This window comes from Sceloporus undulatus, chromosome 3, assembly GCF_019175285.1.
Source record: "Sceloporus undulatus isolate JIND9_A2432 ecotype Alabama chromosome 3, SceUnd_v1.1, whole genome shotgun sequence".
Taxonomy (NCBI): Eukaryota; Metazoa; Chordata; class Lepidosauria; order Squamata; family Phrynosomatidae; genus Sceloporus; species Sceloporus undulatus.
This window is the reverse complement of record NC_056524.1, coordinates 148,720,151-148,785,196: the sequence shown is the minus strand read 5'-3', so window position 1 is coordinate 148,785,196 and position 65,046 is coordinate 148,720,151. Positions and strand designations below refer to the sequence as shown.

The window sequence follows — 65,046 nt, the reverse complement described above, 5'->3', positions numbered from 1 at the left end:
ACTGTAATGTGGCAGTGCCACATTATAGTCCCTGTTAATATTCATCAGGCTGGGTTCACTTGAATTACAATGGGTATAAATTACTGAGTTAAAATTTGTATTAAGATAGATCTTTTGAGAGCCAGTCTATTGCAATGATTTCAGTGCTGGACAACAACTCTGGAGACTAGCTGAAAGCCCTGCTCATGTAAACCCATTTGGGCAAGTCACATTCTCTCAGTTTCAGAGGATGGCAAAGCCAAAAACTCATCTTCCCAAGAAAATCCTGGGGTATTCACCTTACAGTCACCAAATGGGAAACTGTGATGGCACACAATATTAACATAGACTCATGCACACAACACATTATTGTCAAGGGTGCAGGCTACATGTCAAGCACATATAATCTAAAAGCTTTAAATATCTTAAGTTTGAGTGAGGAAAGCTTTTCTGATAGGAACTCTCAACTTTCTGCTACATTCAGAATCTTTTGGTTGCAATGATTAAGAAAAGTTACACAATGGTGAGCTTTACCTGAGAAGGGATAGGTTTTCTGCAAGGGCTTGCTATGAATCTGGACCTTGAAGACCTAGCTCATTTATTTCTATTTATCTGTTCAAACAATGTACCTGGAGTAAGACTAAAACCTTCATTCTCATCTCCGGAAAGTGCTGTGGATGGTTGAATCTATGGATGCAGATTCCATGCTACGGAAGGCTGACCTGTATCCAGTTCACAAAGCTTAATTTTAATAAATGGGAACATTACAACACCAAATGTTACAAAACCGATTGAGATACAAAAAAGAAATACAAAAAGGATGCTCCCTTTCACCTTTGCTTTTCATTTTGGCATTGGAGACTTTATTGAGAGATATCAGTTAAGATGATAGAATGCATGGGGTGAGATGATCTTATGATGATGGTACAAAATCCATTAGACTCAATAAAAGCCCTTCTGGAAAAGTTGAAGGTCTTTGGGATCTGGTTGGATTTTAAAGCAAAGTATGAGAAAACAAAACTGTTGACCAAAAATATGTCTTTGGAAGAGGAGAATGAATTAACAGCTGTTTCCAATTTTAAAATGGAGGAAAGGGGGATCAAATATCTGGAAATGATAATTATGAAGAATGATAGTCTGTTTCAAAATAACCATGAGAACGTCTGGAAAGAAATTTAGAGAGATTTGGAAAAATGGGGAAAGTTAAATTTATCCTTTATGGGAAGAATCACAGCGATAAAAGCAAATATGTTGTCAAGACTTTTATTTTCAAATGTTCCACATAATAACAAATGGAATCCCATTGTAAAATGGCAGAAAGAAATCTCCAGATTTGTTTGGAAGGCAAAGAAACCCAGAATAACATGTAAAATGTGTGATGATAAAGAAAGAGGGAAACCTATGTCTTCTCCTAATATTAAATTCTATTATGAGGCGTGTTTTTTGTGCAGCTGAAATAATGGATTCTGTCAGTACTGGCTCCTGGAATTTGATGGTTATGATTTAAGATTCGGCTGGCATTGTTATCTATAAACAGGAACAGATATTTATCTCACAAAAGGAAGTTTTCTTTAAGAAAAGCTAATAAGCAGACATGATTATTTCATAAAGATCTTCTGTATTTGGAATAAAGTAACTGGGAGTATAAGTCATAAGTCACAAGAGATGTGTTTAGAGGATATAGAATAGATCTTAATTGGTTTCTTTATTTACAACTTAAAGAGATATTACAATTTAAAGAGAGGAGGGGATAGATAATGGTTATCTTTGTTTACAATTTTACAAGATAAGTGAGATTTAGTCAAAGGAGTTGGAGAAATCCATTTCTAATTAGAATTGTGCAAGGTTGATGACCATGTAATTTAAATACTTTTTGAAACTGGAGACAGAATATGAATATGCAAAAGAATGCATGATATAGTGGGCCCAAAATTTTAAGCATACGTACAAATGAATGTAAGAGGGAAAATGTAAATTAAAGATATAAAATTTACTTTGTATAGTAAATATGTATGATTTATTGGTGAATATAGGTGAAGAAAATATATATGATTTATAAGTGGTATTTAATTCCAAAACAGTTGTCAAAAATGTCTAAGAATGTTTCAAATCAATGTTGGGGTTGTCAGGATAAGGAAGGATCTTTTTTTCATATGTGTTAGACTTGCAACAGGGCAGAAGACTTTTGCTCTAAAATCTGTATGCTAATGAAAAAAATTATAAAGTTATTTTGCAATGTTACCAGAAATGTTTTTGCTGGGTATTACTGGCAATGACTTGGACAAGAAATAAGGACTGTACCTTCAATATAGGATAGCAGTTGCTAAAATAGTCTTTCCACAAACTTGGAAACAAATAGAAGTACTGATGATGGAAGGTTGCTTTGCTCATGTTGCCAAACTGACATGGATTTTAAAATATATACCACTTAAAGATTTTTGAAGGACTGGAACCTATTTATGGATATATATTTGAACAGTAAGAAATCTCTAACAAAGTAATAACTTGTACTTAGAATTATTAGTGATTACTTAGGTCTGTTACAGACAGCCAAAATAAAGCTGCTTCGGGTCTCTTTGGAGGTATGCTGTTTAAATGATGCATGGGTCCTAAGAATCCGGAAGCTGCACCAAAGCTGAACTCCAGTGCTTAGGAATGGAGTGTGGCTTTGGCGCGACCTCTGGACTCTTAGGACCCATGCATCATTTAAACAGCATATCTCCAAAGAGACCCCAAGCAGCTTTATTTTGGCAGTCTGTAACAGGCCTTAGTTCAATTTAGCAGGATCTGTAATAGTGGAATATATTTTCACTTATTTAATTTTGTCATTATAGTCTGGGAGGGGTTAAAGTTGTGTTTTAGTTAGGTAGCATTTATTGTAATAGATTTAGTAGTGTGTTACAGTATTAATTTAGCTTAGTGTAGTTTAGTTTTAGGTTTCTATATGATGTATGTATGTATGGCTTCCCCCCCCCCCCCACCCTTTTGATATGTTGATTCTTTTGTTGTGTATTAATTTGAATGCAATAAAATTAATAGTTACACTCCAGACCTTGACTAAAATAAAACCAGAAACAGAACACACACCCTATTGCAATATGCTAACTGGACATGATTCTGTCTTGGAAGACCTCCCAGAAATTTCACATTGTCTCAGAGTATTTACTGGTGGATGTCTGGGACTGGCCAAAAAAACAAATCTTGCAAGGATCTAGAAGAGTTTATTCCTGACATTTTGCCAGCATCCGTGGCTGGCATCTTCAGAGACGGTGCATTCTCTGAAGATGCCAGCCACAGATGCTGGCGAATCATCAGGAATAAACTTTTCTAGAACATGGCCATATAGCCCGAAAAACCCACAAAAAACTATGGATGCCGGACATTAAAGCCTTCAACTTCACAAATCTTGCAAGGTCTTACATTTCAACGGTGCCCACACAATTACCAAACAATTTGAAGTGTTAGTGATAGGCTTTAATGCTCTATACGATTTAAAAGAGAATCAGGAATGTATGGCTTTCCAGAAGTTGATGGACTGAACTTTTTTCAACCCTAACCGTTTGCTATGCTGGACAGGGCCAATGTGAGTTGCAGTCCAAAAGGTTCTGGGAGGTCAACACATTCCCCAGCCCTGGTTTATAATCTGGGTATTATGAAGAATTGCTTCATCTTGAGAATTTGTTTATACACCAAGGTATTAAGGCCCCTTAATTCTAGTGACTTGTTTTTGCAGGTTAGGTGTATAAAAACAAGAAAAAAGATTCAGTTCTGGCATTCTATCTGTGGAAGGCTTACTCAGAGAGGCTCAACTGGCACTTAAAAAGGCCTCTGGTAAATATGTTTTTCTTTTCCCAAGCTTTAAAAATACTATTGTTGATTTCAATTCTGTTACCACCATTTTACGACTCTTTTCTTTTTTACAATTGCTTTAGCATTATTTAAGCTGCACTGGGAGTGCTAACTCTGATGGGATGAATACATATATCCATATGAACAAATACTAAGCAAACTAAGTAGATCATTTCATTTGCTATTTTTAATTTGCCATTTGGATTTCACATGGGGTATAATCTGGAGGGGTTTTGATAAAGAACACAAAACATTAAGAATGGAGAGAAATATAAAACCATTCATTAATGAAAGCCAGCTAGTCATCTCTGTCATCCTTCTAACTAGTTCCAAGTGAAACTGCCCATCTTCAAACTTATAAACAGGAGTTAAAATGTTGATCTACTTCATATATGTGGACACATACTGCTGTACACTCTGAAATGATTTCAATGGGGTTTGTGCAGCATCCTCACTCAAGCCTCACTGAAAAGCAAAATATGTTGTACAGCAACAGCATATGGCAGGTATCACCTACAATTTAAAAATCAAATCACTGTATGTATAGAATGAACTGAAAACATTACCAAAACCAGAGGGCCGAAATCATTTAATATCTGTCTACAATTAAGATGGGAAAAGAATACCATGGAATTTGACTACACGTATAACAGATTATAGTCAGCTACAGTTCACTTACTGTAAAATTGTATTTATTTCTCTTGCACAATTATTTCCCATTGTGAAAATAAGTCTCCAACGAACTTACCTCAAGAAAAATGTTTTTACACACACACACAAACACACTCTTTAAGGATTAACAAATCCTCCTCACAGTAATTTGCCTTTTGAGGATACCTTCATTATTTGGTATCAGACTTGAGAATACATGCTAAAATTTACCTGAACATTTCTTTAAAACAAGAAACTCGGAAGGCCCTGCAGCAACTAAGCTTCACAACCTTCAAAAATTATGATCCGCATTCTTCCACTTCTGTCTCTTTTAGTACATGCAATGCTGCTTTTCATAAACCAGTCAAATTCTTCTGGAGACAAGAACATGTAGTTCGCCAAATATTGTTGGACTCTTGTCAGTCCCAGTCAGCATGGGCAGTAATCAGGTATGATAGGAGTTGTCTAACATCTTCTGTGGATCAGATTCCTCACCTGTATTCTAGAGATGCGCAAAGCACCCTGGAACTGGAGTATGAAAAAGCCTTGGGTTTTTGGTCTCTGAAAAATATATCAGTGCTTTATTCAGAAACAGGTGTTCTGACGTTCTGCTTAAAAAAAAATTCCAACTGCAAATTTATCTATTCACGATCAGAACATTTGTCTGAAAAGTTTATTTTAAATTTTCTGAACACCTGAAGCAGGACTGCTTTAGATATTACACAAGTGTCCAGAGAAAACTAAACAAAAATTAAAACTGTTATAAATTACAAGTATTTGCTTTTGAAAGAGCTTCAGTAAACAGAAAACATGACACACATATTGCAAGGAAACCTTCAACATTTCATGCAACAGCAGGCAAGATGTAAAAAGCCACCTAAATTCACACATTTTTACATTGAATCATCAGAAAAAGTATTCTTTAGTAAATCTGTACATCCAAATACATTTGGGAGCTACATCTAAGTTACATCATTTAATGTTTTATACACTTGTTACCCCTTTTAAATCATCAAGTAAACACTCCAAAACTGGGTGGGTGGGCGGTTGAATTAGGAAATAAGAAAAGAAATAAATCATTGCAGACATTCAATTATTATTTTTTAAATCTAGACTTCCAAGAGTTGAATAAAAACAGAATGCATCATCTTTATTTAACGTTTCTGCTTGCTGACTGTACAAAAATTGCAGTGCAGAGAGTTCCACCTTTGTACTTAGTTTCTTTGGATGGATCTCAAATATAGCTGGATATTCCTTTAATAATGAGCAAATGGAAAGTTGGTCCTATTAAACAGATATTGCATGCAAACATTTGCGTTTTTAAATGAATATATATTATCTTTTTTAAGTAGGTGATATTGCAAGTTATCCTGGTACCGCCAAGAGTTTCTTTACCCTCTCAAACAGCACTTAAACACGGAGAAGAAATTCTTCCAGAGCAGTAATTTAAGTATCAGTAACTAATCAGAAAAAAATTTAGGAGCCACGTGTTTCACTTTCCTTTTTAATTGAATGGAACAAATGCTTAAATACAGTTTGTCCTCTTCACTGAAGAGAGCTAGTCTATTTCAGCTTTATGAGCTTGGCTTCTTTGGGGCAGGGAGGGAGATTAGCATGTACTGTGGCAATGCCTACTGAATACAATCCAAGCATTTGCTGTGAACAGTTGGAGGAAGTCAGTAAGAACTGGGATCAATGAAAAAAGATGTTTTAAATGATCCTACCGAGAAAGAAAGAGAGAGAGAGAGAGAGAGACCCACAGAGTGCCCAGTGTTAAACACACAATTTTCTTCTTGCGCTTTTTGGTGTGCAAGTTTATATATACTCTGTCCCCACCCCACCCATTAACTGTTCCAGAGTTCAGTTTCTCAGTCAATTTTCACGTTGGTGTAGATTTTTCTAACAAAGGCACTTGTTCCCATGTAGCCAATAGCTCCTGCAAAAAGAAAACAAATATGTATAAACAAGCAAGCAAGCAAGCAAGCAAATGTATTACAGTTCACTTTTAACACTTTGGTTTTGTGTCAAAACATGTACTTCAAAAACTGCTACACATTAAAAAAAATCTATATGCACTGGCAAGGCACGTATGTCTTTTATGATGTCACTTCTCAAGGATCGCAGAATCATAAAGTTAAAAGAGACCCCCAGAACCATCCATTTTAACCCCCTGATATGCAGGAATATACAATCAAAGCACTCCTGACAGATGGCCATCCAGCCTCTGTTTAAAGACCTCCAAAGAAAGAGACTCCACCACTCTCTAAGGAGTGTGTTCCACTGTTAAACAGCCCTTACTGTCAGGAAGTTCCTCCTAATGTTGAGCTGGAATCTATTTCTTGTAGTCTGACTCCACTGCTCCGGGTCCCATTCTCTGGAGTAGCAGAAAACAAGCTTGCTTCATTCTCACTATGACATCCCTTCAAATATTTAAACAAGGCTATCATGTCACCTCTTAACCTTCTGTTCTCCAGACTAAACATATGCAGCTCTCTCACAGGGAATGGTTTCCAGACCTTTCACCATTTTTGCCACCCTCCTGTGGACATCGTCCAGTTTATCAGTATCTTTCTTGAATTATGGTGCCCAGAACTGGGCACAATATTCCAGGTGCTTTCTGATCAAAGCAGAATAGAGTGACATTACTACTTTCCCCAATCTAGACAGTATTCTACTGATGCGGCAGAGAATTGCACTGGCTTATTTAGCTGCTGCATAAAACAGGAAGTTTGTAGCTCATGCATCCTGTGCCCCTTTTGGACATATGGGTGGTGGACAGAACCATTTTTGAAACCATTTTTGCCAACAAAGGAATCCAAGAAAGCAAATTATCTGGACCAAAGATGGTTTTTGTATTTTCAGAGATGAGGCTAAACCATGCTTTCTGTCCCACACTCCGAGATACAATCTGAAACCTATGAGGGACTGATTCATTTACTCTGCATTCTCCTGTCCTCAAAATTAAAGTTTTGATTAAAAAGAAAGAAAGAAAGAAAAACCATGCCCAACAAGGTCTCCATACATTTGAAGTTGCAAGCATCAGCCCAGCATAATCAATTCAACGAAGTCATCCAATTGTTTTAATAAAGAAATCCTAATCTAAAGATTAGAAACAGACCAGATGTGTCCTGCATCCTTCTCTCATCAAGAAAAGGAAGATATGCCTTACTGGAAGGAAATGAATAGAATGCCTCATAATGGCAAAGAGAGCTCACACTGAAAGTGTGAATCACTTAAAGTCAACTAATCTGGAGAAGACACCAATTCATACTGCCATTCTTATGTCCCATTTCTCTCCTCCCATGGTTTAGCTGTATGAGGGAAGCTGACCAAAACTTGGGGGAAGGCAGGAGGGGAATGCATGCATGGGCGGGAGAGAAGACTACACACATACACACACCCCTCCTTCCTTCCTCCACATATTTGTGTTTTTTCCACTTTGCACCCCTAACCCCCGCGAATGTGGAGAGCAGAATGTACTATAAACCGGAAAGAAGAAAGTACATTCTATCTAAAATATTGGAGCTGGTTTATGGAAATGCTTGGCACCCTAGCTCTTCTTCACTTAAGAATAGCGTTAAAAGGGTGAAAGCAGGCCAAGTGTTAGTGACTGGGTACATTCAGAGGTTGGAATGTGGAATCAACCTAAGTATTAAAGAAGATCTTGTCACATGCAGATGTTGACTTGAATGTTATAGGTTTAATCCAACTACAATAGACCCCACTGATTCAACATGTAGGTAAATCTCAATGACCCAGTGGCTCTACATTAGAAAGAACTAACAATAAGATGGGCTACAAACACATGAACTTACCACACATTATTCCCAGGGCTGTGCTAAATACTGCCATATAACCAAAATAAAATGATGTCTGAAACAAACCATACATCCTGGAAAAAAAACAAAACACAGGCAGATTTAATGTCTCCAAATTGCCAATAATCAGAACATGTTCTGTGAGGCTTATTTTTAAAAGTGAAAACACAAAATATCAAAAGCTACTTACTTTGTCTTGAAAAAGTAGTAATAAAAGGAATACATGTAAACATAGATTGCAGTTGAAGCAGCAGACAGAAAACTTGTCCATTGCCTGAAAAATACATGCAAACAATTAGGAACAAATAATTCATTTGTCTAACAGTATAAAACAATCCCTGACAACCACCAAAACATAAATGTTTTATTTTTTTGTTTTTATTAAAACTTAATTCATTATTTTCTCCTTCAAATGAAAAAAAAAAAAAAACCCAAACCACCATGAATACTTCTTGCAGCTTTCTTCAACATATACTATGAAGTTTTCACTTTATAAAGTCTCTATGGCTGTGTTCTTCTTGAACTACCATTTTCCAGTTGTCTTGTTCACACACAAATGGACAAGATTATTTGAGTTCTGCCTCAGCTGGACCGGCTGTTGATGTGTTTCCAGGCTTAATTCAAAACGTTATTTTTATCCTTACATGGGTTGAGATACCAATACTTGATAGAACACTTCTTTTCCCAGGAACATATCTATAACCTGATGTTAACATCAGAGATGACAGTGATACAGGCCTTTAAGTTGTGCCCTTCTCCCCAATCTCTCCCCAGGAAGGCCTGCCTGGTCCTAATTGTTAACATACCCCATATCCCTTGCACTGGATATGCGGTTTCATAACTAATATTTAGAGTTGAGCATATTTGGGGGTTGCAATGACATGTTGGAGTCATGCTGACTGGAGAAAATGCAGAGACCATAATGGGTCCTTCCCCCCAGGCTCTTTGCATTTCCACTTACAATGGAACCAAAGAGAGTTGTATTGAAAAGTAATCAATGACCATGACCTTTACCTCACCTTATGACAAAGTCCCGATACACCCTCCCTTCCTGCCCAATCATTAAGGAATTATCCCAAATCTATTCAATGTATTGTCACTCTGGAACTAAAGCCATCAGCCATTCTGGACCTTTTTGTCAGATTGCTGGAAAATCCATTAAGGCCTTTGTCTTAATGCAATGCACTCCTCTAGGGTATGTAATGGGGTAGAAATATTCACCCCAGCCCTAGCCACATTGTTCACAGATGAGGTCTCTCATCTGCAGTTATTTCTGGTATAGATAAGTGAAAAGATCCCTGCAGTTATCCTCCTCTTGTGGAGTTATAATTTCTCCAAATTTTATGGAGATGCTGGCATTATGGGTGGGGACCACTAACATTCCCCCATCTTTTAGGGTAACATAATGTAGAATCATATAATTATAGAGTTGGAAGAGATCACAAGGGCCATCCGGTCCAACCCTCTGCCATGCAGGAACTCACAATCAAAGCATACCCAACAGATGGCCATCCAGCCTCTGTTTAAAGACCTCCAAGGACGGAGACTCCACTATTCTCTGAGGGAGGGTGTTCCACTGTCGAACAGCCCTTACTGTCAGGAGGTTCCTCCTAATGTTGAGCTGGAATCTCTTTTCCTGTAGCTTGCATCCATTGTTTCAGGCCCTAGTCTCTGGAGCAGCAGAAAACAAGCTTGTTCCCTCCTCAATATGTATTAAGTATTTAAAAAGGGCTATCATATCATCTCTTAACCTTCTTTTCTCCAGGCTAAACATACCTAGCTCCCTAAGGCGTTCCTCATAGGACATGGTTTTCAGACCCTTCACAATGTTAGTCACCCTCCTTTGGACACGCTCGTTTCTCAATGTCGTTTTTGAATTGTGGTGCCCAGAATTGTACACAATATTCCAGGTGGGGCCTGATCAAAGCAGAATACAGTGGCACTATTACATCCCTTGATCTAGACACTATACTGTACTTCTATTGATGCAGCCTAAAATTGCATTGGCCTTTTTAGCTGCCGCATTGCACTGTTGACTCATGTTAAACTTGTGGTCAACTTGGATTCCCAGATCCCTTTCACATGTAGTCTCATTCAGCCAGGTGTCCCCCATCCTATATCTGTGCATTTCGTTTTTCTGCCCTAAGTGCAGTACCTTGCATTTCTCCGTGTTGAATTTAATTTTGTTACCTTTGGCTCAGTTTTATAGTCTATTCAGGTCATTTTGAATATAACAATTTTTTTGGTGCCAGATTAAAATGCTTTTCAATTCCCACATATTTGATGGGTCTGATTTTTTAAAAAAACTAGAAGTATCATGGATACAGATACATTGCTTTTATTGTTGTTTTTAATGCATCTTTTAATAGTGTTTAAAAAGCTTTGACTGTCTTTTTTAGAAATTCTCTTTTTAAAAAACTGATGTCTAATAAACTGAAGTATCAATACTTACCACCTGTAATCCTCTGCATTCAGTAGAAAATATGTACACACGATTGTCACACACACAGTCACAATACAGAGGATAACCAGCACTAACATCATGAAGCCATAAACATAATAGATCTTGTATGCCCAGAAGGAGGTGAAGATAAAATACCTAAGGACAAAAAAGCCTTGTATTTAGTGCATGGAAACACACTAACTAAATTACTCTGACAATTATTTATATCTGAATAGATACTGTATATTATTTAAATATGAAAAAATTTGAACAATTCTCTAAGTAAAAGACTCACATTTCAATGAAAATGGATCCAAATGGGAGAATCCCACCCAAGCAAACAATAACAGCTGGCTCCATAAACCTGGAAAGAAATTAAGAGTTTACCTTGTAATGAGTTGAAAAGCAATGGAATGTGTTAAAGAGTAGAAGGTACATGCAGAACTCATGCAGTGGTTGATCAGTGAGATCAACCAAAGTTCACTGTGCTGAATCAGAGAGACAGCAGCACAAGTTCTGGAGCAGTGCATGGGTGGGCTGGATGAGAGCAACTGAATTCTGGCGAAATGGAGGACTTGGGGGGGTGAATGGCTTCCCATGTCTGGAAAACAGGAAGGCTCCCTATTCTGGATGGGGTGGCACTGTTCAGCAGGGTCAGGTTCTCAACCAGGTGGTACTCCTGGGTCTATGTTTGGAACCGGAGGCCCAACTAACCCCTTTTACCCATTCTGGTTAATACATCAATTGTAGTAATTGTTCGCTACAGTAGTCCGGCACTGGTATGATTAAGGCTGGACTACTGCCATGTGCTTTATGTGGGGTTTGTCTAGAAACTGCAGCTGGTACAGAATAGTTCATCAAAGCTTCTGAACAGACCAGTCTAATGAAAGGTCTTTAACACTTCTGCTGAAAGAAATGAACTAGTTGCCTATCTGCGATCAGGCGAGGTTTAAGGTTTTACTATTAGTTTATAAAGCCCTAAACAACTTAGAATCTTGTGATCTTAGAGACCACCTTCTCCCTTATATACCCATTATGTCCAAGATCATTTGGAGAGGCCCTCGTGGTAGTTCCACATGTTCCTGAAATCTGCCTGGCAGTTGTTCTGAGCAGTGCATTAAATGTAAAAGGACCTACTATATGAAATGCTCTATGCTTCAATGGTCCTTATTTTTCATTGCAAGTTAAAAATAACATATTTCAGCAATCCTCCCCTACTTGTTCTAACTAGACACCACTTCTTGAAGTTTAAGCTCTGTATGATTATGTTTTATGAATATTTTGTATTTCACTGATATATACCACTTACAAATTTTAGTATATAAGGAGCATAGAAATATGTGCAAACAGGTGATTTAAGGATACAATTGTGGTAAGTTAAGACTTTCCTCCATTTTATAAAGCTTCTTTGGAGTCCCAATTCTATCAGTATCTGTTTAAGATAAATGCCCAAAGTGCTAATGACTTTGGGGGGGGGGTGTTAGCAAGTTCTCTGTGCTTTGGATTAGAGCACTCATGCACAGTTTCAATCAGCAATAAGTCATGAAGGTGACAGCAGTACTAAATCTTCCTCAATACTTCTTGCTGTACCCCTATCTACAGTTCCTTGCTGCTGCTACTACTTAAGACGAGGGTAAACATGCTAGGATCTAATCCAGACAAGGTGGACATGACTTCAATTAGCAGAAAATCTGGCCTGGAGACTGGAATTCAACCTGTCTTGGAAGGACTAGACCCCCTCTGAAAAGTCAAATTCATATCTTTGGACTGTTCATTGATCCTACAGGGTCCTTGGTGACACCTTTTCACAAAATGATGGTAGCAAGTAGTGTGTTTGTACAATTATATTTAACTGGACCATCTGAACCCCTTCCTTCTGGCAACTGTTATTTAAGTGAAAATATTTGTAAATTGTTTAGATTTCAAAGTAGTATAAATTAATGATTACAGGCACTATAAATATTAAAAAATCACAAACATAAACAATGTACAGAATCAGCATATTTATAATCTCCATTACACAGAAGTAGGTTGGATTATACAAAGGAGGCTTTGTAGCCAAGAACATGTTGCATCACTTGGAGGGACCCTCCAGGTGACACAAAGGAGTAATAAAATAATTAAGTATAAAGTATAATCGTGGATCTATTCATGTCTTGATTACACCATTTTAAATATTGCAATGAGCTCTACAAAGCATTGTCTTTGAAACTGGAAGCTTCATTTTGTGTAAAATTTATCACCTGAGCAGTTATCTGGTACAGGTAGACTGAAAAATATACTTTAGTTGTCACTTGTTTTCCAGGCTCAATTCAAGATATTGCTCTTAATCTTTGATGCTTTAAATGGCTTTTGGTGTGGTAATCCGAAGGACTTTCTAATACAATCTGCAGAAGGGGTAGTTTTGAGAATGCATCTGCCTCAGAAGCCCATTTCTTTGATAAACAAGGAAGGGCTTTCTCTTGAATCATTCTCAAATAGTGGAATGTTCTCCCTTCAGAACTAAGATTGATCTTAGCCACTTAGCTTTTTGGAAAGCAGTTAAAGCTCAGTGTTTTAACACAATATTTTAGTTTGTCCTTTTACATCGTGAATAGTGCTTTTACTGTTGTTAATATGTTTTATTTAGATAATTAATATATTTATGCATTCATTATTTTATTTGAAATGTTGTATTTCCTATGTTCCATTTGTTTCATAAGTGGTGTGTAAATACAGTCCGCCCTGCGTAAAGGAAAAAAGTGGATGCTCAAGCCCCATTCAAATGAATGGGGCACATGCCCGCGGTTTTGCGGCAGTGGAGCATGGGGCGCACGCTGCAGGAGCATGCACTATTGTTTCCTTCCGGTGTGCACCTCTCTCACTTCTATCGTTGCTTCCAGCATATGCTGGAAGCCACGTATAACGCGGACGCACTGTAGTACAGGAATAGTTTAATGGACAACTTGCTCCAATGGACAGACAAATGCAAATAAATTCAATTTGTACCGTACCATTTTTTCTCTGGGATTGGACGAGGAACAGCATTCACACGACAAGGAAAGTTGGGCTGACCCGAAAGATTTCGTCCAAGTATTGTGCCGACAAGGTTCAAAGGAAGAATGACAAAGAAACAGATGCAGCATACAGCCACCTGTATGTCAGACAAAAAGAGTAGATATAAAATGCATCCTTTATAATATTAATGTATTTCTAGCAATGTAAATTGTAATATATACCCCTTTTGTCTACCAAGATTAATAAAAGTAAAATGTATTCCTTGAGAGGAAACAATAAACATTGTCTAAAGTCCCTCACCATCAGCTATTTCAACTGTGATGTAACAACACAACTTCCTCATCCTTCCTAGAGATGCTCCTGTTTTGTACTTAGCTGGGCTTCTACATGTGTCCCTGTGCATGAATCTGATCCAGTGTCAAATGAAAATGAAATGAAAATAAACAGGAAATAAGCATTTTAATTAAAAGCTTTCTATTCAGATTTCTACCTTTTTGATCAGTTGGATTGTTGAAGGCATATATAACAACTTGCTTTTTTACTAGTTTAAACTGGTAGTGTAATCAAGTACCACCATTGTCCCAAAAGGAAGAGCCCTTGATGCATGATAATAAATGGCAATGAAGTTAATGAAGAAAGCTGTCCACACACCATTGCAGGAATAGGAAAGCCCCAATGAACATCTGCTTTATCCACCGCCTTCCTGCAAGGAAGAACATCTCATTCATCCAAGATTCTGGTTATCCACAACATCCAAAAAGCACTGTACTGTGAGACTACTTAATTGATAGCTAGACGTTATTAGATAAAAGGAAAGAGCTTTCCACATTTCATTATTTTATCAAGGTTGAATTTTTGTTTTGGATTAAAAAAAACAGGCATATTAATGTCTTCATTCAGTATGTCTGGTACCATTTAGGCTGAAATATCTGACAAATCACAGATCTAAAAACTATTTCCCCCCATAAAATCAACATAAAAATTGCAACCAAAGTGGTGTTTATTTCATAACTTTTCTGTAAAAATTCCAGTCTCAAATATATATATAATATATATATATATATTATTATATTTATATTGAAAGTAAACAGAACAAGTCATTATGGCCATAATGTATTTGACCTAGTCTCAGAATTGGACTAGTAGACAGACTCAGTTCAGGTCTCTTAATGTCTCTTTATATCCAACTGTGGCCCATACAGACTGGCTAAAATAAACTGCTTCGGGCACTTTGGCGTATGCTGTTGATGTTGCATGCGTCCTAAATCCAGAAGTCACACCAAAGCCCAATAGTCCTAAGGACTGGAGCACAGCTTGGCACAGCTGCCAGACTCTTAGGAGCATGCACATTTAAAGAGCTACCTCCAAAGTGTCCGAAGAGCTTTATTTTGACAGTCTGTTGGGGCCTAAGGCAATGTTCATTGGTCCACATTACTGTACACTTTGGTTATATCAATCCTGCCAGCTTTTTCTATTAGCCACCTAAGCTTCTGCTTTTTCTTCCTATATCAATTCCTCCCTTCCTTTACTCCTGTTCATAATGGTTGCTGGCATCTCAGTGCTACCTGTATGGCTCCTTCTGATAGTATGAAAAAAATGTATAATTTAGTAATTTTCTCTTCAGGAGTTAAAAATTGAATATTGAAAACAGAAAGTAATGAACAGAATTTTAAAAGACCAATCCTGTTTTAACTATTCATTCTATTGGAATCACTCTTATTAAAATGTATTTATTTTAACCATTACTACCATGGGATTGGTGCAAAAGCAGAACATTTAGAGCCTGATGATGAAAAAGTACTTTTACATGTTATAGAACATATTTAGGTATTTATTTAGGGTGTAATTTTGGGACTCTCTTGGGACCCACATGGTAGCAAGGCTTTTTGTACAGTGAAGTCATGTACCTTGTTTCTTACATCTCTATTGGCTGCATCATGTCAAACGTGACATCTGTATGAATATCGGCATAAATAAAATAATACTACAGACTTGTTAAGTGGATCCAAGGTTAGATGAAAAATTGTACTGGGAGAATGATCACTAATGGCTTGCATGGATGTGGAGAGTCTCAAATTACTAAGGGTTATGTCACAGGGTTGTATTCTTGGTCGTGTGCTGTTTGGCATTTTTAGAGTTTGACAGAGTACAACTTTGCAGGGGCCGAATCTAGAATCAAATTGATTTTGACAGGTTGGAAGTTTGAGTTGAAAATTAACAAAATAAAATTCAACAGGATAATGTAAATATAGGTTTGTGTATACATTTTTCAGTGTGATATCTTTGGCTCTTTACCCTAATTGTTTTACTTTGCAAAGTAGTGCCACATACACTGCTGATTCTATATAAAGATGATGATGATGATGATGATGCAGATACAGAAAGTGTTTCATATAGGATGGAGACACTTGGTTTGACAATTGTACATATAAAAAGGATCTAAGTGTCTTGGTGGATAACAAGCATGAGAAAGTAGTACAATACAGTTGCTTAAAAACCTAATGACATTGTAGGCTGCATTAAGGTTTCTTTTTGGGTTATTTTGTGCTATCTACAAGATTCTATCCAGTACTGATGTCATATTTTAAGAACACTGGAAACTGGGTAATAGTCTGGAAATTATGTCTGAGATTCTGTTGGGTACTTATGACAATCTAATTAGGCCAATGTAGGATGCACTAGCAGCACACTACTAGCAGGATACAGAAGATGAGGGTTCAGCAGCTATTAAGGAAGAATACTGGACTCATCATGGATGTTTATTTTACAGTTCCAAGCTGTCTGTTTTTCCAGTGCTCTGAGGTGTCCTCAGAGCCCAAGCCACACTGGGATACAGACTTGTTAAAACTGCCTGTCCTGAGGGGCAGGCAGTTTAGAAATCCAGCTTATTCAGAGCCTTTTAGTTCTGACAATGCTCACCAAACACCAAGACCATCCTTAAAGAAATAGACTGTTGGAGCTGGTAACCATCTTCTCCTGAGGACAATCATGATGAACTTCTTCCTTTGTCTGTTGCAAATCCTATAAGTGCACTATGCTAATGTAACAGAGGATTACACTAACAGATTGTTAGACTATGCTAGTGCAACAGATGGTTACATCAGCAGGAATCCATCCCATGGAAAAGAAGTTGAAGCAAGTGGGTATATTAAGTTTAGAGAAGATATAATTAAAGGAGTCATGACAGCAGTGCTGAAACATTTAAAGGATATCATATAAGATTATAATTGTTTTCAGTTGCTCCAGAGTACATGTAGCTTTGGGCTGATGAGCGGGGTATAAATAAATATTTTTATCATTAAGTATTATACAAATTAGAGCTAGAAAGGGAAAACTTTGTGGAAGAAAAACAGATTTCTTGATGGTAAGGCTTTTGACTGGAATAGTCTCTCATTCACGGTATTTAAACACAGAGTTCACAACTCTCTCACAGGTGCTTACCCGCTGCACTGTAGACCCTTCTTTGCTCATGAATTTGAACTGGATGTCCTGGATCTGATTCTATGATTCCAGAACATAGTAACTACAGGAAATGTTCCTTTTACTTTTCATGGTGTTTTCATTGAACTAGGAAAGGGCTGCTGTTTGACATCCATGCCAAAAATTTAGCAGTTGTGTCTTTCCCTATCAGCAAGGTCCAATTATAGTTTGTGCAGATCCTCAGAGGAGTTTTCTCAGGTGGTAAAATATGTCCAAAGGACAGGAAATGTTCTGCTATCTCTTCAACTACAATGCCGCTGAAGCTCTATCTAAAAGAACTTTTCAGCCTAATTGTATATACTGGGTGGCCAACTTACAGTACCACAATCACTGAACTCTTTTTTGAGCCCAGCGGTGGGAGAAATCTGCCCTGAAGCCACCCTGTAGGAAGATGCAAAACTGGTGTTGCTTTTGGGGGACAAGAGGGAAGCTTTCATATTACGTGCTGCTTGGGAAATCAAGTTGTGTCTGACTTAACAAAGCCTTTCTTGGGGCTCAGGCAGATTGAAACATCTTAAGATATAGCATCTCAAGGAATGCATGTCTCTCTCAGGATCATGAGCTCATTTCTTGTTCCCCCTCCTTCAACCTATGAATTAATGCAAACTTTTACAATTACATATGGAATTACAAATAGGACACTTATCCTTCTTAGATAGAACTGTAACAAATAGTATGAACTTGTATATTCACTTTCATATGGTATTTTATTTGCAGCATTTACACCATAACCACAATGTTCATTTATTCTGTAAAATAATTAAATAGTCAATCAACCAACATATATCTGATTAGCACCAGATTATTTTAGAATCCAGAAAATTTGAAACAGTATTAGTAGTGCAGATATCCCAACACCAGAGGAAAGGTGTTGGTTTAATTTTATATGCGATTAAACAAATTATTGTGATAAGGCTTACTCCCTGCCTGGCTAAAGGCTTCCTCCAAGTAGCCATCACTGGGATGTTGCGCATAAACAAAAATAGCGGTACTTAGCATTGATCTCTCCTAAAATGAAGACATGTATTTTTGGCTACACAAATGATTCCTGGTGTCTACTACAGGAAAATTGGTACAAACAGCCACAATTAATTGTTGAATATTTAGTTCTAGTTACTTTAAAAGAGAAAGAGTAGGACAACAAAAACAAAACAACAAGATTGCTGGAATTTTTAAAAAGTATGGAAATAAACTCCTGCTTGAAAATGCCAGTATGTTGCATCTGAACAGATGTACGTATTTCCGGTGTATAAGACGACTGGGCGTATAAGATGAGCCCCCCAACTTTCCAGTTAAATATAGAGTTTGGGATATCTTGCCGTATAAGACCACCCCCTCTTCCAATGCACACCAAATAAAAATTTAAAAAACATCACTTACATTTACCCCAACTCGTTCTCTAATCTTGGCTTGCTTGCTTGCTTGCCAGCTGCTTATCTCTCTCTCATACTATCTATACTATCTATCTATCTATCTATCTATCTATCTATCTATCTATCTATCTATCTCCCCCTTTCTCTATTCTCTCTCTCTCATCATATATCTATATATCTATCTATCTATCTATCTATCTATCTATCTATCTATCTATCCATCTATCTATTTCTCTCTCTCTCTTTCTCTGTCTATCTCCCCTCTCCCTCCCTCCCTCCCTGTCTCCCCTCCCTCCCTCTCTCTATCTCCCTCCCTCCCTCTATTTCCTCTCTCTCTCTCTCTTCTCTCTCTCTCTATCTCTCTCTCTCTCATCATATATCTATTTATCTCTATATCTATCTATCATCTATCATCTATCTATTCTCTCTTCTATCTCCTCCCTCTCTCTATCTATTTCTCTCTCTCATCTATCTATCTATCTATCTATCTATCTATCTATCTATCTATCTATCTATCTCCCCCCTCTCTCTGTCTATCTCCCTCCCTCTCTCTTCCATATCTCTCTATTTCTCTGTCTCTCTCTATTTCTCTCTCTCTCTCATCTATCTATCTATCTATCTTCTCTCTCTCTTCTCTATATCTATCTCCCTCCCCCCTCTCTATCTATCTCCCTCTCTCTCTCTCTATTTCTCTCTCTCTCTCTCATGTTTTATTTTTATTTTTATTTACCCCTGGCCTTGCATGCAGGCAGTGCCCTGCCTATATGGCCAAGTTAGGGGGCCTGATGCCCACAACAACTGGCTTCAAAAGGCTTCAAAAGGCCTCCAGAGGCCTGAGAAGCCGGCAGTTAGGCGCGTGCTGGCTTTCAAGCCTCCGGAGGGCTTGGAAGCCAGCAGCCAGGGAAGCCCCCTCGCGCCGGCTTCCAAAGTCCTCCGGAGGGCGTCCTCCGGGGGCATCCTCCGGAGGGCTTTGGAAGCCAGCAGCCCGGGAGGCACCCCCGCGCCGGCTTCCAAGTCCTCCGGAGGGCTTTGGAAACTGGCAGGACAACCAGGTAAGTGTCTTACCGGCGTACAAGACGCCCCCCCCAACTTTTGACCCCGTTTTAGAGGGTCAGAAAGTAGTCTTTAGGCGGAAAAATACGGTAACTATTAAAAGTATCATACAGGCACTGGCCTAGTAATAACAATTTGAGGTAAGGAGCAATAAAGCACGCTGAAGGACATGAAAGCATGCACACAGACCACAAGACACTTTACAAATCCACTGGCCAACTAATACCTAACAATTATGTCAATTATTCTCATATTTAAACATAGTCGCTTGGATAGAAGAGGCTTGTATCACTGCCACTGTTTGGATCACAGGAACAATCAAAGGACCCGTTACAACGGCCAGAAGTATGCGCAGAGCGCGTACTAGGGTTGAAAGGGGCGGTGCTTCCGCACCCCCTGATCCTGTGCATGCACAAAATGTGGCGGCCGCTCCACACAGCTGCCGCCATGAGGACGTCACGACCGTGCCACCTCTATACGGGGCGGTTTGGGTGTTGACGTCTTCACTCGCGCCAGGGCGCTTAGTGCGCCCTTAGCGCAGAGCAGGAAGGAGCTCCGTTTCGGAGCTCTCTCCTGGTTTGGTCCTCTGGGCACGCCTTCACACGCTGCGCCCAGCGGACCAAAGGAGAAAGGGGCCAAGCGGCCCCTTTCTTCTCCTCCCTGCCGCCGCGGGGTGTCCTTGGGGTTGAAAGCCCCAGGGACACCCCTTTTCAGGCTGTGGGGAAGCAGCCTTTTGCAAAGCAGCGGATCGGGGCCTCAGCGGCTGCCGATCTAGCCACTGAGGTCCCGATACACGGGGAAGGGGCGGGTGCAGCCCGCCCCAAAGAGGCGGTCTGTAACCCGCCAATTTACTTTAATTTCTTAATTGACAATTAATTATTCACAAAAAACTCCGATGGTGTTAAGATCCCTGTTACGATACTGAAAAAAATTGTCTTATTTTTCAGGTTATTGATTACATATTACCTTACAAATTTACTACTGTTGAAGAAGTCTATAAATACAAATTCCCATGGTTGTTGAAGTTTATACAGTTGCAGCTTTTCCACTATGTAGCAAATAGGTTAGGGGAAAGGAATTTTCTCCTGCTGCTTTTAAACTTATCACTGAGGGAAATCCTATTATTGATCTCCTATGTTGGCAGATAATTCACACTCAAGATGGAATTGGCAGGGGTGGGTGAGGAAGCTACATTGTGGTGGTTCCCACAATATTCAGATTCAGATGCAAAATAAATTATCTGCAGCACAGAACCTGGATAGTGGATAAATATTGTATACAACAAACACTGAGCCCTCCGGATCTGCTGGGCTCCAGGGCCCTTCAGGATATCAAAATCCGTGGATACTCAATTCCCATTATATCAGTGGGTCAGTAAAATGGAGTCCCTTATATAAAATGGCAAATTAAGGTTTCCTTTTCAATTAGATTTTGAATGGAATTTTTGAGTTCTAGATAGCTGAATATGTGAATGCCAGAGCTGTGGACATGGAGAGCCAACTATATATATTATACCAGAGGTATCATACAGCTTATAACTCCAAATCAGTTTATTTCTTGTAAGTAGCAAGACTGTTTTGAGTGCTAATATTAAAATTTAACATTGGCTATTTTAATACAGTACTACCTGACTGAGATTATAAAGAAACATTATCTGAGACGTGCAGAGGAAAAATGTATAAAGAACTAATTTTCCTGGGGATTATAAAAGATAGAAGACTTGTTATTTCCCTTTAATATTTCTATTCCAATGCTTGTTTACCCACTAACCTGCATCAGTATTTGTGGCATCTGAAAACCAAATCTTGGTTTCATGTCTGATGAAATGAAAAGAAATCCCTAGATTTCTTATCAACAAAGTAGCCATAAACCTACATTATAGGAAGGGGGACTTCTATCATTTATAGAGCTCTTTTGCAAATATACAGAGAAACAGCGCTAAGTTTAAAAAACAGTTTTAGGATCTCTGTTCCCATGTGAGATACAAGTTAAAGCATTTCAATATTCCATCAACTGTGCTTTTCAAAATTATGCTAACGGAGGCCATTTCCTTAGTATCTGCGAGAAAATAAATGGGTTTTCTCATACTGGGGCACTATTTCAGAAACCTATTGTATAAAGTGAGAGTTTCCTGCAAGACAGTTAAAGTACTACTGCATAGGATTTAGCTCTTCTGAAAAACTCAATACTTTTATCACTTTAAAAAGCAATACAAAGAAGAAAAGGAGCCAGACTTTTGAAATATGACCTAATGCTAGGTCACCCACGTCTCTTGTTCTTAGCTGCCATCAGTCTACTTACAATGCACATATGAATGTTTCCAAGTCACTCTCTCATGAACAACTCCATTCAGGTCTTACACTTGAGCCATGGCCTGCTTGTTTATCTATCCATCTGTATGAGGTTTTCATTTTTCCTTTGCCCTATACTTACCAAGCAATTTGCCTTTTCTAGGGGACATGTCTTCCCCATGATTAGCAAGTACAACAGTTCAAGAATAAGTTTGATTCTGGGGAGGGTTCAGGCTTGATTTAGTCTAGGCCCCATATTTTGTCTCTTTATCGTCCATAGTATCCACAGACTCTTCTTCAGCATCACTTCCAATGAGTTGATTTTCTTCCTCTCAGCTTTCTTTCAATGTCCACTTTAGCTTTACACCATACATAGAAATTGGATACCATTGCATGGACAAGACTAACTTTAGTATTCAATGATATTCTTTACAGGATTTCGTCTAGTTCCTTCATAGCTGCCCTCATTACTTACTCGTATTTTTTTTATTCTCCATGGTCCTGTGGTCATACACCACCTTTTTTTCTTTTCAACTACAGTAACTATAGGGCTATTATTACTACAAGACCATCTCTCATAAACACCCAAACTTTCTCTCTCTCTCTCTCTCTCTCTCACCACACACACACACACACACACAAAACTGAAACAATAATAAAGTCCATTTTGGTTTTGAAAATAGGGTTTGTCGTATTAACAGTTCAAGGTGCGCTGAAATCCATTTAAAAATTAATAGATACAAAAAGCAAATTGACCTTCTGCCCCTTCCCCTATAGGAAAAACGATGAGTGATCTTTCTGCAGGTGTATGCATATTTCAGCACCAAAGCCTAATTACAACAGCAGACATCCTCCCAGAGAAACAAAAGAAAGGAGAAGGAGGGAGGGGGAGGAAGAAAAAAAAAAGAAATGTAGCAGCACTTTACGACTAACTGGTTTTTTTTAACATAGCTTCATGGATAAAACTCTTTTCCAATGCCGTACGTGATATTAAACTATTCGTTTAAAAAAGCTATTTATACAGTTGTGGAGTGGGACAGAATGTAACAAGATCCAGAAAGAAAAGGAGGACAATAAGTAGGCAAGGGATTATGAGGAAAAGAAACCGGAGAGGCTGCTACTTCCACATGTTTTCTGTGATGCAGTGGACTGAGAATCTGTACTCAAGACAAGGCTACTTCAGGACAGAACAAGGAGAGAAGAGAATGGTTCCCAGTTGGCAAGAGTCAGACAAGGCTGCATCCTATCACCCTACTTTCAACTATATTGCCAGAACATTTGTAAGGAAATCAGGCTGGACCTGGAAGAAGGAGGAGTGAAAATAGGAGGAAGAAATATCAACAATCTGGATATGCAGCTGCACCATAATACTAGCAGGAACCTCACAGACTGGAACAACTACTAAGAAGCGCAAAGAAGAAGTGCAAAGGCAGGTTTACTGTTGGACATAAATAATGACCACAGAGAACTTACACACATTCAAACTAGACAATGAGGAAATAGATAGTAAAAGAGTTCTCATATCTGGGATCAAACACTTATCGAACAGGGACTGCAGCCTGGAAATCAGAAGAGATTAAGAATGGGGAGGGTGTCTATGAAAGAACTAGAAAAGATGCTAAAATGCAAAGACATACAACTCAGCCCAAAGTCAGAATCGTACCGGCATTGTATTCCCTATTACCATGTAAGGATGGAGAGCTGGACAGTCAGAAAGAAGTAGGAGAAAATCAACTATTTGAGATGTGGTGCTGGAGTAGAGTGCTGAGGATTCCATGGACAACCAAAAGAACCAAATGGGTCCTAGAGCAGATCGAGAATATCCCAGAAGCCAATATCAAGACCTAGACTGTCATACTTTGGACACATCATGAGAAAGAATGAATAGTTGGAAAAGACAATAAGTTAGGAAAGGTGGGGGAAAGTAGAAAGAGAGGAAGACCACTGCTAGATGGAGGACTTCATTAAAGAGACCACTAATGAGTTTGCAGGAGCGCGAGTAGTAGAAGACAGGAGGGCCTGGAGATGTCTCATCATAGGGTTGCCATAGTCGAGATTGACGCAAGGCAGTTAACAATACAAACAGAGTGGACTGTGCATGCAAATGCTGGACAAAATGAAGCAAAATATGACTGGGAAGATGAGGGAAGACTTTGCTAATGAAGCAGAATGTCATCAGTATGAGAGGGGAACAAAAAAGGGACAGATACACGTGATAGCAGAATATATGCCTCAAAAAGGACTGAAACAACTAATTTAATTGTTACAATCACTACAATGAAAAAGGTACCATGGTAAAACTACTCACTGGATGGTATCAATGACTTCAGATATTTGTGCGCATCATGTATATTGCTTATTTTAATACGGAAACATCAGCATATTTATCAGGTACCGATGCATCACATTAACCTGTGTGATTCACTTTTTATTGGTTTACTGGTTTCTTTTTCACCACTAATTTGTTACTCTGTATTGAATGCCTTTAATTGTATTGAATGCCTTTAATATTGCTTTAGCTTTGTGAAGCCACCCTGAACATACACCTCTCCATCCACATTTCTTTTCTGTTCACCTACACAAACATCCAGGGATCTTGTCCCCGCCCCCTTCGCCATCTTTCTGTCAAAATTAATATGCCACCATAATAAAAAGTGTTAATACTTTATTTATTACTGTCTTCTCTTCACACACACAAAGATTAAATGTAGCTTGTCTTGCCTGTGATTTGTTTTTCAAGAGTGGATAAACCATTCCTTTTCTCTGTAGTTACTGTTTAATTTATTATTATTTTACCATGTACTTTGTTCTAAAATGGAAAAGGGGGAAATGACAGACCACTTGCTCAGTGGAGTTTGCTGTGTGTTTTCAAGTTTTATGATTTATGGGGTGAAGCAGATGGCTCATCAGGAACGGCCAGAGGCCGCTCCAGCCCAATCAGGCCAGGACTGAAGCAATGGCATGGGCAGCCTCCAACGGGCTGCCACTGCGTCCAAGACAGCCGCCGCCAGGAGCTTCTGGACACTTGGGGGTGTGCTCATGTAAAAGCCACACACCCCAAGCAGCCGCAAGCTGTTTCTTTGGCCCATGCATTTCGAGCCACAGTGGCCCTAAGCCCTAAGGCAAACCTATCATGGGGTTTTCTTAGCAAGATTTGTTCAGAGAGGGTTTGTCATGGCCTTCCTCTGAGGCTGCAAGACTGTGACTTGTCCAGGTCCCCAGTGGGTTTCATGGCCAAGCAGGAATTTAAACCTCTGGTTTCCAAACATAGTCCAAAGCTCAAACCACTATACCATGCTGGCTCTTCCACAGAGGATATAAGGAGAGTTTATTAAAAATTTCTCCTTCCAGATGCAAACCTGTTGTGTGGTTTTTTTTTGGGGGGGGTTCTCTCTCCAAAGCAGGGTAAACAGAAGGGTGATGCCGTGCTTAAGAAGAAGCATTAGATACAATTCCAAATTGCAGAGTTATGGATTACCGCTCTGCTTTACAGTTGCCGATGAAGTTATAGAAAAGTGAAACAGAAACAGAAAATAATAAAGTTTTACATTGATTGCGATGAAATGAAATTTAGATCGATTAAAATTAACAGTTTTAAGTCAGCTTTTAATTTTTAATTTGCACTGAAAAACATACTGAGTCAGTGGGTGCATAAAATCTAATAAAACAACACAGATCTGGTATTGGCTCAGTGATTTATTCTACCAGAATCAAGTATAGCAGCTTTCTTGAGCCAAGACTTAGTATTCTAACCTTTAGCTAAGTATGTTTGATTAGAATGCACTCAAATATCACGATTAGACACATAGGTTTCTTTTAACATCTGTACTATAATTCAGGTTTTATTTTTAAAAGAGAAAGGACATTTTAAAACAATCTGACATAGCAGTTTTCCTCCCAAATGATCGCTATAATTAACCTAGTTTGTGCACCCCTTTACCAGAAATTTGGCTTTTTCAAGCCATAAAACTATCAATTTTCTTAATATTGTAATTTCAGACTGTCTAATGTTCATTTTTAAATTCAGGGCACTCAACCCCCTGGAACCTTCCTATCTGTTCTGCTCTCTGTAAGAGATCATGGGGAAAGGATAATAAAACTGGATAGCTTCAGGAAGCACTTTTACATTGTGTTGTTAATTGTCAAATGGTGATTATGAGTCGAAAGCAATTTTTCCCATATGAACCACATTTGAAAACTTAAACAGAGTTCCAAGCAACCATACTGGTTCAGTGAGCCTGTTGGATCACAGCCAAGAACCTTAAAAATATGACGAAAAGAAACCAATACTCACTCTGTGTATAAATCCTCCAGCATTGCAACGATGATCACAATAAAAGAAACTGCAAAGATTTGGCAGCCAGAACCAATAAGGGATGAAAATATTAAAGGATGGCTAGATGGTCTGAAGACATCTCCGTGAACCTGCTTCCAGCCATATTCATCACCCAAATCTCTATCCTATAAAAACACAGTTTGAAAATAATTATCAAAGAGAAGCTGAACCCATTTATGTAGAACACTAATAGAATACTAACACAAAATAACCTAAATCCTGTTGTTAGTTCTGACTAGAGTACCATTCAATTAACTTACATGTTGACTTACCATTCCACAATTGACTGAATAGGTCTTTTCTAGTTGGGACTAACCAACAAGATGTTAGCCAAGAAGTGTTATTTTAAAAAGATGTTTATTTGAGTACGGTGAGCTTCCCTTTATACTTAATTCCTCCATCTGATATACTCAAGTTAAAATTCCAAAATAATCAATTTATTCCTCAGTGTCTACATTAACAGCTCAAGCACAAAGTTCATTTTCTTAACAAGATAACATTTCTGCAATTTCTTTTGGATAATGGCATAATTTAATGAAGGGTTTGGGACTAGGCTAACTGCAAATAAAATCTAGATATGCATTTCCTGCAGGTCCAGTTACTAGCATTTGCATATCAGACTAAGAAAGACTACTCTACAGTCAGTGAAGACAGTGAGAGACTAGAAGATGAACCAAGATCTAACATAGTATGAGGTAAAACTATGTGCAAAACTGCTGAGGCCTGAAGTCTTATCTGGAAGTCTTGTTCTGACAATCCATTTTAAAAAAAGAAAGAAGAAGAGCTAAGCAAGACTTTTACCATATCATCCATTTCTTCTTCTTTACTATACCGTGCATAATCTTTTCTCAGTGTCCTCATTAAAATCATAGACACCAGGCCCACCAGGAATATAACCATCATGAAGGAATTGAAGATTGAAAACCAATGAATCTACAGAAAAAAAATGAGATGTTGTTAATACACTGTATATACTCGACTATAACTTGACCTCATGTATAGGTCGAGGGCAGGTTTTGGGGCCAACATTATGGATTTTGATATGACCTGTGGATAAGTCAAGGTTAAAACTTAGAGGCATGTAACAAAGGATGTAAAGGATGAAACAAAGGAAAACAATGCCAAAGAAATTACTAAAGGCTGAATGGATATGACTAAACTTTCTAGACTTTTGGATGAGTATATACAGTAATTCAACCACCCATAAACTGAAATTAAATCTTGTTATACATAATGGACAAATCTGAACACCCAGACAGATCTAGCAAACCATTTCTAAACTCAATGATTTCCTAGTAAGAATACAGGTTCAGAAACCTCTCACACCATGCAGCATTTTAATGGATGGCATCAACAACCTTAAAATATAATTTTTAGATCAGGTATCAACCAGGGAACTATTCGTAAAATTTCAGAACACTGTTATTTATTTGAATAAACTTTCAATGAAGTCAGAGCACTGCATACAGGATTAGCCCATTCTCCAACCGAATTTATCCTCACAAATGATGGGGATAGTACAGAAAGGAGATTTAATTTATTTATTTTATTTATATGCTGCCTTTCTCCTAGATTGGGCAAAAGGCTGCTCACAAAAGATACTTTAAAAACAGAAGTTTTAAAAGCACAATTTAAAACATCACATTAACATAACAAGTTAAAAATATCAAGTCATTAAAAACATTCTGAGTTGAAAACAAGAAGGGGGCTAGCCTCTTGTGGGAGGGAGTTGCAAAGGGTGAGAGCAGTCACTGAAAAGTCTCTCTCTTATATGTCCTCACCAAGCAACCCTGCGATGGTGGCAGAACTGAGAAAAACTCTTCTCTCGACCTATACATGAGATCTTTGAGTTCTGGCATATTCATATGTGGAGATATGGTCTTTCAGGCAGTCTGGATCTAAGCCATTCAAGCCAAATAATCTGAACCTAAGCCAAACTGGTATGGTAAAATCAACAGTGTGGCAATAGGGCCATGTCTCCCAATTCCAGGGTTTTCCCCCTGAAAATACATGGACTACCATATCAATATCTTCTTTATTGAATGGAAAGTATAGAATTTGCATGCTTCCCTACTGGTCCAATGCACTGATCACTACCCAAATTAACTGGGCTATTTGCACCAACTGCAATGAAATAAAGTAAAATGTCTGATACATGTTGCTTTTCTAAATCTCCCTTTGTTAAAGTAATGGTTTTTAAATTTTTCTCTTAATTACCAAGTTTTAACCCATCTGACTTACTGTTGATCCAGGTTAAGTCTCTCTTATCTGGAATTCTGAAATCCAAAATACTCCAAAACCCAAAACGTTTTTTCATAGGTGGTTGAGATAGTGATACCTTTGCTTTCTCATGGTTCAGTGTACACAAATTTTGTTTCATAAACAAAATTATTAAAAGTTATTATTATGTTTACAATTACTTTCAGACTATGTGTACAAGGTATATACAGAACAAGAATGAATTTCATGTTTAAACTTGGTTCCCATCTCCAAGATATTTCATTAAGTACAGTAAGCTCACGCCATACGCGGGCTCCTTATAGGCAGCTTTCAGCATATGCTGAAGCTGCCTGGGAAATGCGTACGTGCCCTATGCACGCGCATTGCTGCACAGCAAGCACGAGCCCCATTATATCCAACGGGGGCTTGCAAATGGTGTGCATGGCCACAGGGCACAAACACAGCCGCTCAAGCTTACGCGTTATTTGCTTAATGCTGGGGGGACAGAATGGATCCCCTGCGTAAAGCAAGGGCCGACTGTATATGCAAATATTCCAAAAATCTGCAGAAAATCCCAAATCCAAAACACTTCTGGTCCCAAGCATTTCAGATAAGAGAGACTCAGCCTGTAATTTGAAAGAGGAAAAGGATTTAGGTATGGAGAAACCATTTACTGCTTACACTGTCTAACACAGAGAATGTGAATGAGAATGGACAACACCATGTCTCAAATTTGGATATTACACTCTTGACAATTGCTGTAAAATATGAACTCTGAAGTGTTTGGGAGGTACCCAAACTAGTTAGAACATCAGGTTCAAAATTTTATTATGTTTCTGGCCTGATAAGGGCTGCATCTGCACTGCAGAAATGATGTAGTCTGACATGCTAACAGCCATGGCTCAACTGCTATGGAATCTTCTCATCTGTAGTTTGTTGTGCACCAGTGCTCTCTGACAAAGAAAACTAAGTATCTCACAAACTACAAACCCCAGAATTCCGTAGCATTAAGCCATGGCAGTTAAAGTGGTGTCAAACTGCATTATTTCTGCAGATGAGATGCAGCGAAGATTAACACACATAACTTTGTGACTCTGCAATCAAGTATGGATGTTTAGAACATAAGTGACAGATACTTTAGATAATATTCCGTATTTTATTTTTTAATTAAATGTTTATTTATATATGTAGAATATATTTTTAAATAAAATTTAAAAAATTGTAAATATATACATTATTTTAATATGTATTCTAATATATTTTAATATTTTTGGAAACAAAAATTGCTGATCATGATCTTTATGGTGGGGAGTACCCTTAAAGTATGCATATTACAGTGTCTACATATTCAGAGTTAACTGTCCAGCCTTTAAAAAGACATTTAAAAAAACATTCAACAGATACTCATCAATAAAATTAGGGTGGGCTTATGCCACTAAATAACAAAAACATACCCTGTGTTGAAAGAATGATGGGTCAAGGTACTTGTCAAATCTATCTTCAAACTTCACATCTGATCTTTTCCATTTCACCTACAGGGAAATCACATTTAAAAAGACAATATTCTATTATGAATCCACAGAGCCCCAGTTCAGAACGGATGGGTTTGCACACCATTCTTAAATACTGTGTGTCACAGAAACCCTGGCTTGATGTGTATGAGCAGCATACTAATGCATAGTGCCTGATCACACAACAATAGATTTTGGGGTGTGTAGTTTGTTTAGCACAATCTCTAAATGTGGCAGCACCATTTCTCTGGGCCTTCTCTTGTACAAACTTTTATCACTGTATACTTAAGACTATGAGCTGAGATGTGGCAATCTTAGTTGCCACCCCACTTCCTGCTCCTATGTTCAACAGTAAAGAACTAAACAGGGCAAGCTTGTTTTTTAAGCAGGAACATGAGAATAAAATTTCACTTCCTTATTTTCTTCCTGTATTTTGTTGTTGAAAGCCATAAAAAGGAGGGAAATTGTTCAGGGAAGAGGTCTCTGGAAGTTGAATGACCATAGGTAATAAAACAACCTGGGGGAAATTCTACCAAGTACACTACCCTTGGTGAAATTCTTTTACATAACCCCTACTAAACCAGAGAGCCTTTCAAGAGGTAGACTCACAAAGCCTAAGATAGATAACGAAGTCCAACAGACAGTGATGGGAAGAGGAGGGTGGGAAGACAAAGTAGATTTGAAGAAAGAAAATTACAGTAATCCTTTGGCTATATATTTTTACATCCAAGCTCTAATGTTACCTGGAAAAGAACATAACACAACAGTTCTGGAAAGGAACACAACAGTTAGCCCTTAATGTAGGGCTAAAATGAAAACCTTTTCGCTGCCCTTTAAAGCAGCCACCCACCACTAACTTGCCCATGCAGACTGTCAGAAAATCCCCTTCCCCCAGAACTGGAAGTCACCTTCTGGTTTTGAATCCCCCACCTCTATTAAACTGTGCACAGTGAGGTTGCAGCTTGTTTAAAAGAGGAACTGCTCTTCATGGAGCCCTTCAGAAGAGGCAATGCATTGTTTTTGAGGCTAGAAAAGGGTGGCCTGGGAAGTCTAGAGAGGTTCAAGACCACAAAAACAGGACATGGGTGCTTGCACTCTGCCCACTCCGGGCTAAATAATCAGCTCTTCTGCTTTTGACAAAATATTTTTACCCACACATTCAAATTACTTACAGAATAAGACATCTGTATTTTGGTGTTGGGAACTAGTTTAACTTTCCCTTCACTTGTCAGATTCACATCCACAATTCTATTTCCATTGTACCCTATTTCAAGTTTTTTATATGTCCAGAGAAAGTAATCTTCACCATTTTCATCAGCTTCACCAACAATACCTGCAAGAACAGGAAGAGGAAAGAAAATACACTGATTTTTCACTGCTTACAGAAGCAAGAGAGCAGAAGGAATAATCTGTAGTCTGTATTTTACAAATGAAAGTTGTATCCCAAAGTAATCCTAATCCTGCATAATAATGCTTAATTATGCAATTTATAAACAGATTAGCACTTTGGTTCTACTACTTACAAAGAAGGAAAGAGCTATGGATATTCAATTCAGCCCCTCATTTTGAGCTTCTGGGATTTTATGAGTTAATCAATTAGATTTTTTTTAATTACCAATAAAATTTTAGATACATTTCTACATGAACAAAAATAAAGAAATGTAAATTACTGTTTCCTACGCTTTTCAACATATGCACAAAGTCACTAGGAAATGATCCAGAGCTTTGGGGTTGGGTCTCACCGGAATGCTAATGATACCTTGCTCTGTCTCTCCTTTACAACTGATGCCAAGAAAGGTGTGGTAGTATTGAATTTTTATTTGGATGCAGTAACGGACTGGATGAGGATGAAGTAGCTATCTGAATGGTGACTATTTATTTTTTAAAAAACTGGGAGGGCTAAAGGTCTGTCAAAAAGTGAAAATCTGTTGAAAACTAAAACTCAGGGGTTTTTTTAGTTTGAAAATACAAGACTGAACTCTAGATGACATCAAGTTGACTAAGAGGAAAAAAACCTGCACACTGAATAGACTGAGAGAAAAAACAACAACAGTGTGCTGAGTTGAGGGGGTGGAGGGAGAGCAGCAGTAGTGGTAAAAAGCAAACCAGGGTTTGAAAGTGCAGTATATGGCTATGGTTTAGATCTGCCAAAACAGCAGAAGGAGCTATTGAAAAGAGGGGAATGCCTGTATAGGAGTGGCTTGGGTAGTCTTACCTTGCCACATTTTTGTCGTTGTTGTGTGTCTTCAAGTCATTTTCAACTTATGGCAACTCTAAGGCAAATTTATCACAGGCTTTTCTTGGCACGTTTCTTCAAAGGGATTTGCCATTGCCATCCCCTAGGCTTAGGCAGTGTGTCTTGCTCAGTGTCACCCAGTGGGTTTCATGGCCAAGCAGGGATTTGAACCCCATCCTCATTTTTCTCCACACTTTCATTCTCTGACCTAAAAGCACCTTGCAAACATGAAGCAGTGCCACACTATGGCCACCAGGTGGAAGAGGAGATTGCCAGCAGCTTGTAATGGAATGTGGATTCCTTGGAGAGCAATGACTGCAAATGCCATTTCCAAGTTCTCTTTAAGACTTGCCTCTTGTTCTAAAGACAGGCTGTGGCCTTTATTTGTGTACAACTGCAGCTCCCTCCTCACAAAAGACTGTGTGTTTGTTCTGTGAAGTGCTCTAGTATGTATAACAGGTTTTTGCACACACTGATCGGCTAGTTAGTGGGGGGTGGAGTTATAATTTAACTATTGCTGACAATGGCATCCTCTGCAGCCATGACTGTAGTCCCTCTCATTGAGATTATCAGCAGTCATCCAACTAATGCCAAAGTTGGATGAAAGGTAGTGAGTTGGGCCACTTCTACAAGGTAGATGGGTTTTGGGGTACTTATTAGCATCTTGGCCAAATGTTAACTGCTGTCCAGTGGTTCCCCTGTATTAGTGATTGCATATGATACTTTTTGCATTTATTGTACTTTGCAGTTGGAAGCACAGAAAAGATAAAAAGTGTGAGAATGAACTGAGGAGTGAATGTTTCTGTTACTAACTTGCCTATACTGTTCTCATTGCTATGGGAGGGATAGGTCACACGCGAGCACTTTGATTTTCTTTGTTTCTGCACTATGGCTTGTTACAGACTGCCAAAATAAAGCTGCTTGGGGTCTCTTTGGAGGTATGCTGTTTAAATGATGCATGGGTCCTAAGAGTCTGGAAGCTGCACCAAAGCTGCACTCCAGTGCTTAGGAATGGAGTGTGGCTTTGGCGCGACCTCCGGACTCTTAGGACCCATGCATCATTTAAATAGCATACCTTCAAAGAGACCCCAAGCAGCTTTATTTTGGCAGTCTGCAACAGGCCTATGTAACCCTCAGAAGTCCATTTTACATTGGCCTTGCCTTGATAGGGATTATACCTGAACTTAAGGACTCTCCACCTATTCCAGCAATGAAGAATTTGATCACTGGCCAAGGGATAGTCTGGGTAGAATTGGTAGCCAATTCAACCCTGGCTACAAAAGGATGCTGACCCTTATCAACAAAAGAGCTGGAAAGGTTCTCTCCTGTATACCATACGCTGCATCATTTACCACCGATAAAGTTTACGCACTGGCAATAATTCCTATCTGCAGCTACACCTAGTCCTGAAACAAGATAGCAGGTAACAGGGGCAGGAGTTTTGCAACTAAGTCAATACCCATATCACTATGATATCAAAGTGATTATGGAAAAATGGAGCATTTTAGTGGTATGCTGAAATATTTATAAATTGGAAAGCAACTACAGAAAAGGCAAATTTAATTTCAGGTTCATAAAAATGATTAAAATATTGGCCATGCTATAAATAGCTGCTAGTTTCTTATGGTGTGGGGGAATACATTGCATGAATTGAACATAAGGTGGCAACAGCTGTATATAACAAGCTTTGTTGTTGTTAACTGTCTTTGACACACTTCCAACTCATGTAGGTCCTCTATGGTCATTATTTTTGTTTTCATTATGTTCAGTATTAAGTCCACAATGTTTTCTGCTTTAGTATGGTGTCACCTGCAAATCCTAGATTATTGACATTGCTTCCTCCTGTTTTTACTCCTTTCTCCGAGTCTAAGCCTACTCTTCATATGATATTTTCTGCATAAAAACTGAACAAACAAGGCCGATTGCCGCCGGAGCCTTTGGCCTCTCGCGTGAGGGCGTGGTGCCTTTGGCCTATCAGGAGGAGGCGGGCAAGGGGGGCAATTGTCTATAGAAGCCTCCGAAACATGCATTTATATTAACATTTTTTTAAAAATCAGCAAATTTTTTTGCGTGTTCTCTATTTTTTTTAAAAAAGTGTCCTCCATTTGAAAAATTTGTCCTACATTTGTCCCGGTTTATTTATTTATTTAATTTTTGTTAAAAATTATTTCATTATTTATTTTTTGCCTTCGGCCCCCCAGTTGTCTGAGAGACAGCAACCCGGCCCCTGGCTCAAAAAGGTTGCCTACCCCTGACCTAAACTCTCATGTTGAAACAACAACCCCTGCTATGTAATCTATGTGCATGATGAGCATGCTTCAAATACAACTTTCTAAATCCATCCTTATCCCATGCACTTCACACCTTGCAGAGCACTCAAGACAACCCACTATAGTGTGTTCCAAAGAAACTGTATGCTATTTAAAAATCCTCCCATAGCCAAGATATGCCAATGTCTCCCTCAGAGAAGATGTTGGGTAACAGAGAAAGGGAGCTCCATTGCCACTAGCCGAATAGAGGCATTCCAGATAGAGGTACACTTGCATTAAACCCTGGGAAATGCAGAGCATAACCATTTTCATGTGAATGTAAGAAATTCAGTGGACACAGTGGTGCTGATACCTATATCTAACTTCTAATGGATAGCAACTTTACATGTTAGCAACTTCAAAATTCAGTTCACAAGATGCTATCAGGAGAGTTACCTGGCATCACCCTCATTCAAAATATATAAACAAAACATTAATTGCAGCTCCTATCCACTGAATAGCAGAAACAGGAAAAAAAGTAAAAGGATAAGTATAATATCAAAGAAGGATGCATAATACAGTACTTAATAGAAGATTTTTCAGAAAAATATGTAAACGGATATATCTTACCCCATATTGGCAAGTCATCTATGTACATCTGATACCAATAGTGGTTTTTGATGGCATAAACAAAAGCATCTCTTGTTTGTTTATCCAGGTCTATTTCACAATACGTGGTCTGCATTACATCATCTGTGGAAATTAAAACAATGTGTCAAATGTGAAATATCTAAGAGGAGTAAACTAATCTTAATATCAATGCTATCATAAGGATTTGTTGAAGGAACCCACTATTTAAATACAGTATAGTTATGTTGACCTAAGACATATGAAGCCTGTGCTGATGCCTAACACTCATGATTCATCTCAGACAAACCCCACCAAGAAGGCCCGAAAATCCACTCACAGATAGACATCAAACCACATAATTTTTTTCTTAATATAAAACTTTTATTGATATTTCATATATACACACATATACATACATATGTACAGTGAGAAATTCTTAGAAATCATACAGCATATTGGTATCATTTTGCTTAACTGATCTTCTGTTAGTGAAGCATTTTTCATCAAACAAAGACATTATTAACAAATAATACAAAAAGTACAAGTAAACAATTTCCCTTCAGTATCAGGCCTATTCTTCAATGTTAACCTTTCTCCTTGTTGTAAATGAAATCCAAAAACACATTGCAGAAATAATCCAGTTTGAGAGTGCTTTAACTATCCTGGCTCAGTGCTGTAGTTTATTGTGGCACCAGAGCTCTCTGACTGAGAAGGCTAAATGTGTGTGTGTAATATGTTTCTATTTCATTAACTTCATGGATATTAAGTTTGTGACAAAGAGTTAAGGAATTACGTTAAATTGGGCCCAAAACACACTGCAGAAATAATCTAGTTTGAGACCACTTTAACTGCCCTGGCTCAAGGCTATGGAATCCTGGGAGCTGTAGTTTTGTGAGACATTTAGCCTTCTCAGCCAGAGAGCTCTAGTCTTGGTTTGATTAAAAATGCTTCACCAACAGAAGAGCAGTTAAGCAAAATGATAGCAATATGCTATATTATATTGGATTATAATATACTGTACTACTTTACAAAAATTGATTTTCTGTATGTAGATTTGTGTATTGTCACTTGTACTCCTTAATAATAAGCCATTTACCACCTCTGTAATTTGATTTTTACAATTACAGAACACAACATTCACATACAGTCGCCCCTCCTAACTCGGGGATCTGAGATCTGCAAACTTGCATATCCACGGAGGGGCGACCTCTGCTATTTTCTATGAAATCTTTTTTCCCCTTTTTTGTTTATTTTCAATGGCATGTGTGCCCGGGCCATGCACACGGGGGAGCACCCCATTCAAGCCTATGGGGCTTGAATATGCGCAAGCCTCCGTTTTTGCAAGGGGGGGGTGAAACAGATCCCTCACGAAAAAGGAGGGCCAACTGTAATTTTTTCATTCCCATGCATTCATGTAACTTATATTTCCTTTCCCCATACGTAAACTTAACTAAAGACTTAAAATATTTTGTAGATTCGTTAACTTGCTTCCTCTTTGTTTCTGCTAATTTCTAGCCCTTTCTGCTATTCAAAATAAAAAAAACCTGTTAGGTATCAAAATACAAAACCTTGCATCTTAGAAAAACTTTTTTGTTTGTTCTGTCTTTTAAAATGTTTGGTAATATATCAATCTCTGCCATATCAACTAATTTAAGTACCCACTTCATCTGGGGTTTTATAACTTTTTGTTACATAAGATACAGTGTTCTACTGTCAAACAGCTCTCAGCGAACATTTAAAAAGTACCCACTAGGCTGTAGCCATTGTACAAGCAGAGGTATGAGACAAAATGTGATGTGTCTCTACGGTTCTTCTGATTGTGTAAAACCTGGATCACTTTGATATAAAGCACCTAATTAAAACCACAAACTGAAGTTGACATTTTATGCTGATTAATTCCAAGGTTTATAAACTCTTTATGTTCATAAGGCTCTAAGAATGTATAAACTGGATGTATGATTAGTGACTGTTGATTTAGAGTGTTCAATGTGTCCTATACAGTCTAAAAATATATATTTATTCAAAATAAAATATTTCACTCTTAATTTAATTCAATATAGAGAGACTGATCTCAAAAAACCTGACAAAAAATCTTTGGCCTGTTACAGACTGCCAAAATAAAGCTGCTTTGGGTCTCTTTGGAGGTATGCTATTTAAATGATGCATGGGTCCTAAGAGTCTGGAGGTCACACCAAAGCCACACTCCTTTCCTAAGCACTGGAGTGCAGCTTAGGTGCAGCTTCTGGATTCTTAGGATGCATACATCATTTAAACAGCATACCTCCAAAGAGACCCGAGGCAGCTTTATTTTGGCAGTCTGTAATGGGCCTTTAATCCTTCTGGTCCCACATATTTTGGATAAGGGGTACTTAACTGGTAATAGTTTAATGTTTAAAGGCTTTCCCAAAATAAAAGGTAATGCAGTTTTGACACAGAAGCAGCAAATGAATCTAACCTGTAATGTACAAATATTTATTTAAAGTCTTTTAAATAGCCTTGGTGGTACATGGTTAAATGCTTGTACTGCAGCAATTCACTCACAAACCATAAGGTTGTGAGTTCAATACCAGCGAAAGGGCTCAAGCTCGACTCAGGCTTGCATCCTTCCGAGGTCGCTAAAATGAGTACCCAGATTGTTGGGGGCAATTAGCTTACTCTTTGTAAATTGCTTAGGGAGTGTACACACACTATACTTGATAGAATATGACAGCTACTTTGAAAAGAAAACAATGACAATGAAATTGAATGGTTAGACAGCTAATGCTAGGAGGTAGTAGTATGCTGAGCTGCCTTCTTTTCCCCATTCATTCAGTAACAAAGGTGGCCACTGCCAAGTAGCATGGGAGAAGGTAGGAAGAACATGCCAACCTTAAAAGCTTTAATTGATATAATGTTCCCATGACTTACCATGATTAAAAAATGATCACATTACAGCATAATATGCCCTTTCTTATTTCTCTGCAAATTTCTCAATGAGCCTCAATCACACAGTAAATGCTAATCAGATTCAAACCCTATAGGACTAACATTATAAATAGTACTGGTTAATAACAAGTGTCAGTCAGCATCAACCAATCCCAAGTTCAATGCTGGTGTAAGTGTCCACTAAAATGAAAGCAGGTACAGGGGAATTAATACAGGAGATGCTGGGGTATGAGACCCTCTGGCCTGCTCTTGAGTTTTTAACCATAACTGAATACTCATGGAGTCAAAGTGAAAATAATATGACAGCAAGAAAAACAACCAATAAATAATTGTAGAGCTGTAAGTAAACTTGACTATAAGAATATCAAAGAAATATTTTAGTACAGGAAAAATAATGTACAATTCAAAAATCCTTAGCAACAGCAGGGGTTTTTTTACCTTTGAATTTAATGTCCAAACCACTGAACTCTAGTTCAACTCCTTGAAGTGCCTCTCCCAGTGTTTCATGGTAGTGACCAATGCTTTTCTTTGATCCACCACAGAAAGGGAGAGAGAAGTATTTGTATGTCTCCTGGCGATTGTGATATGGTCCTACAGTATTCATCCATAAAACAACTTCTTCTTTATCTTGGTACTGAAAAGAAAAACAATCAATCAAAAATAAATAAAAGAATTAAAATAATAGGTTAATTCCTCAATGTGGAAGAGATACTCCTGGGGACATAAGGTGAAAATTCAAGTCGGAAAATGTAAATAGAATTGCAATGGCTAGGGGTAGCAATGAGATGACCTCCAGATGTTCTACACTAAAGGTCCACCAGCCCCAGCAAGCATGGCCAATGTTCAGCGATTAGTCCAAATATCTAGATCATGGATAGGTAATTCCTGGCCCTCCATATGCTGCAAATAACCTAAATGCACTAGATCCAGTCAGATCTTGGGAGCTACGCAGGGTCAGCCCTTGTTAGTACCTGAATGGGAGACTGCCAACAAATACCAGGTACTGTAAGCTATATTTCTAAGGAAGAAACTGGCAAAACCATCTCTGAGTATTCCTTGTCTAAGAAAACACTATGAAATTCAGAGGGTTGCCATACGTCAGCATGCAAGTTGAAGGGCGCACGCATACACACGCGCACACACACACACACACACTGTAAATCTTTCCAGTCCTGGTCAGAAGAGCTAATGCTGACAGGGTGAGGGAAGCAACCAACAGCTGGAGGTCTACAAGTTGCCCACTCATGACTTAGAGGACAGGCAGCTGCTTACCCTAATATAGTTTAACCAAGATTGGTTGTAATTTTTGTATTGGCCAGAGAAGACCCAGCAGTTTCTCCTGATTTCTAATATTCTTTACCCATTCAATGTTAAATTTCCACAAGGGCATATTCTGTTGTCCAGTGGAGAAACCTCAATCCTCTTATCCATCTTTAGTAGATATACATATGCTAAGGATTACTGAGCTTCTTTCCAGCCACTTAAAACAGTCACAATTTAACCCAAAAAATACCCCACTATGAAGAATTTGCCCACCACCTCACACAAAGTGTTGACACAGGTTCAGCGGGTGTAACTTTGGTCCCTGCTTGATGGATACTTTTCAGCTTTTACAGCCTGGGGATGTGGACAGGATCCTTGGAGAAACAAGAGCCACTATATGTGTACTAGACCTTGGACTTCCTGGTTTATTAAACAGGCTAGACAGGTAATGACTGAGTAGATAAGGGGAGCGATGAATGCCACTTTACAACAAGGCAGGGTACCAACATGCCTGAAGGAGGCTACTGTAAGACTTCTGAAAAAACCTTCCCTGGATCCTACTATGCTGAGTCTCTTTCTGGGAGAAAAGCGGCATAAAAATGAATGGAAGGAAGGAAGGGAGGGAGGGAGGCAGGCAGGCCGGCAGGCCAATCTTCAACAATCCATATTTGTTCAAGCTACTAGACAGTGTGATGGCTTCCCAGCTACAGGGGTTCCCAGATGAGACAAATTATCTAGATCCATTTCAGTCTGGTATCAGGCCTGGTAATGGAACAGAGACAGCTTTAGTCCTCTGCAGGAGGAATAAGAGTTTCACAAAAGGGAAATATTGAATGCACAATTTCAAACAGTTCCAATGGGAAGGGAAAATGGGAGTATCTCATGTCTAACTAAATATTTTTCAACTGGTAAGTTTTAAAAGTGACATGTATAAGATATTGAAAAGGGGGAACCACCAAAGAGGAATTTTAAACAAATAGCTAGCTCATATAGGTGAGAAAGTCAGAAAAGCTAAAGTGCAGAATGAGTTCAAGCTTGCGAGACAGGTTAAGAATAAAAAAGGGGGTTTGATTATGTCTGTAGCAAAAGGAAGGAGGAGGAAATGGTAGGGGCCATTGTATGGAGGAAACAGTGATAACTACTCAAGAACTTCTTTGCCTGCATTTTCTCACAAAAGGAAAAGGATACCTAACCTGAGGGAAATGGAACAGTTGACACAGCAGGGGAAATGCAGCACAGAATAAGTACAGCAGTAGCACAGGAATACCTGGTTAATCTAAATGAATTCAACTCTCCAGGGCCAAATGAGCTACATCCGAGGGTATTAAAATAACTGGCAGAAGTAATCTCAGAGCCACTGGCCATAATCTTTGAGAATTCCTGTACACAGGAGAAGTCCCAGTGGACTAGAGGAGGGCAAATGTTGTCCCTATTTTCAAAAAGGGGGGAAAGAGGAACTAAACAACTACCACTTGGTTAGCTTAACATCAATACCAGGAAATATTCTAGAGCAGATCAGTACAGAAACAGTCTGTAAGCATTTAAAAAGAAATGGGTTTCTCAAAAACAAGTCATGCCAGACTGATCTTATCTCTTTTTTTGATAAAATTACCAGCTTGGTAGGTGAAGGGTAACTTGATTTCAGTAAGGCATCTGACAAGATGCCCCATGATATCCTTGCAAAGAAGCTAGTGAAATGTGGGCTAGACAATGTAACTGTTACATGGATTTGCAATTGGTTGACTGGCCGAACCCAAAGGGGGCTCAACAATAGCTCCTTTTCATCCTGGAGAGAAGTGACCAGTGGGGTCCCACAGGCCTCTGTCCTGGAGCCAGTGTTATTCAACATCTTTATCAATGATTTGGATGACAGAATTGGGGGTATACCTATCAAATTTGCAGATGACACCAAATTAGGAGGAATAGCTAATACTCCAGAGAACAGGATCAACATTCAACATTACCTTAATAGATTAGAAAGGTGGACCAAAGCTAACAAAATGAAATTCAACACAGAGAAATGTAGGATACTACACCTGGGCAGTAAAAATGAAAAGCACAGATACAGGATGGGGGATACCTGGCTTGACAACAGTATATGTGAAAGGGATCTAGAATTCCTAGTAGACCATAAGTTGACTGTGTGATGCAGCAACTAAAAAAGCCAATGCGATTCTAGGATGCACCCATAAAAGTATAGTGTCCAGATTGAGGGAAGTAATAGTACCACTCTATTCTGCCTTGGTCAGGCCCCACCTGGAATACTGCATCCAGTTCTGGGCACCACAGTTCAAAAAAGATGTTGAGAAGCTGGAGTGTGTCCAAAGGAGGGTGACCAAAATGGTAAAAGATCTGGAAACTATGCCTTATGAGGAGAGGCTTAGGGAGCTGGGTATATTTAGTCAGGAGAAGAGAAAGTTATGAAGAGCTATGATAGCCCTGTTTAAATATTTGAAAGGATGTCATGCTGTGGGTAGAGCAAGTTTGTTTTCTGCAGCTTCAGAGAGTAGGGCCCAGAGCAATGGATGCAAGCTACAGGAAAAGAGATTCCAGCTCAACATTAGGAGGAACTTCCTGACAGTAAGAGCTGTTTTTGTTTGCTTTGTTGTGCTTCTGAGAGTGGCGGAGTCTCCTTCCTTGGAGGTCTTTAAGCAGAGGCTGGACAGCCATCTGTTGGGAATGCTTTGATTGTGAGTTCCTGCATGGCAAGGGGTTGGACTCAATGGCACTAAGGGTCTCTTCCAACTCTTTGATTCTTGCCTACTCCAAGTACTGGATGGATAGAGTTGAATCCCTGTCAGTTCTGCTGGACTTCTTAATAGTTTTTGATACCATCAATCATAGTATCTTGGCCACATTGCTGCGGCGAGGCTTGGAGTAGCCACATTTTATAGTGGCTCTGTTTTATTTTTCCCTGCAGGGCCATTCCTGTAAGATTCTTGTTTGACTTGACTCCTCCACCATTTGCCTGCAGTGTCCCCCAGGGTTTTGTTTTGTTCCCTATGTTATTTAACATATACAGTACATGACACTTCTGGGAGAAGTTGTCCAACGTTTTTGGGATCAGGTATCATCACTATTGCTGATGATACCCAGCAATATTGCTCCTTTCTATCCAATGCCAAAGAAACTGTTTCTGTGCTGCAGTGCATGGCAACTGTAATGGGCTGGATGGGGACAAAGAGACTGGTGCTCCTGACCAGTCATAAGAGAGATCAGGAAAATAAGGATTCAGACAATATTAGATGTGGTTACACTCCCCCTGAAATTGCATGTTTGCTGTTTGGGGGTACTCCTGGATTCAGCCATGACCAGGGGTGGATTTGCCCAGTTAAATGTACCCATTTATGGAGAAGTGAGATCTGACCACATTAACACATGCCTCGATGACATCCCACGTGGATTACTGTATTGCAAATGAAAACAATGACCATTTGAACCCAGTCTCCAGAGTTGTAATCCAACACTCAAACCACTACACTATGCTGCCCTGGGAGTCTGTGTTTAGGGATATTAAAGTGGCCAAGAGGCTGTGCCACTCAGACTGAGAGAGGCTCTAAATTTCATATGAAACACTGTAACAATACTTGTTGTTTCTGCAAATTTGGTTTGTTGGTCAAACTTAACTAGACAACAGCTTTTACATCTAGTAAGCAGCTTAGTTGTTAACACAAACCATGACAACCATGGTGGAAGAATTCAAAGATATAGCCATGTCAGTCTGTGGAATCAGTCTGTAGAGAGATCTTGTAGCCCTTTTGAGACTCACTGGGAGAAAGATGTTGGCTGCAGGAGCTCTGCTAGACTTCAGTCTACTTCCTCAGATGCAATTGGATATAATGCTAATGATAATAATAACAACATAGAGAGAAAGAGAGATCTTGTAGCTCCTTAGAGACTAAAGAGAAAGAAAGAAATTGGCAGCAGGAGCTTTGCTAGACTTCAATCTATTTCTTCAGATGCAATTGGATATATTGGCCTGTTACAGACTTCCAAAATAAAGCTGCTTGGGGTCTCTTTGGAGGTATGCTATTTAAATGATGCATGGGTCCTAAGAGTCCGGAGGTCGTGCCAAAGCCACACTCCATTCCTAAGCACTAGAGTGCAGCTTTGGCGCAGCTTCCGGATTCTTAGGATGCATGCACATTCAAACAGCATACCTCCAAACAGACCCCAAGCAGCTTTATTTTGGCAGTCTGTAACAGGCCAATGATAACGATAATAATGTAAAGAGAGACCTTGTAGCACCTTTGAGACATAACTGAAAGAAATTGGCAGCAGGAGCTTTCCTAGACTAAAGTCTGCTTCCTCAGAAGGATATATTAATCATGAGAATAACAATAATAGTGTAGTAGAGAGAGATCTTGTAGCATCTCTGAGACTTAACGCAAGAAAGATGTTGGCAGCAGGAGCTTTCCTAGACTGCATCTGAGGAAGGAGGCTTAAGCCTAGGGAAAACTCCTGCTGCCAACTTCTTTCTTTCTGTCTTGTCTCACAGGGCCTACAAGATCTCTCTCTACATTATCATTATTTCATTACACTCATCCCTCCATGTTTGCAGCTTCAATATTTGATTATTCACGGATTTGATTAATATGCTCTCCCTAGGAATATCTAGGTCCTCCTCCAGTGCAACTCTATGGTCAACTTTAACTAAAAGTAGCACTGAAAGACCTAGAGATTCCTAGAGAGAACACTCCACTAGGCCTTTGTAGCTCCTCCAGCGCAGTCCTATGGTCCGTGTCTGTTGGGTGTTGACTAGAGTTGCTCTGGAGGACCTAGAGATTCCTAGAGAGGTGTCCTCTCAGGTAAAAACGTTGTGTTGTTATTTGTGGTTCTTCCACAGTCATGGGAGTCTTGTGCAAAATATATACATAGAGAGAGATCTTATAACCCCTTTGAGACTAAATGGAAAGAAATGGGCATCAGGAGCTTTCATGGTCTTCAGTCTACTTCCTCAGATGCATTTGGTCCAAACTGCGTCAGATCCAACTGCATCTGAGGGAGCAGACCGAAGTCTAGCAAAGCTCTTGCTGCCGACTTCTTTCTTTCAGTGAGTCCCAAAAGTGCCCCAAGATCCCTCTCTACTTTATCATCATCATTGTATGCAAATGCACCTGAGGAAGAAGGCCTAAGTCTAGCAAAGCTCCTGTTGCCAACTTCTTTCTCTCAGTGAGTCTCAAAGGTGCTGCACGATCTCTCTTTACATTACTATCATCATCATTATATGCAAATGCATCTGATGAGGAGGTAGACTGAAGGAAAGCTCCTGCTGCCCACTTCTTTCTCTCAATGAGTCTCAAAGGTGCCCCAAGATCTCTCTCTCTCTCTCTCTCTCTGGCGCCTGGTTTTATGGGGAGCGAAGAGGCAGGCGCAGTGTTGGGCCAGTGAGTCGCCTTGGTTCCGGGAGGGCTCATCATCCCTTGGCCCTCTTCACTGCCGACGGAGGAGGAGGAGGAAGCCAGCGAGGCCCAGCCAGGGAGTGGCCTTCGCCAAGCGGGAGCAGGAGGAGGAGGAGGCCTATATGAGGGAGGCTCACCGTGTGCTCGTGCTCGTCGGCCCGGGCGCGCAGCACCAAGAGGCCGGCCGCCGCAGCCACGCACCACAGGAAGCCCACCGGCGCCATCCCCGTCTCCGCCGAAGAAAAGGAGGAGAAGGCGCCGCCGCTTCCGCCGTTCCCGCCACGTCATCCGGGCGCACGCCGGAACAACCGCTAACCTACGGCGGCCGGCGGCGGCCAAAAAGAAGGCGACGCCCAAACGCGCAAAGGAGGGGAGCCTTGGCCGCGCGAGGGAATGACGTCACGGCAGAAGGAGGGAGGGAGTGAGGGAGCCGTTAATGATCATCTGAGACGGCGGTTTCCAAGCAGTGGGCGGGGCCAGACCCAACGGTCAGTAAGGCACTGCCTTAGTTCCCATCATGGCTCCTCCATGCTATGGAGTTCTGAGAAGTGTCCTTTGTTGAGGCACTCCCTTCTGGTGCTTAGACAAACTACACTTCCCAGACTTCAATAACATAGAGCCATGGCGGTTGAAATTGTGTCAGGGGTGTTCCTCAACAAATTACACTTCCCAGAATTAAAAAGAACAGGGTCATGGCAGTTAGAATGGGGTCATAAGTGTTCCACAGCAGGTTACGCTTCCCAGAATTCAATAGCATGGAGCTGTGGTGGTTAAAATGGCGTCAAAACTGTGCCTTAACAAATTACACTTCCCAGAATTTCGTAACATGGAGTCATAGCGGTTAGAATGGTGTCAAACGGTCCCTCAACAGACTACGCTTCCCAGAATTCCGTAGCATAGAGTCATGGCGGTTAGAATGGTGTGAGTAAATTACACTTCCCAGAATTCCGTAGCACACAGCACATGTCTACATGCTGACCTTTTGACATTTGCTTTGTATATTATCTGGCCAAGCAAGAAAACAAAAAAACAAGCCATTTGCTCTGTATAATATAGCTTTTCTATATATCTGTAGCCATATCCACGCGCGCCCTGGGAAGCCTGTCTCTCATTGGGCTTCCTCTGTGGAGGGAGCCCAGTGAAGGAGAGGTCTCCTGGGCAAACACACACACCCTGGGAAGCCTGTCCCTTGCTGGGCTTCCTCTGTGGAGGCAGCCCGGCGAAGGAGAGACTCCAGGGTGGCTCTCCCCAACTGGGCTGCCCCTTGCGGAGGTAGCCGAGCTGTGGAGAAGCTTGGTGAAAGACCTATTGCCCTGTGCATAAGTCTACTACCCTGGATTCTGGAGACTATTTGGGGGCAAAGGTTAATCGACTTATAGTTGAGTATATACAGTAAGCAGAATTTATGAAGTTACCATTTCTTTTTTTACAGGTTTCAAGAACCATGTACAAGATGAACAAGACAGCAACTCAAATGAGTCAGAAGGTAAATGCACTCAAAGCTCAATGGATATGTCTTTTTTCCACTGGTGAAGGCAGAGCTTGACACCCCCAAAGGGAGCCAAAGTTAAATTTTATTGAGATCTAGAATCTACCTGCCGGTTTTTTAGCCAAAAATGTCTTCTGAGAGGGATAGAAGCTGCCTGGGCACAGGCACTAAACTGAATGACATTGAGGGAGGAATCGGACCTTTAATAATTGATTAATCTTGGCGTAGCCTGGTATTTCCCCAAGCACCTGTAATAGGAGGTCCTGGTTAAATCAGAAGTAGAGGTGGCGGCCCTGGTAGCAATGGAACTGCCTCAAAGGACCTTTTGAGGGCAGAGTCAGCCCTTTTGTCCTCTAGCAATTTAAGGGTATCATCTCCATCTTTAGAATAGATGACAGATGTAACGAGAGACACACTGGATCGGCCACAATGGATATGTAGTTTAGACATCATGGTTTGAGGGAGGGAATAGAATTTTTTAACAGAAGAGGGATTGGGTCTAACCGTTGCAGTTTGCCATTCTTCAAATGAAAGCACGCTCATAAATTCAGATGGAAAGGCACCTCATCACTAGCGAGAAGCTCAGGAGGAATCTTTTTTGCCCTTGGGAAGATCAGTTCTCCTCTTGATGATCAGGTAGTTTTGCACTGGATGGCCTTTGTGGCCTCTTCCAACTCTGTGATTCTATGAATTTACGTTTATTTTACAGATCTCAAACAAATGTTATCCTAAAAGCCATACTGCGCGAGGATACACGGTAAGTACACTTTTCCCTCCATATTGCCGCTTTGATATGTACAATTTGATTATTCCTGAATTTGATTAATATGTTCTTTCTGGACTATATCTAGGTCCTCCAGTGCAACTCTGTGTGTCTACTTTAATTTGAAGTTGCAATGAAAGACCTAGAGTTCCCAGAGAGATACTCTACTAGGCATTTGTAGCCTCTGGAAGATCTAGAGAGGTCCTGAGAGGTGTCTTCTCAGGTAAAAACATTTGTGTTTTTGTTATCTGTGGTTTTCCCTATTCACGAGGGTCTTATGCCCCTAATCCTATTGAATATGGTAATAGTAGTGTAGTGGATCGACGGTGCAAAGATAAGAGTTGCCGTTCGCTACTTCGAAGTGACGGATGCGTGGCGGAGAGCTCCCACTACAAGAAAAGAGATTTCAACTCAACATTAGGGGAATTCCCTGTAAGATCTGTTTGACAGAGAAACACACTCCCTTGAGAGTGGTAGAGTCTCCTTCTTTGGAGGTCTTTAAAAGGGACTGGATACTCATCTGTCGCGGCTCCATAAGAAAACTTATAGAAGGCTATAAAAGGGAGGAATCGTGGACAGGGTAGAGAAAAATCTCGGTGGGACAGCAAATTTTGACTACCAGAACAGAGGGTACAAGTGGGAAGGTGAGGAGAAGAAGGCCTGATAAATAAGGATGGGCAGCACATGTAAGCCTTAAAGTCAACAACAGAAGCTTATACTGAATACTAAAAGGGAGGGGGAGCCAGTGAAAGGATGACAATAAAGGAGATATGACACATTATTTTCATGTTTGTTTAGAAACTGACAGCTTTTGGAAAACATCACAAAGAAAAAACTTTATATTGTTACAAGCTCCCAATTTTTTGGTGAATTAGGAATTTCCCACCTGTTATGCAAACAAGCTCTCTATCTTCCTGTTAACATATTACAAGTTTGTATATGATTGGATGCTGTGTAGCTTGCCTAGGACATTCTTGCCAATTTCTAGTGAATTGGATAATATGCCACTGTTAAATGGATTTTTGTTGATGGCCAACCCAAGGGTGCTCAGCATGGCTCCTCTTCTTCTGGAGAGATAGTGACCAGCGGACGTCCCACAGGGTTCTGTCCTGGGTCCCAGTGCTATTCAACATCTTTATCAATGACTTAGAGGAAGCATAGAGTGCGCATGCTTATCAAATTTGCGAGATGACACAAAATTAGGATGAATAGCTAAACATCTCAGAGGACAGGATCAAAATTCAAAATGACCTTATATATTAGAAAAGGTGGACCAAGCTAACAAAATTAAATTCACACAGAGAAATGTAAGGGCTTACATTACATTACTTACTTACATTATGTAGGGTGGAAAAAAGAAATGCATAGCTATAGGATGGGGCCCTGCTGAATGAGACTTCATATGAAGGGACTAGGAATCCTAGTAGATCACAAGTTGACATGAGGTCAGCAGTGTGATGCAGTGGCTAAAAAGACCAATGCGATTCTAGGCTGCATCTATAGTGTCTATATCAAGGAAGTAATAGTTCCACTCTATTCTGCCTTGGTCAGACTCACCTAGAATACTGTATCCAGTTTCTGGACGCCACAATTTAAAAAGGATTTGAGAAGTTGGAGCTCAACGATGTGGAAAGGAGGGCAACGACCATGGTTGAAAGGTCTAGAAAACTATGTTTTATGAGGATGAGACTTGAGTGGGGTAGAGACCGCCCTGGGGCGGCTCCGATTGGGGCCTGGCATCTGCAGCGGCAGCCCCTGAAGCCCCCAAATACGCCACTTCTCCAGGCCTCAGGGACGCGCACAAAAAAGACACCCCGACAGCTGCGGGGAATGGGAGAAAAATCCTCTGGTCCCACCACATTTTGGATAAGGGGTACTCAACCTCTAGTAACAGTGGTACCACCGGATAACGAATTGAGCGGTTAACGAATTTCCGTTGGTTACAAAAAAATTAGATTGGAAAAAAACTGTTCCGGTTAACGATGTTTTTTCGGGTTAAGAATTTTTTTTTCGGGGCGAAAATTCAAACGTGCGCTTTCCAGCGCTAACGAAACAGCTTCCTCGGGTTTGCGAATTACTGGTTACGAACGTAGCTGCGGACGAATTAAATTCGTTAACCCGAGGGAGCACTGTTCACTGCCTTCTTTTCCTCAGGTCATTAATGATATAATCACCCATGATTTACCACAATTAAAAGACGATCACATCACAGCCAAAATGTGCCCTCACCTATTTCTCTGCAAATTTCGCAATGAGCCTCAATCACAGTAAATGCTAGTTAGAGTTAAATCCTTTTAGAACATTAAAATAGTACTGGTTTATAACAAGTGGCGTAATCAACATACACCAACCCCAGCAATGCTGGTGTAGTGTTGACTAAATGTAAGGTGAATTCATATAGGAGATGTTGGGGTAGGAGACCCTGTGGCCTGCTCTTAACCATAACTAATTACTCATGAAGTCAAAGGGAAATATAAAACACAAGAAAAGCAACCAGTAAATAATTGTTACAGCTGTAAGTAAACTTGACTATAAGAATGATTTCAAAAGAATGTTTTAGGACAGAAAAAATAATGTGCAATTTAAAAACCTGGAGCAAAAGCAGTTTTTTTTCTTTAACTTTGATCTTAATGTCCAAACCTGAACCCCTTGAAGCGTTCTCCCAGTGTCATGGTAGTGACCGATGCTTTTTCTTTGATCCATCCAAAAGGGAGGAGATATCTCCTGGCGATTGTGATATGGTCCTACAGTATTCATCCAAAACAACTTCTTCTTTATCTTGGTACACTGGAAAGACAAACAACCAATGAAAAATAAATAAATAAAAGACTTAAACAATAGGTTTCTCCTTACGTGGAAGATACTCATGGGGATGTGATAGAAAATGTATAAATATCCCTGCTTTTAAAAGATGAGATGGTTCAAGAAGAGCAATTACATGGGAGCTGTTAGAAAAACTCTTTGTTATGGGTGATATCTCGTGCTGCCGGTGGTTTGAACTGGTTACCAACTGGACAGATGCAGCCTTCTCTGGAACTCAGGACACAAGTAACTTCAACAAGAAACAAATTTTTTCACTCAAATGAGGGTTTTATTGACTTTGTTGCTATTTACCTCTCACAGCAGGCTACATATACATCTATTCTCTTTCAGAGTCCATGCTAGAAGAAAAACTGGTATTGACATCAGTCTTTGTTCTCTCAAAAGACTAACTTTCCCACCAAGGGGACACACTCTTTCCCATGAAGTCACCATACTACACAAGAGCATAACATAATACATTTTGTTTATATAGTCTCAGCAAATGTCCTTGAAGACTTGTTCTTCCAGGCCTAGACTGTCGGCCTGCAACAGGAACTATTTTAAACCTTAGTTAACCATTGACATATCTGAACATTTTCAATACAAATTAGAAATATATTTTAACAGGAGCTTCCTACTCAATTTTGTAAACAGAGGTGGTTGAGTGTAGAAGTGATAAAATCCGTAGATGTTGTATATTCATGTATGTTATAAGATGGTAAGTTTAGGGAAGGAAGAACTGTTGTAAATAGAGTTGTTGGTAAGGAAGCAAAAATAGCTCGATGTGTGCCGTTCTTTACCAAAGAACAAAAACCCTATGTTTGAATATGAAGGATAAGGAGTTTGACTAAATACCGAGGATATATGAAAACGGCTGTAATTGGTACAGCTAAGACGATCTGAATTCGGGGGTGGGGGGAGGGCAGCCACCATCTTGAAGGGGACGGGAAGCGGCAGGCGAGCTCCAACTGCCTTGCTGAAAGGAGCAGAGCCCTCCCTTCCGCCACCATCTTGAAGGGGAGGAGAGAAGGGCAGGCGAGCTCCAACTGCCTTGCTCGAGGAGCAGAGCCCCTCCCTTCGCCACCATCTTGAAGGGGGAGAGAGGGCGCGAGCTCCACTGCCTCTGCCTGAAAGCAGCAGAGCCCCTCCCTTCAGCCACCATCTTGAAGGGGGGAGAAGGGCAGGCGAGCTCCAACTGCCTTGCCTGAAAGGAGCAGAGCCCTCCCTTCAGCCACCATCTTGAGGGGGAGAGAGGGCAGGCGAGCTCCAACTGCCTTGCCTGAAGCAGGAGCCCTCCTTCAGCCACCATCTTGAAGGGGGAGAGAAGGGCAGGCGAGCTCCAGCCTTGCCTGAAGGAGCAGAGCCTCCCTCTCAGCCACCATCTTGAAGGGGGAGAGAAGGGCAGCGCGCTCCAACGGCCTTGCCTGAAAGGAGCAGAGCCCTCCCTTCAGCCACCATCTTGAAGGGGAGGAGAAGGGCAGCGCGAGCTCCAACTGCCTGCCATGATGGAGCAGAGCCCCTCCCTTCAGCCCACCATCTTGAAGGGAGAGAAGGGCAGGCGAGCTCCAACTGCCTTGCCTGAAGAGCAGAGCCCTCCCTTCACCCCCATCTTGAAGGGGGAGAGAAGGGCAGGCGAGCGCTCCAATGCCTGCTGAAAGGAGCAGCGCCTCCCTTCAGCCACATCTTGAAGGGGATGAGAGGGCAGCGGAGCTCACTGCCTTGCCTGAAAGAACAGGCCCTCCCTCCTGTCCATCTGCTTGTCCAGGCCTCAGAGGAAAGAAGAATGCTGGACCTGATCCTCTCCCCCCCCCCATTCCCTTCTCCTTTTGGTTGTGTCTTTTTAGATTGTGCCGTGGGCAGGGAACTGTCTGGTGAAAAATAATAATAAATGTAAGCCGCCCTGAGAGCCTTAGGGCTGAAGGCGGGGGGGATTAAATACCTAAATAAATAAAATAAATATATTGAAGGGATGACAATAAAGGAGAGATATGACACATTTTTTTTTTATGTTTGTTTAGGACTGGCATTACATAAAAACATCACACAAGAACAGTTTCTATTCTATAAACGTTCCAGTCTTGGTTATATTTTTAATGTTTTATCATTGTTATGTACATCGAAGAAAAAAAAGAAGAAACCTTCAATAATAGACTTCAAATGTTGGGAGTTGCGGTTGGAACGGCAGCTCGAAGGATGCAAGTTCAGGTATCTTTACATAATAAAATGCTTTTGAATCTGACTTTATTTTTTTTTTATTTTGCATCTTGGGATAATGATATTTTAATTATCCTCGATTGCCACTCTCATAAAATGCTTTATGACTGGATGCTGGGTTATCTTCTTTAGACCAGTTATTTTTCTTATTTACCTCAGAGTCACACTCTTTTCTCCTCAGCCTCATTTCTGTCAAATGCTGCCAAGGCTTAACATTTTTACCCTCGCCTGATCTCTCACTTGAAGCTTCCCAGTTTTCAGAGAGTTTCTTATCACCATAGTGTGTTTTAATTTTTGTTAACTTTTCCCTCATATTTTTCTTCTAATAAGTCTTTGTTATGCTTCAGTTCTCTCAACTGTTTTTAAGCTGCATTTTTCTTAGCTGCGCCTTATATTCTTTTCTTTTTATTTCCCTCACATGTTGCCATTCTTTTTCTTTTATTTTTCTCAAATATTTCAGTTAACTCTCTGACATATTCTTTTTTTCCTTAATCTTTTTTGTGTTTTAGTTCTTTTAATTCAAGCCTAATCATGTCAAGCTCCTTGTCTTTTACTGTAACTCCATATCATCACAAGCTTCTTCAAAATTAGCTATATATAAATCAGAGTTATCTCCAGCAACATATTTAGGGATTTTTTCCGCATCATATAGGGGGAACCCATTAATGTTATTCTTGACAATATGAGTAACTCTAGATTCTAAACTGATCATTAAGTCCCATGTCTTAATTTCTATGTCATGCATTTTTGTGTTATGAGCACTCTCATTCTTCAGTTCCTTCATTTCATTGTTGTGTATTTCTCTGAGTATTTTCATTTTCTATTAAAAGTCTCTCATGAATGAATTGGTGGAAAGATCAGGAAAAGAAGGGGGGGGGGAGGCAAAATATCTGGGGATATGGCTTTCAGAAAGAAATGCAGATTTGTATCAAAATAACTATATAGAGATGTGGAAAAAATTAGTGTGAAGTTAAAAAATGGGATAAATTGAGTATGTCTTTATTGGGAAGAGTGGCAATACTAAAAATGAATATTCTGCCGAAATTAATTTTTTTATTTACGAACCTGCCTATTATAATGAGTAATAAAGTGTTTATGGATTGGAATAGAGAGATGGGGAAATTTGTTTGGAAGGGCAGAAAAGCTTGAGCCCTGGTGGTGCAGTGGTTAAATGCCTGTACTGCAGCCATTCACTCAAAACCACAAGGTTGCGAGTTCAAGACCAGCAAAAGGGCCCAAGCTCGACTCAGGCTTGCATCCTTCTGAGGTCGCTAAAATGAGTACCCAGACTGTTGGGGGCAAATTAGCTTACTTGCTAATTAGCTTACTTGCTGTTCACCACTATGATCTTTGGAATAGCGGTATATAAATAAAACAAATTATTATTATTATTATTATTATTATTATTAAAATTGATGATATTAAAGAAAAACCCAAAACAAAGAGGATGTGCCTTACCGGATGTAAAAATGTACTACTATGCTTGTGCCATGCTATGGATACAAAACTGGATCAAGCTTGATAAAAAAAGGATAATAGATCTTGAGGCAATCGGAATGAAATATGGTTGGCACGCATATATGGAATATGAGAAAGAAAAAACTGATCATGAATTTAGGAAACATATAATAAGAAAATCACTATTACATATATGGAAATATATCCCGGGGGAAATTCTATAATGGTAACCCTTTATGGGTTTTGGTCCAGGATGCCTTTTTTGAAAACAGACAGAATAAGGGAATTAAGATAAGATACAAAGATATATTGATAATTGACTCGAAGGGGAAAGCTAAAACGAGATGCAAAGAAGAACTAGAAAAATCTGGAAGGAAAATAAATTGGCTTGAATACTACCAACTTAATTCAAAATTTAAAGAGGGCATTTGCAAAAAAAAATTAGAAGTACAACAGAATGTAATTGATAAAGTAATATGGGAGAAAGATTTGGGGAGAATATCTAAGATTTATAAAATATTAATTCAAAGAGAAATTGAAACTGAAATAGTAACACATGCAACGATAAGATGGGCCCAAGAGTTTGGTTATGTGATAAAAATGGAAGATTGGGAAAAGGCCTGGAAACAAACATGCAAATTTACTTGCTCACAAGACCTAAAGGAGAATTATTTAAATAGATGGTACTACAGACCGGTAAGACTATCTAAGATCTATAATATAAAGGAAAAGAACTGTTGGAAATGCCAGGAGAAAGGGTCCTATTACCATGTCTGGTGAACTTGCCCCAGAATTAAAGAGTTTTGGAATATGATACATAATGCTGTTAAAGAAATATTGAATTTTGAATTTCCTTGTATTCCAGAGTTATATTTACTTAACATGACTTTTTGTTTGGGACCAGATATGAAAAAAAAAAAGTATGGAGAGTGGTGATATATTTGGTGACAGCAGCCAGGATTGTTCTGGCTAGGTATTGGAAAGGGGATGCAATCCCTAATCTAGAGGAATGGTTAGAAAAAATAGTTGAACTAATGGAACTGGATAGAATAATGGTTTGGAACAATAAAAAATCCACAGAATATTGAGAGAATGAGTGCCAACCTCTAATATTATACCTGAATAAGAGATAATGCTGTATATATTAAGACAGTTTCTATATTTTTATATAGAAATATAAAAATATAGAATTCTGATTTATAAAGAGTTATGGAAGAAAGAAATGCGGAAAAAGGATATTTAATCTCAAAATTAAGATTATAAATTGAGAAATGTACAAGGAAAATTGTAAAACAATAAGACAAAGTATTAAGTAATAGATGACTATGTATGCAATGTAATGGATGGTAAAATGTAGAAAGATTAATAAAAAAAATTAAGTCTCTCATGTGTGATTCAGACTATTTCACTTTCTTTTTCTCTTTCTAGTTCTTTATCTTTTCTTACTACATCTTCTTCCATCATTTCTGTCATTGTTGGAGGTTTGACTTTGTTAAGTGGCATGTTGTCAGTATTTCCCTACAATTATCCAAAGCTTTTACCTCAGGAAATACTTGTAACTATCTTTGCCTCAACTGTGATTTGAGGTGGCACTTAGTTTCCAACAGCCACTTAGTGATTTCCTACTTTACTCCAAAATTATACCTCAGAAATCACTCTCACAGTTAATTTCCTAGGTTAGTGGTTCCCAACCTGTGGGTCGGGACCCCTTTGGGGGTCGAATGACCCTTTCATGGGGGTCGCCTAAGACCAATGGAAAACACCTATTTAATTACAGTTATGAAGTAGCAACGAAAATAATTTCATGGGTTTCGGTCACCTAAACATGAAGAACTGTATTAAAGGGTCACAGCATTAGGAAGGTTGGGAACCACTGTCCTAGGTGTATATAAATGACCTGCCAGGACAATTGAAGGACCCAGCACTCCATATGCCCCGTGTTCTACATACTTCCTGGAAACTGGCAGAACTTTCTCTTTTATTACATCAAGGCTGAAGGGAGGAGGACTAGGCAACAGAGCATTCTCTATCAGATACAATGGTACCAATGTAGGAAGAACTTACTTCCAGTCAAATTTAGATAGTGTTTTTGTACAATAACACATAAGGACCTACTCCCAGTGATCTACCGACTTGGAGTCTTCATTCAAGCCATTCTTCTGTAAAACTCATACAGTCATGTTGAAATTTAAACTTATTTTGTCATGTGGTTTTTTGTTACCCACCTTCTATTCTTCCATAAAACACAGTTATATACCTTGTTGCTGCATCAGTAGACAGGGGCCTAAGTGAAACTTTTGTGTGGCAGCAGCAGTGCTTCATTTGGTAAAGGGAGAGGAAGGTTTCTTATTTCTCAGCTCCTGAGCTGATGAAATCATTTTGCCTAACTCCTCAAGAAGATTTATCTATTCTGCCTGTTTGGTACCTGAGTTCTAAAGCTAGAGTACCATTGTCAATAGCCTCAGGATTACCACAGAGCCAAGTTTGTCACTACAGCTGTTGTATCCCATGAACGTGGCTGGGTGGGATGAGGTGAGGGTGGTCATGTAAAATTCAAGAATGTGTCTCAAGAATGTGTCTATTAAAATCCAGCTATCAATGCAGGCTCTGCACAGCTTTTGTGGGAAGGATATATCACTCTGTATCTGGGGGATTCATTGCAGTTCATGTAATAACACCTGTCCAACATTACTAAGCCGAGCCAGTTTTGTTCCAAGTTCACTATTAATGCCAGCTCTTTCTGCTTCCAGCCTGGACACTCCCAGAGGCTGAACAGAAGTTTTTTTCCATCTACTCATCGTGCGGCAGTAAGGCGCTTCAGAGGTGGCTCCTAGCCCAATGGAGATTTGACTGTTTGAGGGCATCAAGCAGTCCATCGACATGGCTTTGCTCCAAAGCAAGATTATCAGTAGTATAAAGGTAGTGTCTCCTTGAAAGGCCAAACATTGAATGAGTCTTGCTGGCTGGCGGTTCAAAGGTTGAACAGGAAAGTGTCTCTGTGTGTGCGTGGTTACATACTCATTGCAGAAATAATCCAGTACAAGACCACTTTAACTGCTGTGGCTCAATGTTCAGGAATTCTAGAACCTGTAGTTTTGTGAGGCACTTCTTTGGGAGAAGAGGCTAAATGTCTCACAAAACTACAATTCCCAGAATTCCATAGCATTGCGCTATAGCAGTTAAAGGCTGCATCTGCACTGCAGGCTCCATGTAACTAGACTGAATGGAGGTTGTTCTCTGTCAGTTCGAAGTAGTGATCTGCCGATTGTTCATCAGGATTCCCTAAAACACAAACTGGTGATTTCACTTCCCCTTTTATGGTTTTGTGTAGATGTTGAGGAATTCTGCTATACAGAATCATAGAGTTGGAAGAGACCACAAGGGCCATCCTGTCCAACCCTCCCTGCTATGCACCCCCAACAAATGGCCATCCAGCCTCTGCTTAAAGACCACCAAAGAAGGAGACTCCACCACTCTCTGATGTGTGTTCCACTGTCCTCTTGTCTACACCCAATATACATCTCAGATATAGAGACTGAGCTAGTTCAACTATTGAAGTGGGATTTAGACCCCAAACTTCTGCTGCATATAAAAGCATAGGTGTATCTTTAGCTTTATAAGCGTTAACTATTGGGGTTAGAGAGCCAGGGTATTTGTGAGCTTTTAGTTTAAGTATGAGATTCAAACGGTCCTTTGATCTAAGTGAACTCCTTTGATGATGGCATGACCAGGATCCATTTGCTGAGAATGTTACACTTAGATAGAAGATGCTCCTTACTTGATCTGTTGGCTCACCCTCTAATTGCCATTTATGTCTCTGCGTTCGTTTACCAAATACCATTAAGTTTGACTTAGATTCTTAATAGTCAGAAAATTATTCTGACAGTAACCACTAAGTTTTTTAACAATCTCCGCATACCTGCTTGAGAATATGATAACAAAATCATGTCATCAGCATAAAGCAAATTGTTACAAGGAGTATATAGGACTGTTGGCATATGGACTGTAGAATCTTTCTTTTCAGATGACAGGTCATTAATATACAAATTAAATAAGTAGGGGGCTAATAAGGGAACCGTTTATTATCCCCTCTGTTGTAAACCACTAGGATTCCCAGTGATTGGGAGGTATATAAATAAATCCTATTATTATTATTATTATTAGTATTATTAGTAGTAGTAGTAGTAGCAACCTTGTCTTACCCCTTTGTATGTATCAGTTATATTTGTCATGGCTCCATTTAATCCAAATCTCACTCTCAAACAGATGCCTGTATTATGCCTTTAAATAACAACAATCGCAATTCAATTTTAAGGTCAATCAATTTGTTCCATAAAATTTCTCTATTCACGGTATCAAATGCTACAGAAAGATCTATGAAAGCAGCATATAGATGTTTTCCTTTGCTGGTGTATTTGGCAATAATGTGGCTTAGGATAGAACAGTTATCAGTGATAGATCGGTTCTGTCTAAATCCTGCTTGTTCTTCTGTTACAATTCGATTGTCATTAACCCAGTTTTCCAGTTTGTTCAAAAGGAACCTCATATAGATTTTGGCAACTATATCTATTAGGCTATAATAGGCCTGTAATTACTGGGATCCTTATTGTTCCCTTTTTTATAAATGGGAACCACTGCAGAGATCTTCCAATAAACTGGTATCTGACAGGTATTATTTATATGAGTGAAAAACCTGTCAAAACTGGTACCCACCAATCACTAAAATGTTTGTATAATTCTGCTGGTAGGAAGTCCTCCTCTGGAGCTTTATTATTTTTCAGTCCATTAATGACAGACACGATCTCTTCTTCAGAAACTTGTGGCCAGGGGGGTAGGGTTTCAATACCCAAGGGATCAGAACTTAAACGCTGGGTTTCAGTGGAATTTATTAACGCAAACAGCTCTTGAAAATAATTTTCTCATTCCTTGGCTGTGTAGGGATATCATATGGAAATTTCCTTTCCTTTAAAATTCCAGAGACAGAATGCCAGAATATTGCTGAGTTATGGCTTTTTGCCGCTAGCTCTAAACCAGCCCAAATTAAAGTGGAATAATATTTTTTCTTGAATTTAATTAGGCCACTGCATGCAGAAGATGGAAAAATGCTAACAGGGGACAGTGAAAAGCCAGAATAACTCAACACTTCTTTGCTCATCCTTCTCAGAAAGGCAAAGGGTGCTCAACCTGAGGATAATGGAGCAGAGGACAGAATAGGGGAATTTCAGCACAGAATAAGTAGAGAGATAGTACAGTCATACCTGTTAACCTAATGAATATAAGTCTCCAGGACCAGATGAGCTACATCCAAGGGTATTAAAGAATGGCAAATGTAAAATTAGAGCCATTGGAAATAAATTTGAGAACTCCTGGAGAGCAGGAGAGTCTCAGCAGACTGAGGAGAGGGAAAATGTTATCCCCATCTTCTTCTTTTTTTAATTAGTATGTTTGAGACCTACAAAGCAAAGCAATTTTAATATCTTTCCATACTATGTGTACTTTTACATCTTATTCATGTTTACACCCCCCCCCCCCAAATATCCCCAGTGCACCCCACCCCCGGAGCCATTCCCTTCTTATACTCCATCCAAAATTTAACTCCTCCGTGGAGGTAATTTCCCATCCGCTTCTTTCCTTAATACATTTTCGATCATTTTTTCCATATTTAATGAAAAGCATTTCTTTCCATAATCCTTTTTTACTTTCATTTACATGTTAATTTGCCATTAATGGCTAACTTCAAACTTCTAACCATCTTCCAATTTCACATTTATTTTCGTTTTCCATTTCTGTCTATAATTAATGCACGCAGTAAGCAATTTGTTACAGGTTGTTTCCTCTCTCCATTCTACTTCATTAATATGATAACATACTATGTTGTTGGTTTCCTACTATTTTTATATCATACACTTTTCTACTGTACTATTTCCCAATTTTGTACATATTTACATTGCCCACATAGGTAGATATGATCCGAGTTCCTGACAGCCTCTCCAACAATATTTTGAATTACTTTTTTATATTATGTAGTCTCACTGGTGTCAAATACCATTTCCAAATTAATTATAATAATTTTCCTTAATTCTCACTGATAAATTTTTCAAATGTCTTTGTTCCCAAATCTTATTCCATTCATTATCACAAATTTTACATCCTAATTCATCTCCCCATATTCTTTTAAAATAATTTGATTTAATTTCCCCCTGTTTATTCTCCATTAATATTTTTATAGATTTTACTAGTAGTACTTTTATATTTCATTTTCTTCCATTCTTTTCCTTTCCGAACTATTTGTTCAAATTGAGTATTATTTTCCTTTTTCTATATTTTTTCTTCCATTTCTAAACTATGTTCTATTTGCATAAAATGTAGCCAAGACATATTTATCCCTAAGTTTTTCTTTTAATATTTCTTTTCCTATTTTTAGTTCCTCCAATTTTCTATTTTATCCACCTTCCTTTCCCTTTAATTCTTTATCTTCAAAAGGGGGGAAAAGAGGATCCTACAATTATCGTCCAGTTAGTCGACACAATACCAGGAAAGATTCTGGGCAGATCATTAAACAGAGAGTCTGTGAACATCTAGAAGGCAATGAATAATATGAAAAGTCAACAGGGTTCAGAGAAAGAAGTCATGCCAGACAAACCTGATCTCTTTCTTTGATAAAATTACCAGCTTGAGTAAGGGGATGCTGTGGATATAGTAGATCTTGATCCAGTAAGGCCTTTGATAGGGTTCCCCATGACATTCTTGCAAAACATGCTAATGAAATGTGGCTAGACAAGGTAACGTTACATGGATTTGTGGGTTGACTGGCCGAACCCAAAAGGTGCTCAACATGGCTCCTTTTCATCCGGAAAAGAAGTGACCAGTGGGGTCCCACAGGGCTCTGTCCTGGGCCCAGTGCTATTAACATCTTTACAATGACTTGGATGACAGAATGGGGGCATACTTATCAAATTTGCAGATGACACACCAAATTAGAGGAATAGCTAAACCCCAGAGGACAGGATCAAATTCAAAATGCCTGAATAGACTAGAAAACTGGGCAAAGCTAACAAAATGAATTCACTATGGAGTAATGTAAAATACTGCACTTATGGCAGAAAATAAATCGATATAGGAGGGAGACATCTGGCTTAAAAAGACACGTGTGAAAGGGATCTTGGAGTCCTAGTAGACCACAAGTTGAACATGAGTCAACAGTGTGATGCGGCAGCTAAAAGGGTAATGCTATTTTAGGCTGCATCAATAGAAGTATAGTGTCTAGATCAAAGAAGTAATAGTGCCACTGTATTCTGCTTGGTCAGGCCCCACCTAGAATATGTGTCCAGTTCTGGGCGCCACAATTCAGAAAGGACATTGAGAAACTGAGCGTGTCCAAAGGAGGGCGAAAAATGGTGAAGGTCTGGAACCATGCCCTAGAGGAACGACTTAGGGAGCGGGGATGTTTAGCTTGGAGAAAGAAAGTTCAGAGGTGAAGCCCTGTTTAAATATTTGAAGGGATGTCATATTGAGGAGGGAGCTAGCTTGTTTTCGCTGCTTCAGAGACTAAACACGGAACAATGCAAAAGAGATTCCACCTCAACATTAGGAGGAACTTCCTGACAGTAAGAACCTTTGGACAATGCATCACACTCCCTCAGATTGTGCTGGAGTCTCCTTCCTTGGAGGTCTTTAAACAAGGCGTGGATGGCCATCTTTTGGAGGTCTTTTGATTGTGATTTTTTTTTGCATGGCTGAGGTTGGACTAGTTGGCTGTGTGGTCTCTTCCAACTCTATGTTTCATGATGCAAAGTCCACCCATCAACAGTCCTGCTCGTGCCTGGAGATTCAGGGTTATGGCTTTCTTGACAGAATCTATCCAGTCTAATGCAGTCTGACCTCTTTGGTGCTGCCTTCTACTTTACCAAGCATCATTTTTCTTTTATTGAACCATGGCCCACAGATTAGAAGCATTCAGTCAGTCTACATCCAGACTGTAAAAGGTTTTAAGCTGTCGAGATGGGCAGATAGCCAACCTGATTAAAGAAAAATGGTTCAAGAATTTGTTAAAGATTGGGAAATATTTTGTGGTGTGGTTAGGATTGTTCATGTCACCATATTTCTATGTATGGTTGTGAAAGCTGGATAGTGAAGAAAGCTGACAGGAAAATCAAACACTCCTTTGAAATGTGGTGCTGGGGAAGACTTCCACAGGTCCCATGGACTATAAGAAATGGAGCTAGAGCAAATAAGCCTGAACATTCCTAGAAGCCAAGATGACTAAACTTGCACTGTGCCTTGGACACATCATGAGATACATGACTCAGTAGAAGCACTATTGCTTTATGTATATTGCATTGATATTCATAAGCTGCTTTGGAAGCTTTGTTAACAAAACACTTTGAATAACAGGATGTTAAAGACTAAAAGTTTTATTTGCATTAGGCTTCAAGTCATTTAATAATTAATTATTTTTTTTTTTATTCAGTAGCCTTAGAAGATGAGTATCAAAGATATTTAACTGAAGCCTGCAAACAAATGGCGGGCAGGAAAACACACCAAATAATATAAAGAAACCAGAAAGGAATGGGAAATCTCTCCTTTAACGGTAAAAATAATTACTTTTCTTTCTTTATTAATTATCTGGGTACCCTAATCACTCACCTGTTAAACTTAATGCAAGTAAAATCTGAAAAATGGAAGGTTAGGAGGAACTTCCTGACAGTAAGAGCTAAAATTTGACAGTGGAACACACTACTTCCTTGAAGAGTCTACTTCCTGAAGGTCTTTAAGCAGAGGCTGATGTGGCCATCTATGGGGGAGCATGATTGAGAATTCCTGCATGGCAGAAGGGGTTGGACTGGATGACCCTTGCGGTCTCTTCCACTCTATGATTCTATGAACCTATCCTTGAATTTTTACAGATCAGTCAATTTTGTACTGCATAGCGCAAGTTGTTGGAAACACATGAATCAAATGTAGGCTTTGTCTATTCTTTGTGTGCTTTTTCCTTTGCCTTTGCCTTATAGATCCAATCCACTTGGGAATTCCTTTTTATAAAGAAAGATATGTAGATTAGACGATATATAAATTGACTGAAAAGTGGCACGCAATTGCATTGATGTTCAGTTAATACATTCATAGGAGGAGGAATGTATCTGCTGGCTCTCTCCCCCTCCACCATATATGCACAGATAAAACTATATGTACACAGGCTCTACAAGGAAACTAGGGTTGCATGGTGGGAGCTCTGCAAATTGTTCCCTGTTTACACTTTCATTTCTACAGACAGAATGGATAAAGGATGAAATACATGGAATCATAGAAAGAGCTCTGACAACAGTATAATGTCTCACTAGAATAAAGGAAGAAATTCTGTTAAGAAGTTATAAAGAAAAATTGGTAATCAATGAAACAGTGGTAGCAAGTAAGAGTAAATAGGAATAAAATATATTTATTATCTGTTATATTGTAAATAATTTGACAAACTTCTTTTCATGTTTGTTTAGGATTAATTGATCCGGTTGAACATCCCCAAAAGTCAACAGTCATTATTGCATGTATTTCAGCATTTGGAACTCTATGGGAATCATGTTTCCCTCGACCAGGTATGAACATGAACTAAAAAGAGAAAACAATAATGTACTCTGACCGCGCCTTGGAGCTCTTCCTGGCTGGGGGCCAGGCAAGGGTTCCAAGCCACCGCCTACTGACCCAATCCGACGTCAGATAACCGAACGTCGGAAACGGAAGGTGGATTAACGAGACCACCGTAACTCATACGCAAGCTCTACTTCCAACAAGAATAATGGGTGTGTAAATTAATAAGCGCGTAACATACTGAAGATTTAGATATATCCAATCTATAGGGAACCGGCCGTAATAACCACACAAGATGCATGTTATATGAAGGATGTATACCTATTTAATTTTGACAGAAGCATAACCAGAAGAAGGTTTATTTAATTCAATTACTTCAAATAGTTAAATGTTCTGATTGCCGTAGGCTTCGCTGTTTGTAACTCTTTGTTTTTCTGTGCAATAAAATTTATTTTTAAAAACAAAACTCTTTCATGTTGTTTAGATCAGGGGTAGGCAACCTGCGGCCCGCGCGAGCCTTGAGACCGGCCCCAGCCCCGTCCGCCGCCCCTTGCCGCCGGGGTTTTTGTGTCTCGCGCGAGGGGCATGGTGGGGCAATTGTCTACGAAGGCCTCCGACACATGCATTTATCTTAACCTTTTAAAATCAGCACAATTTTCCGCATGTCTCCATTTTTAATTTACAAAGGTCCTCCCCATTTGAAAATGTTGTCCTACATTTGTCCCCAGTTTTTTTATTTATTCAATTTTAAAAATTATTTAATTATTTATTTTTGGCTTCGGCCCCCCAGTTATCTGAGGGACAGCCCCCGGCCCCCCGGGCTCAAAAGGGTGCCTATCCCTGGTTTCGCTTACGTGATTCTATGAAACATCCAAAAGTCAACATATTATTGCATGTATTTCAGCATTTGGAACTCTTATGGGAATCATGTTTTCCCTCGACCGTGTAGAACAAGAACTAAAAGAAAACTTTCCGTTCAGAGTAATAAAATGATGGCAGCCTGGTGGCGCAGTGGCTAACTGCCTGTACTGCAGCCATTCACTCGAAACCACAAGGTTGCGAGTTCAAGACCAGCAAAGGGCCAAGCTCGACTCAGGCTTGCCATCCTTCTGACAGGGAGCTTAAATGAGTACCCAGACGTTGGGGGCAAATTAGCTTACTTGCTATTAGCTTACTTGCTGTTCACCGCTATGATCTTTGGAACCGCGGTGTATAAATAAAACAAATTATATTATTATTTATTATTAGTTTTATATTATTATGTGCTAGAAAATTCACCCATGCATCAGTGCCTGAAAAACTCTGGATTGGTGGTTGGGAAGTCACACACAGAGTAGGGAAACCAGGGATCGTCTGTGAGTGTGAGATTGGAGTCAATCCTGAGCTCAAAAAATAAAACTCATTGAAATAAAGAGCTCTATGTTGATTTCAGGCAACATTCATCCATTGACACTCTTTTGCAAGTCTAGCAAATCGGGAACAGTGCCCTCAATTTAACTCTTCCCAATTCCTCCCAGCCAACCCGCCCAATCCTAGGCTTGAACACCCAAAGTGGAGGCTGCTATCAATCCTTTGTTACATCCTTTCATCCCCTTCCTTCTCCCACAGACTACCTGAAGAGCCATTTCCCAGCACAGTCACATCCAGAAGCTTGAAAAATACTGATAGCACACCTGGAGTTATAGTGGCCCTCACCTCTTCTCCACTAAACTATCCCTACTAAATCCCCCACAATTCTACGTACCTATACTAAGCTACCTATACCTGATATTACTCATACGAATTATTCTACCCACCACTTCCATATATTTCTACACCCTTTTATCTTCCCCCTATACCGTACGGCAGACCAGCATCTTGGGTCTGACAGTGAGCTTGCAGCTACAGATTGATTTGAATCCTCTCCTGTTATCAGAGATGATGAGGAACAGCAACAAGGAGAGCTTCAGGGACGAGCCGGGGAGCCTCAGAGCACCATCACAGGGAATAGTCTCTGTTAAGCCTCAGAGGCGGGTGTGGTGGTGATGGTGGT

At 39.5% G+C, this 65,046-nt stretch overlaps 1 protein-coding gene and 1 long non-coding RNA gene across 3 annotated transcripts; one reads left to right on the top strand and one right to left on the bottom strand.

The window, feature by feature from the left end:
* Positions 1 to 5,119: 5,119 nt before the first annotated feature.
* Positions 5,120 to 45,030, bottom strand: TM9SF3 (transmembrane 9 superfamily member 3). Its single transcript, XM_042456466.1, is given in 18 exon segments — positions 5,120 to 6,415; positions 8,295 to 8,371; positions 8,488 to 8,571; positions 10,750 to 10,896; positions 11,036 to 11,104; positions 13,734 to 13,873; positions 14,312 to 14,379; positions 14,382 to 14,402; positions 14,405 to 14,440; positions 18,138 to 18,220; positions 21,907 to 21,912; positions 26,229 to 26,395; positions 27,072 to 27,203; positions 29,945 to 30,022; positions 31,174 to 31,334; positions 35,117 to 35,239; positions 38,480 to 38,675; positions 44,844 to 45,030. Coding segments are annotated over 18 exon segments (1,743 nt in total). The 5' UTR covers positions 44,931 to 45,030; the 3' UTR covers positions 5,120 to 6,347.
* A 6,708-nt stretch (positions 45,031 to 51,738) lies between these two features.
* Positions 51,739 to 63,008, top strand: LOC121924920. Of its 2 annotated transcripts, none has more exons than XR_006102762.1 (3): positions 51,739 to 51,965; positions 56,183 to 56,351; positions 62,924 to 63,008. It is a non-coding gene; the product is annotated as an uncharacterized LOC121924920 (long non-coding RNA). The 2 variants fall into 2 exon arrangements; XR_006102761.1 differs by lacking the exon at positions 62,924 to 63,008 and adding an exon at positions 61,903 to 61,957.
* Positions 63,009 to 65,046: the final 2,038 nt, after the last annotated feature.